The sequence below is a fragment of the Musa acuminata genome, chromosome BXJ3-3 (genome assembly GCF_036884655.1).
Source record: "Musa acuminata AAA Group cultivar baxijiao chromosome BXJ3-3, Cavendish_Baxijiao_AAA, whole genome shotgun sequence".
NCBI lineage: Eukaryota > Viridiplantae > Streptophyta > Magnoliopsida > Zingiberales > Musaceae > Musa > Musa acuminata.
Genome location: NC_088351.1, coordinates 26,213,702 through 26,274,870, shown reverse-complemented (window position 1 = coordinate 26,274,870; position 61,169 = coordinate 26,213,702). Strand labels below are relative to the sequence as shown.

Genomic DNA, 61,169 nt, shown 5'->3' with positions numbered 1-61,169 from the left:
TGATACTAAAAACTTATAAGTATTTGATTCCCTTACTCATTAATATAGGACAAAAAATCTTATTTAGTGTCCCTAACATAATTTTATCATTTTAAAATAAACTTAAAAAAAATATCTTTATGGATAAGGATGATGCTAGAATCTGATAAATCCTTAGTTCCACTACATTTTAATTGGGACTAAATATCTTTACGAAAGAAAATAAAATCAACTACAAAAGAAGGCTAATCAAGAAGAGTTGGTATGCAATTATTACTATTGGATATAAGTTATCATTATATCACATATAATTATAATTTCATATTAATCAATAAATTGGATTGATTTAATGTAAATATATGTTTTTTGGCGATATTTTATTCGAATAATACGTATATGGAATGAATCCTGGTCCATAATTTCGACTTAAGAAACGGATCGATTTCGAGTTGGTGAATTGGATTTTCGTGTTTAAATCAACCCGACCCGATCCGACTCGACCCTTCTCGATCCGACTCCATATACTCCTGCGGTCGCTCGCTCACTCGCCCAGTCGCAATTTGGCTCGCGAAGGGCCCGGAATCTCTCGCACGTTTAGGTCAGATCGAAGTTGCGACGGTTCTCCCGAAGGCAAACATGGCGTCCGGAACCGGCGGCATCGATCTGCTCTCCGTGTACAACGACGAGGAAGAGGAAGAGGAAGAGGAGGAGGTGCAGGTTGCGCCTCCGGCCACCTCGGCCGATCCCGTCGCCGGAGCTGGTAGCGCCGATGACGTCGATGGAGGCACGAGGGCTGCCCTGCAGGACTTGTCATTCGAGGCCACTCCGCCCCCCGGCTTTCCTCGATCCCCTCCTGTCGACGATGCCATGGATTACGAAACCCTAAGGAGTCCCGTCGCCCGGAGCCCCACGCCGCCGCCGCTGCTCCCCTCTCAGCTACAGGCTTCTCCCCTCCCCGCAATTTCCCCTTCTCCTCCTCTGCTGACGTCTTCTTCTCTTCCGGAGCCTCTGGATTCTCAGAGGATGAGGACGGGGTCACTTGCTATCGTTGATTACGAACATGATGAGACCGCTATGTCTCCCGAGCCCGAGGTGACGTTTAGACGTTTAGGGTTTCTTTGTTCATTTTACTTACAGAACCTTAATCCTGTTCAAATCAGTTAGTCATTCTCTCTATCCATGCCCTAATGATAGTTTCTTCCTACTCTCCTTACAAATTTGACTGTATAAGAATTGACTGATCTGTATAGTAGCATGTTCCTTGTAAGTTTGAGTGGTTTTTATAGTACAGCTTTCTTATATTGCAAAGCATCGGATGTGGCAGGAGGGAGAGATTTCGAGCAATGGTCGTCTCATGCTTGGAGCAGAGGTTCAAGTTCCTGATGGTAATTTTAATACCGAACCTTTTTTAATTAAGAATATTATGCAAATTATAACAATTTTGCCTTGTTAATGTTTGCTCTAACTAGGTATTTCATAAATATGTTTTAAAGGCTATTTCGTCAGTTCTGTTGCAGCCACAATCTATTCGTCACTTTAACCTTAAGACTGGTTATCTTAGGAATTAAATCGTCTTATAAAGTGGAAATACTATGATTCAAAAGGAATCCTGAAATTGGTCAGCACCTTCAATTTTAAGTTGTCACTCTGTGACCTTAGTTTTGACAATTTGGTTCAGGTGTTCCACGTTTGTACTGCACAAGGAAACATGTTCAAGTTCATGAAGTTGAGCTTCACACAAGTTGCACTGTGTAATAATCTGAGATTTTCTGTGAAGATTCCATAAAAGTAAATTCTGCCATTTCCATTTGTTGAAATAACAAATTTAGCTTACCACAGTGTCCATAATCTTGATTTCCGTAAGGAATAACCTAGTTATTTAGATACTTAACAAGTAACTCTAATAAATTGAAATTAAAATGATTATATGATGACACATACGACCAAATATCTGCTTCTTACATGTTGAGGACTTCTCTTATTTTTGCAGTACTTTATATTGTTAAGGAAGATATTTTTGACCTTATTATTGGTCATTTCATTAAGTTTCTTTCCGAAAGATTAACATTTTTTTTCTGAAACTAATTTCGTAGTACCAATTTTGCAAGGTCATTAAAATAGCATTATAGCAGTTTGCATCTTGATGCACGTACGTAGATTCATAGAGAGGACACTCATTGTGTTCTCTTGTTGATTTTCTGGGGAATGCAGATGATAGAACGCCTCCAGGAACTGTCCACATATTAATGCCAAACACTCAGCTAGAACCACTCCAACCTTCTGATTTATCTGAACAGCCTAGATCTGAAAATGGTATGCCAATGGATGTTACTGGATCTGTGACCGAAGTAACTCAGGTTGAAGATGCTGTAGTTTCCATGGAAGTGCAAAAGGATGACCCATTAAGTAGTTTTCTTCCTCCACCTCCATCAACTGAATGCCCTACGGAGCTACAGGTTTCCTCCCACCTAAATCTATTTTTGCCTTTGTTAAACTTCTGTTTTATGTTTATCAATATTATCCAATGCTGGTGTCAACTTTGTTTATTATATTTGTTTGAAATATGCTGTTATATTTTATCAAGGGACACAATATTGGTTACTGTTTGTCCTGCATGTGTACTTCATGTCTGTACTCTGTAGTCAACCAGTTGATAAAAAATGATTAAATTTTGGTGCATTGTTCAATGTAACCGACTTAGGCAATGCATATTTATGTTTATTTTGTTACTAGTAACATCTTCTTAATTAACAAATGAATCGACCCATAATGACCAGAATGATTCAGATAATTGTAAGAAACCTGTGCATAGTCTCATTTATATCTGTGTTTTTGTGCCTTTTTTTTTGCTGATCTTTTCATTCTCATTATTTCAGGAAAAGATAAACAAGTTTCTTGCATATAAGAGGTGTGGGAAAAGTTTTAATGCTGATTTACGTAATAGGAAGGATTATCGAAATCCTGACTTCCTGCAGCATGCTGTGAGGTATCAAGATATAGACCAGATTGGGACATGCTTCAGTAAAGATGTTTTTGACCCTCATGGATATGACAAAAGTGACTACGTTGATGAAATAGGTCATTCACAGTAACTTTTGAACTTCATAAATTGTCTATGCGTATTTCTTTTGGGTCTAAAGTGAGTTTCTTAGATTGTCTATTTCATGTGAACTTGAAGTTTATTGGCATGTGCTACACTTTCATGAAGAATGATTTTTTTCTTTTCTGAGGAAACTCTTGTTTTGTTTGGTGCATATGAGAGATGACCTTCATTTTGGCATGTGTCTATGCAGGTGGACTAATCTCTAGAGGTTCTTTGTTACCATTTGTGATAGCCTGAATAGTGACATCTAAATAGTTCCATTTTGTAAATAATGAAAAGATGTTCATGTGTAGATGGACATGCTGACAATATAAAAAATCTACTTTCACACTTGCGCACATATCTTTGATAGTGACAAACTGACAATGCAAGCTGCTGGTCTAGTATGTTATTTTGTACCATAGTGTGCAAAATCTCCTCTGAATTGAGATATGTTATGAACAATGCAAGTGGTATGGGAACGATCTATCATATTTGATCTGTGAAATCGGGATTCATAGAGAAAGATTAATAATTAAAAAAGCAAAAAATATGAAAAATTAAATAAAATTGGGAACTTATTTGCTAACAGATTCTTTATCTTCATTTTCTTGTAAGATGTGATTTTAAAGAACTTGTAGTATTAAAATATAATAGATACAAAATCTGAAAAAAGACAATGAAGAATAATTCATTAAAGGAGTATGCTATATCTATTAAAAATAGATATCAATTATATTATACAAATATGCTACTGTAGTTATTAGCTATTCTGTAATTCATACAGAAATCCAAATCTATTCACTAGTGATTTTGAAGATAGAAATTGACCCTTTCTGTGATCCCAGTTCTATTCTAATTTACTTATAGGTGAATTATGGTGTAATGGAAAAATAAATAAGAAACTGTCTAAAGAGACCACATATGAGATATATGATCAATTTCAATCCTCATGACATCCCCCTTCTTGATGCAAGGGTCCCCATTTCTTTAATATATTAAGAGCGACTTTTATCTTATAATTTTCTATAATTAAATTTTTTCTAGGGTCTCATGGTTGTGGCGACAAACATTACAATATGATAGACATCAAAAGTGATGGTTATAGCAAATAACAAATGCATTATATGGAATTATGGTTGTTAAGAGTATAATGTCCCGTATTGTCATAGACTTAGTTGGTTTTGCCTAAGTCGTGCGGCACCCTTGCATGTCCGTCCGCAAAGATCACCTTCCTCGAAACCTCCCATGGTCCCTTAGGATCTGCAAAAGAGAAAACGGGTTAGAAAAAATGCCTCACTTGGGATCCACAAGCAAACATTTCAGAAAACACTTTATAGCCAATGTAAATTACAAACAGACTTTACAAGCTCTGAACGGTTGCACAATAAAGGATCTAAAATGGTCCACTACAAACTGAGTATCTCTCACAAGTGTCCATATGACACAACCTTTATGTACAAACCTAAAACGACCAACAAACCCAATTAAAATGGGGCTATTAAGCCTTCGACCGTCCCTCTACATGCTGTGCAAAGCATGAACAAACCAAAAGACACGGACATACATGAGTATTGTATTAAACACCTTGTTTACAGTTTTGTCCGTAACATTCTCCCCCACTTATTCCTTCGACGTCCTCATCGAAGTTTTTGCAGACACTGCAACTTTTCGCCTTTGCTGAGTCTTCAATCTTCTGCTCTAACTGCAATGCACCTTTTGGCTCCCAATTGCTCTCCGCTGTTGTTATTGAGTAGTCGAACTTTTGATCCGCCATGTTGTTTCAACTCGCCAATGACTCTTGACTCTAATGTGGGGTTGGCTAAGTTGTGTTGATCCCTGTTGTTTCATGCGGATCCTTCTGATAAAGGAAAAGAACATCCTTCCTATGTGCCTGTCTCTCAAATGCCTTATGCTGCTTGAATTGGGTGGATGCTTGTTGGAGTTTTAATGAGCATCGTCTCGTAAACTTTTAAAGTTTTTGAGTCTTTCCTCCACAAAATTTGCCCATAGACTCTTCTTTTACTTAGTTGTCACTTCCAAGTAGGTTTGCATCACTTCCGCTTTCGATTGATGTTTTGTTAGGAAATAAAGCAGATAATCTACTCTCAGTAGCACTGATCATCATTGGTAAGGATTTGACAACTATTGTTCCATTTGGTTTCTTCGAAGGGTCTTTGAACATGTGCAGAGCTCCTCTACTAGATAGATAAAAGAATTGAGGTACTCGGTTTCGCCCATTCTCTTAAGAGTTGAGAAGACAAAGGTTACTTGACTTCGCTTGCCTCGAGGTTTGTACTCCATGCATCGAGCTGGTTACTAGCCTTCGCCCGCTCTTTGCTCACGCTTCTGAGCACTTCTTATGTTTACACTCCTTGTGTTGAGTTATAGCTACTGTGATTCATTTTCTCAATGCCATCGAACTTCTGTAATGCAGGAAGTTTTCACCTCAACTTGGAGTAAGTCTTTAATAGTTTTGGTCGCCTCTGGGATTGTACCGTCCTCTCCATCAACCTTGCCGCTTACTCCACTGAGTAGCAAAGGTACAACACCGTGTACTGCCTACTTCATTCCTTGGTCGTACACTCTTGTATAACCCGAAGTCCTTCACTTTCGGCTATCTCGATGAGAAGCTCGTTGACACCGATCTTACGAAGTTCCTTGGCCTTCAGCCTTGTCTTGGTACTTGGAGTTTGCCTCCACATGCTCCACTTTCTCGGCCCCTTTCACGACCAAGCGCTCTCCCTCCTTGAGAGCAAGGGATCGATGACTTCACGAAAGTCCCATCTATGCGGTACCATGGCACTGCCATGCCTATGGCCCTACTATCCGTCGCCTCACATCTACATCCCTTTCTTCACGATCGGTAGATATGTCTTTGTGGTACTCTTCCAAGTCCACCTTCATTCTAATCGATGCTTGGTTTTGGGTAGCTAAGTCCCTCTGGACTCGTCGTCGCTTCCTCTTCTCTTTCGACCCCCTGCTTCAACACCTCCGTGTTCTCCAAGCAGATCCCCTTAGTCGATGGAAATACATACTGCAACTCCTATATATGGCCTCTGCCATCATGTTATAGGGTTCGTACCAATTCTGTTCTCCTTAGCTTCCTTGGTAACAACGTTCGTTTACTCGGCTTTGTCATTTGACTTGTCGGGCTCCCTTAAGCGAATATGAGCACTGGAGCAGTCCAACTCTCCAACTACTCTGATTATACCTCTGCATGATCAAGTCCCTCCCATGGGATTCACTTGTACTTACATTTAAACTTTTCTCTTAGTGGTATACAACCCCCATATGCTGATGACCAAGGCTTTTATTTGATGCAAAATTCGATACACGCACGGAAGACCCGTCTCTGCGGTACCATGTCTTTCACTCCCTAAATCCATAGCCCTTCTTGTCGTCGTGTTGTTCACCGAAGTGGAGCTCCCAGTAGCTCCCGATCATACCTCCGTATGATATAGTCCCTCACGGGACAAGATTCGTGTGTATTGCATTACCACGAACTGTTCCACCACGATCCGCTGCACCATGTCGCCTCCTGGTGACATCTCCATTGCATTCTGATCCTTGTGGGATGAACTCGGATTGTGATCCCTCAATGTGTGGCCTCTGCCAACACATTGTAGGGCCTCTTCCACCTTCAATTGTGTTCGCTCCTTTGGCAATCGACCTTCGTCCACCCGCTCTCGGGTCACACCCAGACGAAGCACTGCTCTAGGACAGTCCGTCGCCTAGTAGCTCTCGAAGTCTACCAACTTCGCTGAAATTGATGCGCCATTGTTTGAATCCTGGGCCTTTGCCCCTACCAGCACAATCTCCGCTGCGTACCGCTTCCTTCATGGCAGCACCGTGGCATATTCTTTAAGAGTATTCGCCTTCGTATCCTCTTGCTTTGTGCTAAGGCCTTCTGAACCCAACTTCGTCTTCGTGAGTTGAGTCGCCTTGGTTCCTCCATCAAAGACTTTTTCAAGATAAGGTGCATGTGCCTAGAAGCTCCATTCGTCTTTGGCACCATGCAAGATGAGTCCGCTCCATCAGAAAGGACCCCATGGAACGACATGATCCCGCTCTTGTCTCTTCAAGAGTTCATGTCCTTGACCTCTGTCCAAGGAAAGCTCTGTGCCTTTGCGCCATGTTCCATCTTCTATGCTGGCTCTCTTCATGCGGCTTATGTACTTCACCAAGTTACACCCAAGTTGCTCCGCTCCTCGATTTGCATTGAGTTGATGATGGTCCTCACACCCACCATTCCACGGGTCAGCCCTCCATTGAGTCCGATCTCCATATCGACTCTAAGTGTGTCTTCATTTATGTTGCTTTGGGTCGCTCCCTCACTTGATCTCGCAATGCATCCACCAATGCATTCTCTTAAGCGAGATCATGCGACGACTCCTCGTCGCAAGCTCGGTCCGTTGAGCTTCGTGGAGTTGTTGTTTTTGAGGTACTCCTCAACATGTGCGGCCCGTTGCACATGATTCTCCCTCTGGAGAACCGAGACTTATCCCTCCTGTATATCTGTCTCGTTGGAGCGACATCTTTCTTCGTTTCCTGCCCTTTGAAAGTTTCGGAGACCATCATCCCCTTAGACTACTCTGACTTGTTGAACAAATTGTGTATTGTTCTGCCTTATGCAAACGCACTTGCTAGATTGCGACTCCACGCTAATATAGTATCCGCTGCACCACTCAAGGCTTAGCAACATGCTGAACTCGCTGCACACTTCAGCCCCCTACGGACGTATCCTTCTCATGCCAAAGAGAAAGTTTCAATGCTCCATGGCACCGAGTTTCGACCGCCTTGGGATGACCACGAACATTCTATCGTCCGCATACAAGCTCTTGCATGAGTACCGAATTCTTTGAGTTAGCAATTCCCCTCACCTCTGTGAGCTTTGCACAACTCTTTCAGTCGCTGAGCAACCCATTCCACCTTGCATGATCTTATCATTTATCAAGCGCCTCGTTTGCATTTAGCACCATCATATATGGTTGTCAACGTCGAGCCGTAGCTCAAACTCAGCCATCCCAACTTTTGTGCGCTACGCATTCTTCCAAGCTTGCTTGTCCTTGTGGTGCCTCTTGCGCGAAGGGTTGGCCATTCATCTGAATGCCAATTTCATATGCCCGCACCTCTGAGTGACTCCTTTTCCCTACATCTCCATGCTCGTTTTCCCCCAAACGGTCGCGTATGCTGGTTGCCCTCAACGAACCCCCCTAGGTCCCTTACGTTTACATGCCAAGTGTTTCTACGAGTGCTTATCCCGCTGTGATACCATCTGTCACGGACTTAGCTTGTTTGCCTAAGTTGTGTGACACCCTTGCATGTCCGTCCGCAAAGGTCAGGCTCCCCGAAACCTCTCATAGTCCCTTAGGACCTGCAAAAGAAAAAACGGGCTAGAAAAAATGTCTCACTCGGGATACACAAGCAAACATTTTAGAAAACACTTCATAGCCAATGCAAATTACAAACAAACTTTACAAATTCTGAATGGTTGCACAACAAAGAATCTAAGATGGTCCACTACAGGCCGAGTATCTCTCACAAGAGTCCACATGACACAACCTTCGACTGTCCAAACGACAGAACAAACCAAAAGACACGGACATACATGAGTATTGCATTAAACACCATGTTTACAGTTTTGTCTGTGACAGTATGACATTTGAGCACTATTTATATTCAGGCTAAAGCAGTAGTCTTTAAACTCGTTACTTGATTGTTTGCCATTTTAACATTATATTTATTCTTTTTATGGAGGTAACCGAAAGCGGAAGGTTTGTTCATAATTACATATGTTAATGGAAGTTTTCTACTTCAGAAAATTGAAGCAATTTAAGAAAAATAAAGCTATAAAATTATTTAAAAGAGGTTATTTGCATCAGTATTTCAGTTTTTCCATTACATTATATGCATATATTTATATATAGAACATAGATGGTTTGCATATCAAAACTTCGGTGGTCATTGTTATGTTGTTTGGGTGCACAAACCATTGTGATTCTAAAAAGCAACGGGTGTGGATGCAAAGTTAAGAGCATCAGGGAAACTGTAAACTGAAACCCAAGAATAATAGGTTGATACTGTTTACAAATTGCTTTTACTTATATATTCTGTTTGCTGCTAAGACTGGTGGTGTTCTCATAGTTTCTAAGATGCTCCCAAAGTGTCATTGATCATTCTTTTGGGCTAAATACTGTATCATTTTTTCCCAAGTGTTTTTTTCAAGGACATAATATGCTTGCATGGTAAACGAGTTTCTTTATCATACTTTTTGTTATGTCATTTTATGCTGTTCATCTCTGTTGCATCACAATCGGCTTTTTGTTTTGTCTATTAATTCATGTTAAATAATGTAACAGTTTTGCAGGCACTCCTTGTACATTGTTCCTAACGTGGTCTTCTGTTACAGAGAATGAGATGAGGCGTGAAATGGAAAGGAAGGAGCAGGAAAGGAAAAAGAGTCAGAAAGTCGATTTTGTTGCAGGTGGCACACAAACTGCCACTGTTGTTCCATCATTAAACATTAACACACAAAATTCAGGTACCAATCAAAGGCTCCACCCAAAAGAGTGGAAAATGACTTTTTTCGGTGATTTCTGTTTTGTGTTTGCTTTAATATGATTGGTGAGTGCTTATATGCAAATTGGCTGTAATCATTTGTGAAACTCTTTTTTGCAAATTCTTTTTTTTTTGTTAGCTTCAGTTGCAGTTGCTGCTTTAGCTGTATTACCACCGGTTCCAACAACTGTAGATGCGACAACAAGAGACGGTAGACAGAACAAGAAAACAAAATGGGATAAGGTTTTGTTTTTTAACACTTGTGATGCCATTAAAACTTTAATGGATTCAGGAATGTTAACTATTACATCTATGTTTTTCTTTCCTGCAGGTAGATGGTGATATAAAGAGCTCAACACTCTCTGGAGGTCATGACAATCCATCAACAACGAGTGTACATGCAGCACTACTGTCTGCTGCCAATGCTGGTGCTGGATATACAGCTTTTGCGTAAGCTTTTGATGCCAATATGCTTTTTATTCTTCCTCCACTCTTTTTACAATATATTATACATAAAAATGCCTATGTTATGTATGTATTTACAAAATTATGTATATGTATTATGTGTTTTTATTTCATAATAATATTAGGTGTTCAGAATGTAGAGTGAAACATTTATTAATCAGTTTCTTTGATCACTTTCCTACAAGGTTTGGTACATTAACGATTGTCTTTTTGCTGGATGCACTAGTCTTTGTTGAGTTATCTGCAACATTATGGGGTGTTATCTGCAGGGGATGAACCCCTTGTACATCACGTGATTCGATAACAATCATGTTGGACATATAACTTTTCGAGTCTTCTATCAAGCCTAAAACAAAGAGTTTAGTCAAATATCTGCTACAAATTAATTAGTGTATTTCTTGAAATTAATAAGATTTGTTTGTAGTTGTAAGGTTTAAAATAGTAACCAGTTGTCCTGAAATTATTTAGTGATAATCTATGACTTTGGAAGGAGGATACTGACAGAGTATTCTGTTATATATTAGCATGTGCAGAAAAAAATGTGTTTATTATTCTTCATCATTTTGTTCATTTTCTACACAGGCAAATGAAAAATGCATATGGTTAATATGATATTTCATTTTCATTTGGATACATTGAGATCAATCTAATATTGACTCTACACCTTCACTTTGTGGACATCTCATTCAACCTGTTGTGCAAATGAAAATGTAATGGGGTAGTTTTTTTTGGTCTTTAATTGATCTTAAAAACCAATTTGGCTGTTAAATTCATGCTTAATCTTTTGGTGTGATGTCCTCACATTTTTGTCGTTAGCTTTTCTTCCTAATTCTGACTTCTTTGGTCGATGCTGGGTTTTTCTGTGAGTACTTAATAGAGAAGGTTTCAGGGAGTAATAGAAGTAACCTGGTGGAGTCATCGTAGTTAATTCTGAAGTAGAACGTTTGCCTGTTGTTTCAGGACCTTCATTTTGGAAAGAAAAAGTAGATAATCCTTGTTGTTTCATATTATTGCATCTGTTTTTTCCCCTGAATTATTAAGGTTTTCTCTAATTGATTCTTACAACGTAAGATCTTATACTGATTTCTGGAATGCTGTCCTTAAGAAGTTTATCTGTGCAGACAACAAAAGAGAAGAGAAGCAGAAGAAAAGAAGGTGGGTGATAGGAAGTTTGACAAAAGATCATGACCTGGTTGAAGTTCTAGGAGAGGTTATCCTTGCACCTAAATTATCTTTATATGGTGAAAGTTTTTTCTTCCTACTTTTGTGTGTGTGTGTGTGTGTTTTCTACAGAACGTATGCCTGATATGCCCATTTTGTTTTCTCGCAGGTACAATTGTACTCCTTATGCTTACCTTTCCCCCCGGTTCGGCAGCTAATTAAGTCAAAGAGCAGCATTCAACGACCAGATGCAGCCCTATGGTAACTCTTGAAGCTCGATGATCAAGAGCTCCTCCATTGAAGTATTGGATTGTATTGTATGCCTACCGAGAAAGCGCATGCCACATCGGTCTTCCATGTAAATCCTCTTCTTCGACAATGCATGCTTGCACTAAGAGCTTTATTTTGATGCGTTATGCCGGTACCAAATTGAGACCAAAATGTTTTCATGTAAATCTTTCAGCCAGAGATACGCCAAGATCAAGACGTGTTCATGTCGAATTGTTTTCAGAAGTAGCTTGGCGAGGCCAAGCCTTGACTTTAACCAAGGGACAGTCTATACAATTCCGTTGAGCCATTTGGATGTAATGCCCGAGTTCCTTCTTCGGGGTTTGAATCTGGTTCTAGTACAAATCTAGCCTCATAAAAAGTACCTGAAATCCAATAAAAAAAACCTGATCCGTTAACCCGACAATGTCTTTTTTTATCCGAGCTCACGGGTGTTTAAAGTTAATTCATCTGCATTTTTTAATAGCCATTATTTCCCTCTCGATGGATTATGATTCTATGAGAAGCTATTATATTTAGGGTAAACATATTGTCACTGTGACTCGAATAGCTGCGCAATGATTGACAAATGTTAAGAGGTTTCAAAAGAGGAATATATCCTTATTTATTGTGATGGGCAGACATGATACTACAAAACCACCTTTTATTTCCCACTAAATATAACGCAAGTAAAATGTGTTGTATGTCGGCTACATTTATTATAGTGTTGGACTGTCTTAAGTGGCGACTTGAGAGAGAGAGAGAGAGAGAGAGAGAGAGGGAGAGCATGAGACCAGCGATCCCAATCTAGACCACTAAAGCGCCGCCCCACATGGCTTCGCTGCCGTTGGGACCACCGCCGCCAGGCCACGACGCTGCCGCCGCCGACGCCGCCCTCACCCTCGCTCCACCTCCCCGGCCGGAAATGGCCGACAAGAAGGTCGCCCCCTTTTCCACCTCATCGCATCCTGCCGATTCCCTTTTCCGCTGTTTGCGTTGGGTAGCATCTTCGATTACTTTGCAATCGCCATGGTTGCGGAACGATTTCGTCGTGCCTTCTGTTTTGTGTTCACCCCTGTGGAAAAGCTTGATCGTGTCTGAGAGATTACTTGTGCAAGGGACCTTTCCGCGTTCCTTTTGCAGATCTCGATGGTAAATTGGGTTTTGAGTTATTGTTATGAGGGGTCGTGGATCTGTCGGTTCTTTCGTTTCCCCGTTTTCTTGGAAATTCGGTGATTTCCCTCTTTTTCTCATCACAACGTCGTTTTAACAAACTGCGAATTTTGTTCTTCTGATCTGATTTCTTCTGCCGCGCTTGATTGCGACTTATTGCTCTTTCTTTTTTTTTTTCATCATTTCATCTTTATTTACGTTAAAAAAAATTTGCAATATCCACCAAACAAATTTACGACAACTTATCATAACAAGCATCTGTTGTTCAGGAGAGTGAACCAGTAACTGGTCATATCATCTCCACCACCATCGGAGGCAAGAACGGTGAACCAAAACAGGTTCGAAGCCAAATGTGTTGTGCCCGATGATGTCAAATGGGATCTTAAGATTCTGCTTTAGTTCACTTGTTGTGGTGCCTTTTACTTGACATGCAGACAATTAGCTACATGGCTGAGCGTGTTGTAGGGACTGGCTCATTTGGAGTAGTCTTCCAGGTTTCGTACTTCAGGATTTGTATCATGTGATTTTGTGCTCTGGATTCAGATATGGTTCGTCTCTGGCAGGCCAAATGCTTGGAAACGGGAGAAACAGTTGCCATAAAGAAGGTTTTACAGGATAAAAGATACAAAAATCGTGAGCTGCAACTGATGCGCTCAATGGATCATCCAAATGTTATCTGTCTTAAGCATTGTTTCTTCTCCACTACAAGCAGAGATGAGCTTTTCCTTAACCTAGTTATGGAATATGTCCCTGAATCTTTGTATGGCGTCCTAAGGCATTTCAGTAATGTGAATCAGAGGATGCCACTTATCTATGTCAAGCTGTACACATATCAGGTATTCTTGCCAATTCTTGAAGATTTCTTGATGTACATATTTAATTTAGTATTTACATAAATAATTTATGCAGATATTTAGAGGGCTGGCTTATATCCATACCGTTCCAGGAGTTTGCCATAGAGATGTGAAGCCACAGAATGTTCTGGTAGGTTATTGTTACCCAATTATTAGTAAGTTATTAGTTCTGTTTGAGAAAATCTGTTGTTATATGGTTATTTATACATTCCACAGGTTGACCCTCTTACTCACCAAGTCAAATTATGTGATTTTGGAAGTGCAAAAATTCTGGTATGTTTTATACTCAACAAATATTGTGCCATTTATATTTTTTTGTTCTGGGAAATACTTAAATGGTATAAATTAGGTATGTCATTGTGACAATCGATGGCCATTCCTTCTCCAAATCTGCTATGCGGTCTAGCCACACCCAAAATAAACATGAATAGGAGAATCACATTCTTAAACGAATAATTATGTTTTCTTAAAACTAACCTTTAACAAATGAGTTCCATATGGGTTCTCCATTGAGTTAATGAACCAGAAATTGAGCTTAATTCTTTTCTACACTGGTGCAAGACAATTAGGTATTTTCATATGCTTGAACATTGATATACCATTATTAAATAAAAACAAAATAAATGACCAAAACTTGGATAATTAGTGCCAACAATCTACTAAATTTTGTTCTTCAACTACTGAAGCCACTCCTTGTCTTTTTATGAGATGCACAGGCATGGTGTAAAAGGGACCAGTGTGGAGTTACTACTCTTACCAAATTGTATATAGGTAAAAAATATAGGAATGGTGGATGCTACTAATTGGATTACAATTGTCAGTTACAGTGGACTTGTTTGCAAGAATTTTTATGGTGGCAAATAATTGTCACACTTAGTCTTGGTTTTGAAAGAAATAGGAGATAGTGGTCTGACCTATAAATACTTGGTATTTTCTGGTATGACCTTAATTTAAAACCATGATTTCATCTTAACATCATTGGTTAAATTGATATCCTACTTATTAGGTGCAACAAAGATCGATACGATGATATGTCAGTGCAGCTATCTGCATTTCATGTGTAAAATATTTTGAATGCTCATCACAAGTATCCCTTTTTTATCCCATGATGTCTTATTTCTAGCCATTTTGAGACCAAAAAGGAACATACAGGAAATATATGCAGACTTAGCATTTGTTGCACTATCATAGCTGTGTGATATTAGCTGACATGGCATTGTCTTCCTGGGTCACCCTCATATCATATTTCTAGCTTATATGTATTATTAGCACTAGAAAATTAACTTTTTTGGAAAATATGGGAGAAATTAACTTAGACAGCTGGCCCTAAAGCATCTCAATAATTTTCTGTAGGCATGAACTTCATGATGGCTTGCCAATGTTTAGAGCAATTAATATACTTTATTGCTTGAGCAAACAGTAGTAGTGGTAGAATGTTCTGCAAGAAAATTCCAGCTTCTCCTGTTATTGTATTGCATAGTTTGACTATTATATGAGTCTTCCTTACATTTTAGAATTTATATTGTTTTAGGCTGGGCAAAGTAATTCTGAAGTACCAAGTTCTGTCATGTAATGATACCAACCTTGTGCACAGTGTGACAAGTCCTGTCATGTTTATAGGCATCTTAATGATTGGTGGTTCATGATATGTATATATTTTGATTGTGCATATTCATCCTCAAAGCGAAAAGAAAACATGATATTTGCCCCGTAATGTAATCCTGATTATTGGTTATACATGGTTTGCCTAGTCAATGACACATGTCATTGCATATGACCCTTGTTTGTTTCTGAACAGATGACATTATAGATCACACTTTTACTAGATCTCCGAAAAATGGGTGGCCAATTTATGAGGTTCTGCCAATGCAGGGTCTTAGATGGATCAATATACCCCTCCCTCACACTTGTGAAATTCATCCTTCTTTTGGGCTCTAATGTTGTCATTTTTTTTTTCTATTAATTAAACTTTCCTACCAGGTTAAGGGTGAAGTGAACATATCTTATATTTGTTCTCGCTATTACCGTGCTCCAGAGCTTATTTTTGGTGCAACTGAATATACAACATCAATTGATATATGGTCAGCAGGTTGTGTTCTTGCTGAGTTACTTATTGGCCAGGTAAGCATACAACAAATTCTAAAGAGCAGACATTTGATGCAGTCTTAGAAATTTAATTATTTTAAATTGTCTATATGTGCTAGCCACTGTTTCCTGGTGAAAGTGCTGTTGATCAGCTCGTCCAGATAGTCAAGGTATGGCTTTGTGACATCCTCAGTTTATAACAAATGTGTGTGTGTGTGTGTGTGTGTTTATATATATATATATATATATATATATATATATATACTCTTTAAAATTGTAAATGGTAGATGAAGTGCTCTAATGTAGGTTCTTGGAACTCCAACGCGCGAGGAAATTCGGTGCATGAATCCTAGCTATACAGAGTTCAGGTTTCCACAGATAAAAGCTCATCCATGGCATAAGGTTAGTTGCATGCTTTTCTGAATGACTGTAGCTTTTCATTTTTTTCTAACATATATCTTCAAAATTCAAAATATACACATCAAAGGTGCTAGCAGAGAACAATGCTTTAACTTGAATCTAAAGTGCCAGAAGATAATAATGAACATCCAAATACAGATAGCCTTATCTCATTTAGTAAAGGACATTGTTGGATGACTAGTCTGTAAGTGATCTGTTCTGATATGTTCTATTGCTTTTTTTTTTCACTAAATGAGATAAGACTAGTCTGAAAGTGATCCAGATTAATTTTGTGTGTATTACGCTCATAATTTGATTTCTATGTTCATTTTAGGTCTTAACGGTAAAGATTTATAATCAACTGCCTGTGGTAACTTGTGATTTCCATCGTCATCGTAAAGCAAAAGGAAAATTTAGCTGTGGATATCCCATGCATTTCTCAGCAGGATGTTCATCTCTTAATCTATGGATGTACTCATACATCTTTGCTAACTTCTTTCTGGGTTTCCTGCTAGGGAACATTTTGGCACAGGTTTATATGGTTTAAATTGGGTCAAAAGACCCTTTGTTTACAAGTGAAATTTTAAAATTGGTAGCATCTAAGAAGTTAAAAACCATATGTGCAATTTATATCTTTATTACCTGATCAAATGAGTGTGTAGGTTATCATCTTTGGCCTATGCATTAAATTTGTCTGGTGACCATGGAAAAGTTGGTAGTTCACTACCAAAATTTCAGATTTAAGTGCTGTTAATATATTTTGAAACAATTTTTCTGTAGCTGAGTTACTTCTCAGAAAGCTTGTTGCCATTATTATGCATAATGTAAATGTGCTTATTTTGAAGAGCAACTGTAGTAAGTTTTGATTTTCAGATTTTCCACAAGAGAATGCCTCCCGAAGCTATAGATCTTACGTCACGCCTTCTCCAATACTCCCCATGTTTTCGTTGCTCTGCAGTAAGTACTTTTCTCCACTTTTTTCAAGTCAATAAAGCATTTAACAACTTTCTAATATACTAGAGTTAAATCTTATTATGGTTGGATTTTGTTTCCTAAGATTTGTAAACATATTATTTTTTATTGTTTGGATGAAAAAAAATGGCCCAGTGCCTAAGGCTTCGGCCAATTTGGGATATAGGGAGGGACAATTGTCCTTGATCACCTTTTGTACCTGCATGAACAAATTAAAAATGTTGATTTTTTTCCCTTCACTTTTGTGAATTTGATCTTTGTCCAGCTGGAAGCATGTGCCCATCCCTTCTTTGATGAGCTACGAGAACCTAATGCGCGATTGCCAAATGGTCGCCCTCTGCCTCCTCTTTTCAACTTTAATCAAGAAGTACGAATGCTAACTTTTTAAAGCTTTGTCTGCAAATTTTGATGTTCCCCATTTGTACTGCTATGTTTTTTCTCTAACTGAAATTTAATTGACAAAAATTGATAAATAAGAATCTATCGGCTGCATATATTGGTTTGCTTTCTTGCTGATTATTGATAATATTAACATAAGACTGATAATTTATTCACATAGGGGGCGGTTGGGAATAATTCAATACATTTGTGTGGGTCAAGCATGCTATTGTATCTCTTACTTGAATTGGGGATTAGGCAGGGGTCTGATGGGACTTTCGAGAGGTAGGTTGAGATGGTTTGTAAAACCCATACCATTCCCATCCTATTATACATTGCAGTATGCACTTTATGTGCCTTGCCATGTACTTGCGCAGATACAATACCGGATTTTATTTATATGGACTCACACTGCAACACAAGTTTTCTCCTGTAGACAGCAAGGATTTGTCAATTAAATTCCTGGTCATTGATATCTCGAATCAGCTATGCTACACAACCATGTTCTAGACATCATGCACAGAAGCACCTATATTTCAGTATCCAACAACTTAATATTGGATTATTTCCTAAACATGCCCATGCCGACTGGACTTTGTCCACAATTTAGACCTCAGCTATGTTAGCAAATGATGATTTCTAACAAAGCTAAGCAATTGTCTCTCTAAATTTTGTGTTAGACTTTTCTATGTGCTGGTGGCCTTTTTGATATCTTCCGGTCATCTTCAGATCTGATTGATGACTTTTTTGAGGTAAAAGTTGTCAATGATGATTGTCCGGAAGAGATAATAAAAAAATTTGCTTCAACAATCATGAAGTTTGTCAGCTTTGTCAACATTGAATTGCTTTTCCTTTTACCCTTTTAGAAAAATGGCATAAAAAGTTTACCCCTTTTTCCATCAACTTTTAAGCTGCTTCCCTGGATGACCAGTTTAGCATATGCTATGCTGATGTGAGATCTTGGATGCCTGTGAACTCCATTTCTGTGGTCCAAGGATATGAAAGGCCGTGCTTAGGATGATTCTTAGAGTGAGAAGGGCTGGGATTCTGAAAGTGACCGTTCACTCGGCATCCTGGTTGTTATCTGGAGATATAGCAATTACACATCCGTACAAACTTGAATAGTTGCATAAAAACGGTCAACACTGATGGATATTAATAGGCTGCTTTGTGTTTGCAGTTGGCTGGAGCATCACCAGAGCTTATTAACAAATTGATTCCAGAACATGTGAGGCGGCAATCTGGTCTCGGTTTCTTGCATCCAGCCGGAACATAAACTCATAACACTTCCGAAGTGTGGTTCTCAGAAGATAGAAGGCCCTTGTATTGTTCATTTCATGTCCATGAGAAAGTTTAGGAAAAAGATGGCTCACTTGATGGAAGCTGACAAGGCATAGCTTCTGGACTGTTTAGGTGGGTCCCTAGCCGATGCTCCTATAAACTTGTGACTCTTTGAGTGTTAAGATATATGACTAGAGGGCAGGGTGCAGGTTTCTTAGCAGTGTTGTTTGGCTGATACATTTCTGTTCTCAATGATTAGCCTGGTTATCTTGGTTTCTATTTAATAGTACTGGAGGATGGTAATTTTAAGGTGGTTGGATGTAGTAGCCTGTTGTGTAAATGTAATACCTGATTCATAGTTTGGATGGTGTGGAGCTGGAAACTGGGAAATCCATGTATCACCCCAATTTATATTGTATCTTCGACCTCTGCTTCGAGTCTGATGACTGCTAACCTATTGATTTACGACTTGTGCCTGCTCATGCAAGCGTTGGTGATGATTTCTACAGCCTTAACCACTGCAGCTAGTGACGCACTTATCAGAGATGGTCAATGCACAAGGAGTTTGGTGGAAATCCAAGGTAAACCACTACAAAGTATGCCTTGTTTTATGTCAGCATGATGGATTGTGCTTAGAAATAAGTTTTCATCACCGCAAAGTTGGTAGTTGATTTAGGTTTGTGCCTTTTTGGCAATTAAGAGAAGCTAGAGAATGCTTTTGTCATCATGGCCATGTAATAATAGTAGCAAGCTGTTCATTGCCTGGTGCTTATGTTGTCACACAAACAATGAATATAACATGAGTGGAATGGCTTTTGTCTGTGTGCTTGCTTCATCATCAATGATTTAGGTCGTCGTTTGTGTGTCGGCAATCGGCCCACCTGCCTCAAGTCAAAAAATATGATTTGGCTGTGTTGTTGTTGTCTTCTACTTTTGTGTGCAGGCCTCCTGTGATTTCCAAATGAGAAGGCTACCAAACCCAAGTTATTGACTTGTGGCAGAGGAGGCATTCTCTTCAGGATAAGTCCCAACGCATGTGCTGCTTCATGCTCTGTGGCATGTGGAAGACAGCACGAGGTCCCATACCACCAAAGTGTCCTGTAATTGTCAACCACCCTTCAGAAGTTGGGGAATTTATGTCTTCTCAAAATCTGGAAACAGTCTTTTTGCCCATGCAAAATTTTCACGGCATGTCCTTTCAAATATTAAAATCTTTCTTGTGCATTCTTGTTTGACATTGGCTGGTTTTTGAGTTACATTGGCATGCAAAATGCCTAAACTAGTTTTTAGTATTTCTTACGATCATAATAAGTCTGTAAAAAGTGTTGATATCTTTTAGATTTTTAACTAAAAATTCAATGATACTTGGCTATCCAACATTCTGATACAAGTTCATATATATATATATATATATATATATATATATATATATATATATATATATATATATATATATATATATATATATATATATATATATATATATATATATATATATAGAGAGAGAGAGAGAGAGAGAGAGAGAGAGAGAGATATGGATGCTCAGAACACTTGACACCCTCATTTGTGTCAAATGAATCATGGAGATATATGTATATTTCCATGTTTATTCTCGCAATAGAACCGTCAGTGCTTCAACTCCATGGCGACCTCCTCGAGGAGTGCAGACATGACACGCTCTTCCACCTGACCCACAACGCCATCAACTTCTTCCACGCAAATGCCGTTCCTCCAGCCCAAGTCCCACATCGCGTTCAACCACCCATCTCCGCATCGGAGATCCCTCTCCAGTCTCACGTAAAGCCCGTCCGTGGAAGCCACCTTCTCGTCCGCCTTACCGTAACTGGCGAGCCTTCTCATTCCCCTGCTCATCTCCCCCACCAGCTTATCCATGGCCGCGTCGTCCGCTGACGAGCTCCTCGAGCAGGCCGGCAGCAGAGGGTGGGCGCAGAGATCTCGATGACTCCTTTTACGCGCTACCGACTCCTCTGCGCAATCCCAATACAGCTTGGCATCTTCGTCAACCTGCTTCAGCTCAGCGAGGCTCATCTCATGCGCATGCGACAGGAGTGAGAGAAGTAAGGCTTCCAGGTATCCCTCTTTATCTTCTCTTTTAGCGGTGTTTCTGGCCTCGCTGCCAACAAGCTTCGCAACTGCTGCTTTTGCTTTGCCAGGACTTGTGCTGGGCTTCGGCATGATCTCGCACATGATCTTCTCTGTGAGATCATCAAGGTTACAAAGAAACGAAATTAATTTCTCGAGTTCCAACTCCGTGGATTCCAAGGCTGAGTGGATGCTGTACCATTGATGGCTGCTCTTGCGTGCAGCCTTCTCTGTTTAGGAGGTTGAGCCGCAGGCATAATAATGTTGATCGCTGATGCATCCTCTGCCTTGCGGGAAGGATCGATGATTCCATCACCGTCTTTCCGCTCTGTAGTCTACAAAAACAGAGATGGTAATATCGAAGCATTCTAATGTGAATAAGAGTTACAAGTCAGACCACCACCGAGTATATATATATATATATATATATATATTCCAAAGGATATCTTTGGAGCCAAAATGGTTGAAAACAGCATGAAAGATTCTATTTATTTATATATCATCTTTTATGCGCATCGATCGAACACTTTCCATCAGAAGAAAAAGAAGCTTCTTTTTATTTGTTCTACCTTGAATTTGGCAGTCTTTTGAGCTGGTTTTGATCCAGTAACCTTCTTCTCCGTTGACGCAGTAATGGTGGAGCTCCTCGACACCGGTTGCTGTGGTCTCCCTCTGCCGAAAGCGATGCTCTGCTTTCGGGCCTCGGTTGATGCTGTTCTCGTCTTCTTGGCGTGAACCACCGGAGCTGCTGCAGTCTTCACATCTCTTCTGCTCTGTGCTTGCTTTCGATCCGAACCCGACTTTTGTCGTCCATCACACGCGGAAGAACCTGCTGCCATTCCACTCTTCGAGATCTCAACTTCCTTCCTTTCTGATTCGTGTGCCACTTGTCTTCCTGAAGTCTTACAGGAACCGAGCTCCTCCTGCTTCGCTCCTCTCCTCGACGATGTGGCTTCGTCATTCGTATCGAATCTTCTGCTGCGTTCGATCTTTTGCAGCATCGACCTTGTCGCCTCGGGCGCTCGAACCTGTTGTTTTCTTTTGATGGATTCGGCAGGGACTTGTTCCAATCCCATAAGCCTCGCGATCAAGCTTGGAGCTTTCATCTTCATGGGTTGACCCGAGGCTGTGATTGGATTCCTTGTGTTGACCTCTTCCTCGTGACGGGAGGCATTCGATCCACTTCTCGGATGGAAACCTAATGATCGGCTAGACGACGCCTTCTCATCGTCGGAAGAGTTCAGCAGCAGGCTGCGGCCGTAGAGGCTGTCTCTGATCACTTCTTTCAGCTCCGCCCCGCAGCTCCTCCACGAACGACTGCCGCAGAGCTTCTCTTCCTCCGGCACTGCCAATCTTCTCGACCCCTGCAACCCTCCTCCCTCCACGAGTTCTCCCTTGCCCAAAAACCCTGCCTTCTCCTTCGTCTTCGGAAGACCACGGCCGGCGTTCTTCGATCCGCCATCGAGGTTGGCCACCTTGAACCATGAGCTGACCACGTAGCTCAGCCTGCGAGCTCGCCCGGAGATCTCCAACAGCTGCACGTCGCCACTCTCCCCGAAGGCCATCGCATCGCCTTCCCTCCTCGCCACCCAAGCCGACGCAATCGACAGCCTCTTCGGGGGATTCCACTACAGCAAAAGGCGATGCGGTTGACTCAAAATCTTCATTCAACCGTTCCAAATCGTTCTCTTCTGCCGACGGGATTTGCAATACGAATCCACAACCCGCTGCCTTAAATTGGCTGAAACCATTATTCTATCCATATATAGGTATAAGACTACCACAGACGAGGCCAAACGATCCATGTCTTCCTCGCCAACAGAAGCATCAGCACGTCACTGAAATCTGTAGCAAATTTGACTGCGTGGAAGACTAACCCTTTCTTCGAAGAGAACAAGGGAGGAGAAAGAGACCTACCGGAGACATGAAGCGTATGATCTGCGTGGAAGATCAAGAAGAAAGACCTGTCTCCATCCCCACCAAGAAGAAATGCGATGTCTCGACTCGTCTACGTCGCGGAGCACGAGGAGGCGGAGGACGAGCGAGCCTTGTGCTTCCTGCCGGTCTTCACGCAGACTGAGCCCATTTAATTGGCGGGTCCATGCGATGCTGTTACTCCGCAGTAGGAGGAAGGAAGACAACGAAACCGTGCCGCAGACGCAGGACCAGATCTGTGAACCCTAGCCGTTTCTTCTTCCCTTTCATTTGATGTGGGGAGATCGTCTTCTCCAAGGAATAATGGAGGAGGAGTTGACCCACCATGTTTTCATCGATGAAAGCCCCCCTCGAAAGCGCTCTATCAGAGCGTTCGTTCGTAGAGCAGGTGGACACGATGGAGACGGTGAGGAGTCGCTCACGATGCATGATGGGATCGGATGAGGAGCGAGGAAGAGCTGCCCTCTAAACTTGGTTCTCGCTTGGGTTTTAAGCTGCATGATGGGATCGTCCCAGCAAATATATCTATCACCTCTTATTCCTTGTGCTTCCAATCGTTGTGGGGGGTTGGTTATGGCATTCAGTCTCTGCAGTCTTTTTCTGATTCCGTGGGTGGATATTGTGAGTGCACCAATTAAAATCTTCTCGAGAACAACAACAACAACAACAACAACAACAAAAAGATTCCTCACTGAATGAATGATTGTAGCTGCAGCTGTAAGTAAGGATACTATGATTTGATATCTCAGGTCTGATATCAAATATCAAATATAATGCACACATCATGATTGTTGTCCTTTGTCACTGTTTCTGCCGATTGGTGACCGTATATTTTGGTTGAGGAAGGAACATTATGGATAAACTTTAATTATGCTTTTTTTAATCATAATCTAATTCTATAAAATAAAGTGACTTGATGTTTTTTTTTTGTCGAGGTCTAACATTAAATAGTAATACACAACTCTAGGCTTATAAACCGATTCAATTCGCTGAGATTAAACTCAGCAGTCAAAACCTCTTCATCTCCTCTCCTCTCCTCTTCCTATCTATTGTTCATGATGGATGCATGCCTTTTATCCTGTCATCTTTTCAGAAGAGAAGGCAGTCCATTCATTAGTTATCATATGTGAGAGAGTTTCTAGGCAGGCTGTCAATCTTGAGGGGCCCCACAGGAGGTTGCATGGAGTCCAAGGAAATCAATGGACATGGCTGAACAACGAAGAAAGCAGGAGGTCCTTGGCACTGAGATGATGACGGCCACCATTGGCTGCCACAAAGCACTGCACTGGTCTATCGACTTTTGTGTGGGCAAAAGAAAGATGACACTGTTGCAAAGTTTTGGGCAACCCACGAATTGCATCCTTTTGTTTTCTTTATTATTATTATTATTATTATTATTATTATTATTATTATTATTATTATTATTATTATTATTATTATTTTATAAAGTTCAAGTTTCATCTTTGGCCGACTCATTGCCGTATGATTTACCAGCAGTAAAACTGTAAAAAATGAAAAGAAAAAAATTTGAACCTACCACTCGTTTTTTCTGTTTTTTGATCGTGACATTTTTCTAAGTATGCATTAATTCAATCTCGATTTGTGATTAATTTGTCTAACTCAAAGGGTATTGAATCTTTGAGTCATTTTCGATAAATACCCATTTGATGTTTAAATCAGTTTAAAGCTACATTCAAGTTTTTGATGAATGTACTTGGAGGAGCCGTCTACAATTAACTCTTAAGATCGTCACTCTGATCGATGTTGGCTATGTTGATTTTGATCATGTAGTGTGAAGACAAGGATACTTTGGCTTACTTGAGATGTCGGCATTAATATGTTAAATACATATTGGCCATATGATTCTAAAGTATTGGGCAAGTGTTAATTGCGTGACATTAATGTTACAGTCTTACTTGATTTTTTTAAAGTCATGTGACGTACTTGCGTGTTCATTCTTTAAAAGTTAGCCTTCACAAAACCTCATATGGTCCTTTAAAGACCCGTAAAAGAGAAGACGAATTAGACGAAATATTTCACTTGGGATTCACAAGTAATCATTTCATCAAATATACTATAGCCAATGCAAATTATAAACATAGACTTCGCAAGCTTTGAACGGCCACACAACAAAGGGTTTAAAATGATCTATTATAAGTGTTCACGTGACAGAATCTTCATTTATAAACCTAAAATGGTTACCAAACTCAATCAAAATAGGATTGTCAAACCTATCACCAATCCTCTACATGATGTGAAAAGCATAAATAAAATCGGAAGGTACAGACATATATGAGGATTATATCAAACACCTTATTTATAATTTTATCCATAAACCTAAAGTGTGAGAGAGGTATTAGCATTGTGTCGGTATTAATTGCCATCAACACGTGATTAATGATTGATTATCCGATAAAATTATTCACTACATTAGATGTCATAATATTATATCATATTAAACAAATCGAAACGGAAGATCGACTCCTTACAAGTGCAAGCTCCGATTAGCATGCTGCTCATCTTAATGTTTTTTTATTTTCTTTAAGACAAGCAATGAGATTTGATCCCAAAAATCTTATTACATATAAAAAAACAAGATCTTTATTAGGCAAAGCGCCCGTCAATTTCATGATATCATCAAATAGAGGACTTTGGTGTTTGATATAATGGATACTAAACTGGTGAACTTCATCAATCCGAATTAGGAAACTGTCTAATTTCCTACCCCAAGATACTTGGATCCAATTTAAACGGGTTGGATAGACAGACGTCTGTTTAGGAAAAGAATCCGACCCGTTATCGATCCTTGTGGTTGGGGTTGGGGTCAGTGAAAGATCCAGAATTCCCGGGGCTATTTGCCAGTCTCGGAATCTATGGACCGGAAATCTGACCACCCACTTCTCTCCTCGACACAACAAACCCGGCCACAGCCCATAAATAGCCTCCTTTCCTATTTTATTCTTCTTCTTCTTCTTCTTCCTTCCCTCCTTAACCCTCTCTTTCTTTCTCCTCCCTTCCCTCTTACATGCACCCCACGTCCTGACACAATCCCCGCTCCTCCCTTGGGTGCATGTCGGAGGTGGACTCCTCCTCAACCCGTTCTACCATTTGCCAAAGACGACGTCTCTCTCTCTCTCTCTCTCTGTTTGTCGCACTGAGCAGCGCTGCCCTCCTCGTCGTCCAAGGAACACCGTTTCGACCTGCCTTCCATTCCGTCTGCCGGCCGGGCATGCACAAGGCTTGCCTTGACATGGTGCCCTTTCGAGCCGTCGGTGCCTGATAGCTCGGTTTCTCGAGCTAGGACTTGGGCTTGATAGGTCGATGCACCGGGAGGAGATGTTGGAGGACTCAGGCAACAGAGCACATACCTTAAGCTTCGAGGATGCGGGAGGGGGCGGGTCGCTTGCCGACGACAAGGTGCTCGTCAGGAGCCAGGGTTCAACAACGGCCAGCGACGCTTCGGAGGGCCAGCAGATCGGCACCGCGCCTGATCGCTCACCTGAGGAAGGACCCAAGTCAAGGCCGAGAAAGGATGGAAATGGCCCCCCATCAGGTAAGCCAGCAGCAATTACTTGTTCGAATGTTAAAAATGATGATGACACATTGAGATTAATTGCAGCAAAATTACAGCCCACATTTTGGTCTCCCGGATTTGGACACCATATACAACGATATTGTTGTTGCAGTAACGAAGCTTAAATTTGATTGGGGGCATAGCTAACCTCACTGTGATGGAATCATTTCTCTTTGATAAACTCTTTTGGCAGATATGGAGTTGATGAAGGAGAAGTTCGCAAAGCTTCTTCTCGGTGAAGACATGTCCGGTGCAGGAACAGGAGTTTCCTCAGCTCTGGCTCTCTCTAATGCCATCACAAATCTTGCAGGTTTTGTCTAATATCTTGGCTCAGCAGTATCTCAATGTCACACAACAGTTGAAGCATTTCATATACAGCATATAGATCAAATAATGGGTATCAATGTATGTGATGTGATGTCATAAACTGGCCTTTCAAAACTTGCTTCCTTTCTGTAGATCGATCCCAAATCTTGCAGAAACAATACATTAATGCGACAATTATTCTGAAAATTATAAAGTTACATGCAGAATTCCAACTTGCATAAAAAATTCATCTCGACCAGAGACTTGTTTGCCGTTCCGATGCATACTTCAGCTATCCAAATGAACGTTCCCCCTCCCCCTCTAATGGTTCCCCATTGCTCATGCTTTATTCAGCTTCTGTTTTCGGAGAGCAGTGGCGCTTGGAACCGATGTCGGCAGAAAGGAAGGCAAGGTGGAGAAAGGAAATCGACTGGCTCTTATCCGTCACCGATCATATTGTGGAGTTTGTTGCCTCCCAGCAGACATCAGAGGATGGAAAACACATGGAGGTAAATAAGCTACCTTTCATCGACATCTAAGAACAACACTCGCAACATTTTCTCTTACGAAAACTACCTCGAGACCTAACCCGATTCAACACTTGTGTCATCCTCTTTACAGATAATGATAACACAGCAACGGAAAGATCTTCGCATGAACATTCCTGCATTGAGGAAGCTTGATGCGATGCTGATTGTAAGTAGATAACTTTACTTGGAGGAGATAGATGGTCCTCGGATGTACTAACCATAATCGATTCTGATATATATATATATATGATCTTGATGGTACGTACAGGAATACCTTGACAATTTCAAGGACCAAAAAGAGTTCTGGTACGTATCCAGAGATGCTGATGAATCCGAGAAGGGAAACGCACAGAGGACCGATGATAAGTGGTGGCTCCCAACCGTGAGAGTCCCTCCGAACGGGTTGTCGGAAGCATCAAGAAAATGGATTCAGCATCAGAAAGAGCTGGTGAACCAAGTGCTGAAAGCAGCTATGGCCATCAACGCGAATGTTCTAATGGAAATGGAGATTCCGGAAGACTACATCGAATCCCTTCCTAAGGTAGGCCATCTGAGTTTGATATCCTCACAACCCATAACTGGTTGGAATAAAAACTAGTGCAAGAGATGCTTTTGCCCGACTCAAATGCAGTGCGTATCACAATCATCTTCTGCTTCCGGAGCACCACTGCACTAATCATGAAGTAGAGGCGGGAACTTACGACTTACAATCTGCAGGCCGGGAAAGTGATTTTGCTCCCATAGTAGCCAGACTCGCTACTTTAGGGAGTTCAACCATCTCATCAACTAGATGAATTTTCCTACTCTTTACCATGAGTGAACCTTGCAAAGGGAGTCACATTTAAATGTCTACCTACTCTTTGCACTGCTTTCCTATGTTCCTCCGCCAATAAATAGTCATCGACCAATTTTCATGACACAACAGAACGGTAGATCAAGCCTCGGAGATGCACTATATCGAAATATTACAGAGGAAGACTTTGATGCCGAAGCGTTCCTTGAATCCGCGGACTTATCGACCGAGCACAAGATCCTAGACCTCAAAGATCGCATCGAAGCATCTGTTGTCATCTGGAAGAGGAAGATGCACAACAAAGACGTCAAATCATCATGGGTTTCAGCCGTCAGCTGGGGGAAGCGGGAGCAGTTTGAAGATAGAGCAGAAACAATTTTACTCATTCTCAAGCACAGATTCCCTGGTATCCCTCAATCACAGCTGGACATAAGCAAGATCCAATACAATAAGGTATTTCTTCCCCCCACTAGAATGAACGTTATTTCTTCTCTGAAAATATTTTACTCTCTGTACGTACGTACGTATAGGATGTGGGCTACTCTATCCTCGAAAGCTACTCGAGGATTCTAGAAAGTTTAGCTTTCACCGTGATGTCTCGGATAGAAGATGTTCTTCGTGCAGATTCTCTCGCTCAAGATCCGGCTCATGGCAAGTTACAGGATTCAGAACAAGTTACTGGAACGGCCAAATCCCTCGTCGATACAGCGGAGGAAACCGAAAAGCTTAATAAACTAGAATCAAACGGTTCCATGACACTGTCAGATTTCATGGAATGGGAGATGGATCAAGATACTGAGACGAAGGAGGAGGAGGAGGAGGAATCAGGTAATTTGGATTAAATGTTCGATTCAGAAGATTGATGAAACAGTCTTACTGGTAGTGTTACTACTGACGAGAAACAAATTTCCCATTGAGATACCAGAGACCGGAGGAGGGGCTTAAGCAGCAGCAGCAGCAGCAGCAGCACTACAGCTCGCTTGCCTCTATTATATTAACAAGCCCCACGAGCCAAGGTGGACGAAAGATGATGGACGCTTGGGATGGTTACGAATGACAATGTACATAAATTTTATCGGAGCTTCTCAGGATCAAAGTCTAACAGCTATTATTGTGTTCAGACAACAGTGTGCTGCTTTCCTTTCTTGGATGCCCTGTTGAATTCTTGATGATGATGCATATCTCATATTATGACTGATACCAGTAATTCATTCCTTGCTGACACCCAACATCAACTAAATAATACAAGAGATTTTGTATGATTACACTTGGATATGCATTTACTGTTTCCTAATTTCACCAACATTATATTGACTCCCTCTTTTACAGAGATAAATCTTATATGCAGGGACAATTCATGAAGCAGTTGACAACTTGTTACTCGAATCCATCCTTTTTCTTTATATATTAACAAAGTTAAGAGAGAAATTTGAGTATGGTGACTCACTTAAAGACTGTACAACTAACCTATAAACCAAGAACACATTAACACTACTCATTTAAGCGTCTCATTCGAAAAAATCACTCTCAGGTTCTCCCTAATTATGGGTTTTCCGATCAATGCAGCTTATGAAATCACATGCTCATGCCCATCTTTTTACGTTTAATGTACAAAAATCAACATACTGCATGGAATTCAAACAAATAGGTGAAGAAGAGTTAATCTGATCGGAGCAACGATATTGAGCCAAAAAAGGACCATGTCAAGATCATTTTACCTTTGGCGTTACATGTGAAGCTGATCGAACGGGTAGACATCCCTCCTGAGGTGAGGAAATGATCGAGCTTCTTCCTCGTTTATGCAGACCACTACATCTTGCAGCGAGGCCTGGGCTTAGATGGCAGCCGAGTCACCTTTCTCGATCGCAGCATGCTGCCGGAAGTCGTGGAAATTAGGCAGGCGAGCACACAGTCGCCCGCCACGCACTTAACTAGTTTAGTTTAAATTGTATGGTACCCTTATATATCCATATGCAAAGGTCAATCTTTCCGAAACCTCCTATTATCCCTTAAGACCTACAAAAGAGAAAATGAGTTAGAGAAAACATCTCACTCGGGATCCACAAGTAATTATTTCAGTAAACACTTCATAGCCAATGCAAATTATAAATAGACTTCACAAACTCTAAACGGTCGCACAACAAAAGGTCCACTATAAACCGAAATACACAACATTTATTTGCAAGCTTACGACGACTACCAAAACCAAAGAAAATGAGGTTGGTAAGTCTATTGTTAGCCCTTTACATGTTGTGCAAAGCATAAACAAAACCGAAAGATACGAACATATATGAGCATTATATCAAACACCCCATTTATAATTTTGTCCATGACATTCTCCCCCACTTATTCCTTTGACAGTCTCCCCCACTTATTCCTTTGACATCCTCATCAAAGCCTTTGCAGACGTTGCATCTCCTCGCATTTGCTGAGTCTTCAATCTTCTACTCCAGTTGCAATGCACCTCTTGTCTCCCAATTGTACTTTGCCACAATTGTTGAGTAGTCGAACTTTGATTCGCTATGCTGCTTCAACTCGCCAATGACTTTGACTCTGGTGTGGGGTTGGTTGAGTTGTGTTGATCCTTGTTGTTTCCTACAGATCTCTCAAATGAAGGAAAAAACTATTCTTAGTATGTGCTAGTCTCTCAAATGCCTCATGCCGCTTGAACTAAGTAGATGCTTGTTGGAGCTTTAACGAGCATTGCCTCATAAACTTTAAAGTTTTTGAGTCCTTCCTCCGTAAAATTTGTCTATCGATTCTTTTTCCATTTAGTCGTCACTTCTAAGTAGGTTCGCATCACTTTCGCTTTCGATAGGCATTTATCAATAACACTGATCACTATTACCGAGGACTTGACAACTATTATCTTCCATTAAGTTTCTTCGAAGGGTCTTTGAACCTATGCAGAGCTCCACTACTGGATATATAAAAGAATTAGGGTACTTGATTTCACCCATTCTCTTAAAAGTTGAGAAGACAAAGGTTATTTGACTTCAAGACAAAGGTTATTTGACTTTACCTGCCTCCTCGAGGGTTGTACTCTATGCATCGAGCTGGTTACTAGCCTTTGCCCGTTCTTTATTCACACTTCTAAAGTACTCAAAGTGTTTGCACTCCTTGCGTTAAGTTAGCTACTATAATTTACCTTTTCAATACCATCGAACTTTTGGAATGTAAGAAGTTTTTACCCTAACTTAGAGCAAATATTTAATAGTTTTGATCGTCTCTAGGATTGTACCATCTTCTTCATCATCTTTGTCGCCTTCTCCTCTGAGTTGCAAAGGTGCAACACCACGTACTGCCTAGTTTATTCCTTGGTTGAACATTCTTGCATCGACCCGAAGTTCTCCACTTTTGGCTATCTTTATAAGAAGCTCATTGACACTGGTCTTATGAAGTTCCCTAGCCTTTGCCCTTTAACTTTATCTTGGTACATTAAGTTCGCCTCTGCATTCTCTGCCTCCTCGACCCTTTTCATGACCAAGTACTCTCCCTCAAAGAGAACAAAGGATCAATGACTTTACGGAAGTCCCGCCTATGTGGCCCATGACTCTACTATCCGTCACCTCGTATCTGTGTTCCTTTCTTCATGATCAGTAGATATGCCTCTATGGTACTATGACATTCCTCCAAGTCTACCTCCATTCTAATCGATGCTTAGTTTTGGGTAGCTAGGTCTCCCTAGACTCATCGTCGCTTCCTTACCCCTTTCGACCTTCTGCTTCAATACCTCTTTGTTCTACGAGCAATTCTCCTTGGTTGATGGAAAAACAAAATGTAACTCCCATATTACAGGGTTTATAGTGATTCTATTCACCTTAGCTTACTCGGCCTTGTCCTTTGACTTGTTAGGCTCCCTTAAGCGAATATGAACTATGGAGCAGTCCAACTCTCCAATCACTCTGATTATACCTCTATATGATCAAGTCCCCCCCATGTGACTCACTAGTACTTGCATTCGATATGCTCCCTCGATGGTACATAGCCCCCATATGCTGATAACAAAGGCTTTTATCTAATGCAAAATTCGATGCACACACGAAAGACTCACCTCTGTGATACCATGGTATTCATTCCTTGAATCCATAGTCTTTCTTGTTATCGTGTTATTCATCGAAGTGGAGCTCTTAGTAGCTTTTGATCATACATCTGTGTATCGCATTGCCATGAACTATTCCAGGTGTGGAGTTTTAGGTAGCGATTGGAAGAGCATCATCGTAGCCTTATTGTATGGATCACCGCTAGAGAGGAGGGTGCTTGATCTCCTTCATCCTCTCTTACAGATCTATAGGGATTCAGAGATATATAGTCTCTCTAGGTAAAACACAACTATCTCATATGTCGATTTAAGTTTCATGGGTTTTTACACACCAATCTTCGCACGATGACGAACATATTTTTTAAAAAATTTAAGAATTTTGTTTTCTGTTATTCTGTTGTGCATATGATGTCGTGCCTAGATTTTCCTACAGTGGTATCATAGCTTGGTTATTTGTGCGAAAGATTGGTTTTGAATTACGTGTGTTATGTTTGGAAAAGCTTTTGTCATCAAAACTGTGATGCAAAAGGCAAGAAAGGGCAACAACTCTTATTACCCTTGTTGTGCTCGTAGAATGGCCAAAGGCTGCTTGCAGCCTTGGCCATCTACAGCGGCTGGCTGGTTGCGGGTTATAGGCAAGCAACCGTAGGGGTGACGCCTGTGGGTGCTTCGCCCGCGAGGCCAATGTTGCCTGTGGGCGACGCCCGCCCGTGGGGGTAGCATTGCCTACGGGCGTTACGCCCGCGGGTAGAATCGCCCGCAGGAGCGGCACTACAGAACCCTATAGTGGTCGCTGTCGACAGGGTGGTGACAGCCACAACGTAGCTTTAGGGAAGAGGATAGGGTTTTGGGTAAAAGAATAATTTTGCCCCTTAGAATTTTAGAAATTCTGAGTTTTGTCCTTTCTATCCAAATTACCAAAATACCTTTCACAATCTAGAAAATTCCCTACACATTCTTAATTTCAAAAAATATTAATTAATTAAAAAGTTTTATTATTAATGTTATTATTATTATTATTATTATTATTATTATTATTATTATTATTATTATCTAATAGTCCTACATGATGATTATGTGTACATGTGATGTATGATGTGGACAGATGATTATGGACCGTGTGATGTGTGTGGACATGTGATGTGATTATTATTATTATTGGGGCTTGCGAGCCTCTAATTCATTTCTCATTTATTGTCAGGTTTATGTACTTATGATTAAGTTATAATTACATGAGGAGGCATAACCGTTAGGATCAAGAGCAGCACTAAGAGAGAGAGGGGGGTGAATTAGTCTAGTGAAAAAATCATCGATTTTGTATGATATTCATTCGTTGAAAATCAATTTTGGAAAGTGCTTGATTTTAGAGTAAATGAACTAGTAGTTAACTTAGAAAGTAATAGCAGTAGTAAAAAGCAGAATGGAAATGAGCACATCGAAATTTATAGTGGTTCGGTCGTTGTGACCTACATTCACTTCTGATTCCTCCTTCGTCGAGGTCACCGGTGTCCACTAATGGTCTTCCTTCAATGAGCAAAGACCAACTATCCTCTTTATAGTACTTTCTATTTTTCACAGGTTTAGGATAACCCTTACAAAGCTCACACCTCTCTTAAATGATCACAACACTAGAAAGGGAGGAAGAGGACTTTTGACACTTTTACAATACTGTTAACACCCAAAGACTTCAAGATATTTTTCACACTTTCGTTCTTTTTCATGCCAAAAAGGGTGGGGTATTTATAGGCCCCAATGACTTCAAAATTGGAGCCAAAAAATGTCATCTCCCCGAATTTCGGTATACTAGTGGTACCACCGCCTAGTTTGAGCAGTACAACCTTCTGATAAAGCTCGGAGACCGAGCTCTAGCAGCACCACCGCCTGACAAGGGCGGTACCATCGCTTGACAACATTAATTACCGATGGTACCACCGCCTAGACCACTTGGGAGATTGAGTCACCAAGCGGTGCCACCATTGACCCTAGTAGTGCCATCGCCGATCGTGACTTCAGGTGCTGAATGAGCTGTTTAACCTGCCTAATTTAGCCCTATTAAGGGCCCAATTGGTCTCTAACTGAGTTAGTGGGATTACCTCCCAATCCTAACTCAACTTAAGGTCTAACTACAATAATTAAGATATTTAAATAGGAAATCTCTATCTAGTATATCGATTGTTCTTTCGACGATCTTCTGGCGAACTTCCAACGAACTTCCGACGAACTCTCGGCGAGCTTCCGACACATTATCCGAATCTTCGATGTATCGTCCGATCTTTGATTCTGACCCAACATCTGCTTTATGCCTTACTGCTATCGTAGTTAATCCTGTATACTTATCTTAACATATAAATTAGATCAAATAATTTACCAATTGATTTTATCATCAAAATATGAGATTCAATAATCTCTTTTTTTTTTATAATGACAATCAATTGATGACGGAGTTAACCTTAACTCCTCCTATCTATATGCCATACTTTGAGAAAAGATATTCTTGAATTCAAGGCATTTGAATTCAAGCATCAAACCAATAAGTTATATTCATTTAAACTTATGAACATGCACAACATGATACTTATCATGATTTACTAATTCAAAATACGATATCACGTATTTATCAATAAAAAAAATGATGCTAAGGCTTGACATCCATTTTCAAGTCTAATGATGATAGACAATCATCATTTTCAAGTATGATACGAATTTCAAATATGAAATTTAGCAAGATGATAATTCTTGATAAAAGATAATAATTCATCATTTCGAGGCATGATATCAATTGTAAATAGCAAGTTAAGCTCATGATACCTTATGATAATGATAGACAATTATCATTCATGAAACATTTCAAGTATCTACAATGCATATGAAATACATTTTGATATGTTTCAAGTATTTACGATGTGTTGTGATGTATTTGATGATTCCAATTATATTACAAGTATTCGTAAAAAAATTAAGCATTTACGACAAGATACATTTTATACATTTATCTCAAACATTTATAATACCAATTTGTCATCAATTTGTCATATTTCTCCCCTTTTGTCATCAACAAAAAGGTGAATCATTCAACAATGCAAGTGTGGTAAACAAAATTAAGCAAGTTTCACACCAATTTATCCATGCCATAAAGGAAGGTAAGCAAAAACTTTGCAAGATAATATTTTTGGATAAGCTAATATTTTTACTTAAGGGCTTTTTGGTTCTTCTTTAGATGTGCAAGTTTCTTTCTTCCTTTATCATAAAAATAAAAAGTAGAGGAAGAAAGGTAAGGAGGGAATACATTAAGAACCAAGTTTATGAAATGATTTGAATCAAGTCAAATTCAAAACAATAAATGAGTTTCATTAAATCATGCTTCAATTTTAACAAAGAGAAGGGATTCATGAAAAGGATCAAGATATCTATGTGAAATCAAATCGCCATTCTTGCAAGGAATCATCACATACTAAAATTCATCTTTCAAGGATCAATATATCCATGTGAATTCATAAAATTCATCTTTCGTGAGAAGAGTAAGGAAAAATTCATGAGAAGGGAGCATCATATGAAAAAGAAATTCATGAATAAAACTTCATAAATCAAATCTATTTCTCATTAAGTGTGAAATCCGTGAGAGATGCATTTGTCAATGAATTCTATGAGTGAAGTGATTAAATGTATAAAAAATTGTTAAGTGATGGAACAAGAGTATGAAATAAATTTGATACCAAGTAAATTGATATTCCAGATTTCATGAAGACTTTTTTAAAAAAAAATCGAGAAAGTCCAAAAAATATATACAAAAAACTCATGCATTCAGATAATTTAACATCCCTAACTCTCTTCTAATAAAATCAAATTATTCTTCATTTAAAAGTTTTGTAAAGATATCGGCTAATTGATATTTCGTATCAATAAACTCTAAAGATATGTCATGGTTATTAACATGACCTCTTGTAAAATGATGCCTAATATTAATATGTTTAGCTCTAGAGTGTTGAATATGATTTTTTTAAAAACATATTACACTTGTGTTATCACATTTTATGAGAATGTTCTTAAGGTGAACTTATAATCTTCTAATGTATTTTTCATCCATACAACTTGTGCACAACATGCACTAGCCGCTATGTATTCGGCTTCGGTCGTAGATAGTGCAACCGAGTTTTGTTTCTTGGAAAACCAAGAGACAAATGCATAGCCTAAGAATTGACATGTTCCGGATGTGCTTTTTCTATCTATTATATATCTAGTAAAATCCACATCAGCATAAGTAATTAGTTTAAAGTTTTCAGATTTTGGATACCATAATCCTAGATTAGTGGTTCCTTTAAAATATCTAAGAATTATTTTAACTGCTTTAAGATAAGATAGCTTAGGATTAGATTAAAACCTAACACAAAGTTCTATGCTAAACATGATGTCCGATCTAGTTACGGTGAGGTATAGTAAACTACCTATCATACCCCTATAAGCCTTTTGATTAAAGCTTTCTCTACTTTCGTCAATGTCTAACTTAGTGAAGGTACTCATAAGAGTATTGATAGGATTTGAACTATCCATATTAAACCGTTTTAGCAATTCTATTATATATTTTGTTTGACTAAGAAAAATACCATCACTAAGTTGTTTGATTTGTAAGCCTAAAAAGAAAGTTACTTCACCCATTAAACTCATTTCAAACTCTTGGCTTATACTCTTAGCGAACGATTCATATAAAGATTTATTTGTAGAACCAAAAATAATATCATCAACATAAATTTGAACAATAAGAAAAATATTTTTAAAATTTTTAATAAACAATGTAGTATCGACCTTGCCTTTAGAAAAATTATTTTAGATAAGAAAGGAGCTAAATCTCTCATATCAAGCCCATGGGGCTTGTTTTAATCCATAGAGAGTTTTAGTCAATTTAAACACTTGATTCATAAAATTATCATTCTCAAATCCGTGAGATTGTTCAACATAAACTTCTTCAGAAATAAAGCCATTAAAAAAAATACTTTTGATATTTATTATAAATAATTTAAAATTATTACTACAAGCATAGGCAAGTTGCATCCTTATGGCTTCTAATTATGCCATAAGAGCGAAGGTTTCGTCATAATCGATACATTCTTCTTGGTTGAAACCCTTGATCACTAATCTAGTCTTGTTTCTAATCACGATACTAAATTCATCTTGTTTGTTTCTAAAAATCGATTTAGTACTAATAACTAAATGGTTATTTGGCCTAGGAACAAGCTTCCACACCTCGTTTCTCTCAAATTGGTTCAACTCTTTTTGTATTGTGATATCCCATGAATCATCTTTCAGGGCCTTGTCAATGCATTTAGGTTTAATTTGAGAAAGAAAAGCGGCGTTGACATAAAAATTTTTAAGAGAAGAACGAGTTTGAACCTCTTTTGAAGTATCTCATATGATTAGCTCCTTAGGATGAACATCTACATACTTCTATTCCTTGGGTAAGGATGTTTCGGAAGAAGATGTATCCATGTTGCTAGTTGGAGGAGAGGGTTCATTTAAATTCAAAGCATCAAAATTAAGATCATCATCAAACTTAATTTTCTTAAATTTGAAAACTTTATTAAAGACAATATGAATAGACTCTTCTATAACCAAAGTTCTTTTGTTAAATATACGAAAGACTTTAGAAATAGAAGAGTAGGCAAGAAAAATCCCTTTATTAGATTTTGCATCAAACTTTTCTAAGGCATCTTTTTCATTCAAGATAAAACATTTATAATCGAAAACTTTAAAATATGAAACGTTGGGTTTTTTGTTATTCCATAATTCATAAAGAGTTTTGGAAAGTAATGGTCTTACTAGAACCCTATTCATGATTCATGATATAGCATGTCGTATTAACGACTTCGGCCCAAAAATATTTGGGTAGGCTATGTTCGTTCAACATGGTTCTTGTCATTTCTTGTAAATTTCTATTTTTTCTTTCTACTATTCCATTTTGCTGAGGATTTCTCGGAGTAGAGAAATTATGGTTGTATCCATTAGATTCATAAAAAAAATTAGAAATCATGGTTTTGAAATTCGCTACAGTGATCACTCCAAATTGACGAAATCATAAAGCATTTTTTATTTTGAACAAGTTTACAAAACTTAAAAAAATACTTAAAGCAATCACTTTTATATGCCAATAAATATGTCCAAGTGTATCTACTATAATCGTCCACAATTTCAAAGGCATATTTACTACCTCCTAGGCTTAATATATCAATTGGTCCAAATAAATCCATATGGATCAATTGCAATGGTCTAGATGTGCTTATTTGATTCTTTGGTTTAAAACTACCTTTTATTTATTTTCCTAGTTGACATGCATCATACACATTATCTTTAACGAACTTAATATTAGGAATACATCTTACAAGTTCTTTAGATAAGATTTGAGAGATTAGTTTCATGCTAGCATGACCTAATCTCCTATGCCAAAGCCAAGCATTGTCATTCAAAATCGAAAACACATTTCATTACAAAGATCATCAATGTCGATAGTATATATATTATTTTATTTTAGGACAATCATAGATATGTTTTTGTGTGGTTTTTCAATAATGCAAGCATTGGATTCAAATCTAATGATGTATCCTTTATCACATAATTGACTAATGCTCAAAAGATTATGCTTTAAGCCATCAACCAATAACACATCTTCCATCAAAAAGTTGGATTTGTTACCTATGGTTCTTTTGCTAATGATTTTACCCTTGTTGTTATTTTCGAAGGTGATATACCTTTTGTCTAGGCTAGTGAGCTTAGAGAATTGAGATGAATCTCCAGTCATGTGCCTTGAGCATCCACTATCAAGGTACCATCTTTTTCTCCTAGCTTGTGATGGTAAATATTTCTAAAAAAAGGATGATTTTTAGGTATACATTTGACCTTGGGTGCCTAAAAAATTGATCGACTTAACTTATCATTTTGCATGGAGTTCTTTACGATTCCTTTAGGAACCCAAATCAATTTGTATGAACTACATCTCTTAAATGGACATTTATAAGCAATATGTCTGAGTTTGCAACAAAAGTTGCATTTGATGCGGGGTGATACATGCAAGGTAGAGCCTTTAACAAAGGTGGTTGGATTTTGGTGAGAGCTACTCACAAATCTGATTCTGCCTCTTATATGAACGTGACCCTTATTGGCAAAGATCATATTCAAGGACTTGCTACCAACTTCAAATTTATCTAAGGTTTCATGTAGTTATAAATTTTCCTTTTTAAGCGTTTCTAATTTATCATATTTTGTGCAAGGAGCTAAACTATCATAATGTTTAATTTTTAATATATCAAAATTATTAACAAGAGAAGCATGCTCCTTTTTTAATAGTTTATACTTTTTACTAACTAATTTATATTCATCAAATAATTCATGAAAATCACTTAAAAGCTCATTGAAAGATAAATTTGCATCTAATGAATTACTTACCTTATCTCCAATAGCCATCAGTGCGTAGTGAGTAACTTGCTCTTTGTTGATTGGCTCCTCTTCTTCGGATACACTTAGTCATCCTAAGTTGCTTTAAGTGCTTTCTTCTTTTTTGGTTGCTTCTTCTTTGCTTGGGGACATTCGCTTTTGAAATATCCCTACTTCTTGCATTTGTAGCATATAACATATTCTTTCTTGGGTTCAATTTTATTTTTAGTATTATTTTTAAGTTTATTCTTTTAATGAAGTTTTTGAACATTTTTGTCAAGAGTTTCAAGTTATCATCATAGTCCTCATCACTTGAACTTTCTTTCAAGTGGTCTTCATGAGTTCTTAGTGACATATCCTTCATATTCTTTAGAAGGTTGTTTTCAAACTCTTCATAAGCGTTGCAAGTCATCTCATAGGTTATTAGTGACCTAATAAGTTCTTTAAGAGGGAAGTTATTTAAATCCTTGGCCTATTGAATTACCGTTACTTTAGGGTCTCAACTCTTTGGAAGGGATCTCAATATTTTATTAATAAGTTCAAAGTTCAAAAAACATTTGCCAAGAGCTTTTAAACTATTGACAACATCCATAAAACAAGTGTATATGTCAACAATAGTTTCTCTTGGCTTCATCCGAAACAACTCCTAAGTATGAACTAAAAGATTTATCTTCGACTTATTTACTCTACTAGTGCCTTCGTGAGTGATTTCGAGTGTGTGCCAAATATCAAAAGTTGTTTCACAAATAGACACTCTATTGAACTCATTTTTATCTAAAGCACAAAATAAGACATTCATAGCCTTGGTATTTAAAGCGAAAGTCTTCTTCTCCAACTCATTCTAAGCGTTCATCGGAAGAGAAGACTTTTGAAAGTCATTTTCCACAATGTTCCATAACTCAAAATCCATAGAAATTAGAAAATCCTCATTCTAATCTTCCAATATATGTAATCCGTCCCATTGAACATGAGTGGATGTGTAATTGAATAACCCTCTTGATTGCCAGTAAATGCCTTCTCTCTTGGGTTTTAAACTAAACGAGAGTGACCTTGCTCTAATACCAATTATTAGGATCAAGAGTGACACTAAGAAGAAGGGGGGGGGGGGGGGGGGTGGGTGGGGGGGGGAGGGGGGGTGGGGATGAATTAGTGCAGTGAAAAAATTATCGATTTTGTAAGATATTCGTTCATTGAAAATCAATTTCAAAAAGTGCTTGACTTTAGAGTAAATGAATTAGCAATTAACTTAGAAAGTAATAGCAGTAGTAAAAAGCAGAATGAAAATGAGCACACCGGAATTTATAGTGGTTCAATCATTGTGACCTATATCCACTTCGGATTCCTCCTTCGTCGAGGTCAACAGCATCCACTAATAGTCTTCCTTTAATGGGCGAAGACCATCTACCCTCTTTACAATGCTTTCTCATTTTCAAGGGTTTAGGAGATAATCCTTACAAGGCTCACACCTCTCTTGAATGATTACAACACCAGAAAGGGAGGAGGAGGACTTTTAGCACATTTACAATACTTTTAACACCCCAAGATTTTAAGATAATTTTCACACTTTCATTCCCTTTCATGCAGAAAAGGGTGGGGTATTTATAGGCCCCAATGGCTTTAAAATTGGAGCAAAAAAGTGTCATATCCTTGGATTTCGGGGTACTGGTGGTACCACCGTCATTATTGGGCAGTACCACTACCTGATACTCTAACACTAGGTGGTACTATTGCCCAGACCACCTAGGAGACTGAGTCACTAGGTTGTGCCACCGCCAGCCATGACTTCAGATGTTGAATGGGCTGTTCAACTGGCCTAATTCAGCCTTGTTAAGGGCCCGATTGACCCCTAACTGAGTTAGTGGGATTACCTTCCAACCCTAACTCAACTTAAGGTCTAACTATGATAATTAAGGCATTTAAACAAGCAATCTTTGTTCGGTATATCAATTGTTCTTTCGGTGATCTTTCGGCGAACTTCTCGGCGAACTTCAGGCGAACTTCCGGCGAACTCCCGATGAACTCTCGGCAAACTCCGACGAACTCTCGGCGAGCTTTCGGCAAACTTCCAGCACATCATCTAAATCTTCAATGTATCGTTCGATCTTTGACTCCTACCCAACATCTGCTTTATGCCTTACTACTATCAAAGTTAATCCTGTATACTTATCTCAACATATAGATTAGATCAAATAATTTACCAATTGATTTCATCATCAAAATCTGAGATTCAACAACAACGAGAGCGTCGAAGCGATAGCAGGACCCACGAGGTAGAGACAAATGATCACGACGCATGGATATGCGTTGAGATTGTTAGGATAAAGAGCACTAAGAGGGGGGGGGGTGAATTAGTGCAGCGGAAATCTTATAATAATTTAAAAACCAAAAGCTGCGTTCGTTCAAAAACTATTATGATGCAAAAGCAAATTCTCAGTTTGTATCTAAGTGCAGTTTGCGTCTAAGCGCAGATTGCGTTTAAGCGCAGTTTTGCGTCTAAGCGCAGTTTTGCGTCTAAGCGCAGTTTTGCGTCTAAACTCAGATTTACGTCTAAATGCAGATTTACATCTAAACGCAGATTTACGTCTAAACGCAGTTTTATGTCTAAACATAGTTTTACGTCTAAACGCAGATTTACGTCTAAACGCAGTTTTACATCTAAACGCAGTTTTACGTCTAAACGCAGATTTACGTCTAAACGCAGTTTTACGTCTAGACGCAGATTTACGTCTAAACTTTGAAACTCGTTTGTATACTCGCAGAAGGCAGTATGCAGTTGAAATCAAGACGTAAACGTGAACTGAAATCTGATGATTGAGCGAGGAAAGCCGATTTACGTCTGAATGCAGTTTTACGTCTAAATTTTGAAACTCGTTCGTAAAATCGTAGAGGACAGATTGCAGTTATTAATAGGATTAAAATGTAAGCGTAAACTGCAAGGAAGCTCGTTCGTAAAAGCGCGGAAAACAGTTCTGCAGAATCAAACGTAAACGTAAACTGTAATGTATGAAAATACGAATTTACGTCTGAATGCAGATTTGGAAGAACAGCACTTAGAACTTGTTCGTGAAAGCGCAGAGAGCAGTAGTGATGAGGGAGGTTTGCAGTAATGATAAAGTGCTCGAAAATAAACGCAAACCAGAGATTTAGAGTGGTTCGGTCAGCCTTGACCTACTCCACTTTTGGCTTCCTCCACCGATGAGGTTGCCGACATCAACTAGGTGCCTTCCTTCAATGGGCGAAGGCCAAACTTCCCTCTTACAATTTCTCTCCTTTTGACAGGCTTAGGAGACAACCTTTACAGACCTTTCTCTCCTCACTTTACAATTGAAAACTTGAAGAACAGAAGGAGGAGACTTAAAGGCTTTACAACACTTTGAGCTCTTAGAATCACAGAAAAGATCAAGATTTCGGTATAGGTCTGTATCTTTTCAGTGCTGAATGGGTGGGGTATTTATAGGCCCCAACCCAATTCAAAATTCGAGCTCAAAACGATCAAATCGATCAAATCCCAGAATTCTGGGATCAGGCGGTTGCACCTCTCGACTGGAGAGGTGGCACCACCTGGCAGAGCTCGAAGACTGAGCTCTGCCGATTGCTTCTCTCTGCCAGAGCTCGAAGACTGAGCTCGATGGTTGCATCACCTGGCAGAGCTCGAAGACTGAGCTTGGTGGTTGCATCACCTGGCAAAGCTCGAAATCTGAGCTCGGTGGTTGCATCACTTGGCAGAGCTCGAAACTAAGCTCAGGCTGATGCACCTCTCTGCCAGAGCTCGAAGACTGAGCTTGGTGAATGCATCACCTGGCAGAGCTCGAGACTGAGCTCAGGCTGATGCACCTATCTGCCAGAGCTCGAAGACTGAGCTTGGTGGTTGCATCGCCTGGCAGAGCTCGGAACTTGAGCTCTGGCGGTGCAACCTCTTGGCTGGGGCGGTTGCACCTCCCAGCCTCGCAGCCCTGGCGGTTGCACCTCCTGGCTGGGGCGGTTGCACCTCCCAACCCCACAGCCCAGGCGGTTGCACCTCCTGGCTGGGGCGGTTGCACCTCCCAACCCCACAGCCCAGGCGGTTGCACCTCCTGGCTGGGGCGGTTGCACCTCCTGGTGCAATCAGGGTCCGAATGGTTCACTCCATTCGGCCCACTTTGAATCTTTTCAGGGGCCCAATTGCCCCAAGATTAAGCTAATGGGATCACCTCCCATTTTCATGCTTAATCATCATGCTAACTACGATTAATTCTAAGACAACTTCTGCAGCTTTGCTCCGATGCGTCAATCGCTTCTTCCGGCGAGTTTCCTGCCAACTTCCGTCGATCAACCGATAACCCTCGGTGATCCTTCTGCGGACATCCGGCATACTCCTGGACTTTGCGACGATCCACTTGGCGAGTTCCGACGAGCTTCGCTTGGCAAGCTTCTGGACTTCTCGGATCTGTTCTCTCTGAACCTCCGACGACCGTCCGAACTTCCGTCGAACTCTCGAACTCCCAACGTGATCATGATCTTGACTCCGGCGCAACTCCTGCTGCTTGTCTTACTCTCATCGTAGTTAATCCTGCACACTTATCTCAACACATAGATTAGATAACAAATGACAATTGACTTCATCATCAAAATCCGAGATTCAACAATCTCCCCCTTTTTGATGATGACAATCAATTGATAAAGGAGTTGTCCTTAACTCCCCCTATCTATATGCCATAGTTGAGATAAGTCAACCTTGAATTCAAGACCTAAGAATTCAAGTGACGTATTGATAAGTTAGATCAGTTAAACTTATCAATGCTCCCATCATGATGCCCATCATGATGTATCTCTTCAAGAATGATGTCAAGGCATGACATACATCATCAAGTTTGTATGATTGTGTTTGTAACCATTCATCATGTAATCATATAAAGCTACGAAGGACTTTTTACATGATGCTCACATTTGAGATTTTCTAGTAAGTTTGCATTTTCTTCACAATACCAAATCAAGATATGATGCAAACTATAGTACATGTTCACATATCTCTTGGTGATGCAAGGATGGCATAACATTGTTTATGGCATCACTCAAGTATTTGCAACTATGACATAGATATGATTATGGCAGTTCAGCTATGACATAGTGTTTATCAATTCATATCAATTCATATCAATTCATATTTTTCTCCCCCTTTGTCATCAACAAAAAGCATGATAGCATTATCAAGCATATAAAGGAAGTCATGACACATATATCTCTTTATTGTTTTTGCTTGACGAAGGAAAGTCATTTTCCAAAGAGTTTTCATAAGAGTGTACGGGAACATCCCATTTTTAGCATACAACCCGAAAAATGAACTTCTTACATGCATTTGGTCACATAATTTGCAACATGTTATTTGATCAAGCGTTGTCAAGGCATGTAATAGTAATAACATTTGAAAAATAATTTTAAGTATTCGGACACATCAACATTCCTAATTCTCTTCTTATGTAATCAAATTGTTCTTCACATAGGGGTTTTGTGAAGATATCAGCTAGTTGATGTTTGGTATCAATAAACTCTATGGTTACATCATGATTAGAGACATGATCTCGTATAAAGTGATGTCTAATATCAATGCGTTTGATTCTTGAGTGTTAAGCTTTTGATGTAGTAACACAATTATTTCAAGTGCAGCATTATATCATATTGCATAGCAGGATTTTTATTTCAGCAAGTGTAGCATTGCATCACATGGTAAGATATCAGCTCGTATGATGCAAATTTTTGTTTGATACATGGCATGATAGCAATCATATTAGCAATAGCAACCATATCAATGTCATACTGCTGACTTATCAACTTACATTGGTATGTTGCTTCATATTTTCAAGGCATAGGCTTTTAAACCTTTTTAGTTTCAGTGCAAAAACCGAGATAAACAACAAGAGATGTTTGCAAATATGCTTACACAGACAAAGATAACCATATCAGGGTAACATATGTACAGCATATCAGGTAACCATAAAGACAAAGTCCTTCATGAATAACATAAGGAGTTTACAACATGTCATATCAGATGTTTATACAAGCTTATTCATGAGGTGGAAGATTAAAGTGCCTAAATAAAGAGTCAAATTGTCGATGGATTTGTTGTAGCTCGGTTAGGATTTGATCTTGTCGAAGTTCAAGCCGTTTTTGTCGTTGCTCAAATCGGTCCATCCGAATCCCGATATCTTCGATGGATGATGTGTGAGTTTGCTCAACCGGATGTGTTTCCTCAAAGGGACAGATCGGAGAAGAGTGGGTACTCCTAAAGACTGGGGTTTCCGGCTCTGGTTCAGGTTCAGGTTCAGGTTCAGGGGGATCAGTTCTTCTAGGCATTCTAACCCATTTACCGTTTCTATAGTGACATCTTAGTCGGTGAAGTAGATTTTTGTTTATTATGCTGAATCTATCTGATTTCATTACTTCTTCTTCTAGTGGTATTTGAATGTCGTAAGCTTTCATTATTCTAGTAATAATTCCACCATATGGGAGCATCATATCTTTCGTAGATAATTCCAACATGTTTTGTTGGATCAGATAGCCAAGACAAATGTCACGTTCTTTCATAATTAGGTACATAATTCCTAATTCCAATTGACTCACTTCATCATGATGGTATTGCTTAGGAAGAATTATACTAGTCATGATATGATGAAGTATCTTAGTGTTAAAGGGCATTAGATGTTCACAACTTTTAGGAATAGATTCTACGTTAGGATTGGCAAGGATTGTTCCTAAGGCTTCAACGTAGGATGTTTCAATAGTTTTTTCATCCCATGATCCTTTGAAGTAAAGTCCTATGCTTTTCATGGGAATACCTATCATATCACAAATGAATCTATCAGTGATTGAGATGTGTTGTCCTAAGAGATAGGTTGATATCCTTTCTTCATCATCTTTTTGCATGTTGTTATAAAACAATCTAACTAGTCTAGGATAAATGGGTTCGTTGATCTGCAAAATGGGAAGTAGATTTAGGTTTGCAAACCAATGGATAGTCTCTACATCTCTTAGTTCATTCAGATCTACGTATTTTCCCTTATTGATGCTTCTTAGTTCGAAGGAGAGAAATTTTTCAGCATGGTTTTTGGAATAAAAAAGAGTGAGATCAAACTCTTCTACTACTCTCCTCTTTCCCTTGTCCCTTGAGGATCTTCTAGATCCCATTACTACTGCTGTTTAGAGGGATGATGATGAGCTAAAGTAAATGAAGAACAAAACAGAATTTAAGAGCTTCTTAGAGAGTACCTTTGTGAAATCTTCAAGAGAAGGAAGGATTCTTGATGTTTTGCTCCGAAATAAGAGGTATTTGGAAGGCTTAGAGGAGTGAAATGGGAATGGAGGAGACTTGGAAGAGTAGAGGAGGAAATGGGGGTGAGTTGGGGTCGGTTCCTCAGCCGGCCCTAGCGTGATTTTAAAGAGCAGAGCTGCTGGCGGTTGCACCTCTGGCTGGAGCGGTGCAACCTCTGGCAACCCGTGATAGCTGGAGGTGCAACCGCCAGCTGGAGAGGTGCCACCGCCCGCAGCAGGTGAGCACTTAAGATGATTTGATTAGGGAGCCTTTGCCTTGAGGAGAGTTTCAGAGCAATTGATGTTTGTTACATGATTTCGTATGAGTTTTTATTTAAGGAAGAAGCTCTTTGTAAGATAGATCTTTTAACGTGCGTACGTATGTTTGTTTGGTGTCCCTTTTAAGATCATGACATATTTAGTTTCTACAAGAATTAATTCGTAGATGAACAGGTTTTGAAGATCAGGGGGGTATGTGAATTTGGATATGATATATTTCTAATTGTATCGTATTTGTGATTTCATAGCTTCCACTTGTTACTTAAGCGTTGCGAGTCCCTTTTTGATTCTTGGTTTATGACCATTGAGAGTCAAGGAGCAGAACATTATTTCTTGCTCCGGCCTAGACTTTTAATGTTTTTATAGGAACGAATGATCTTTAGGAACCCATTTGCTTTTGGGTGCCTCATAAATAGATCTACATTTTCTATCATGTTGCATAGAGTTTATCATGGTTCCTTTAGGAACCCAAATCAATTTGTTTGGACTTATTTTCTTGAATGGACAACAATGTGTCTTGTGTCCAGATTTGCAACAAAAGTTGCACTTGGTTTGGTGTTGAACGTGTAAGATGGGGCCTTTTACAAAGGTAGTTGGATTTCGGTGAGGACTCCTCACAAATCCAATCCCACTTCTTTTGGGAGCATGACCCTTGTTTGTAAGGATCATGTTTAATGACTTGCCACCAACCTCGAATTTCTTCAAGGTGTCCTTAAGTAGCAAGTTTTCTTTTTGTATAGTTTCTAAATCATGACATTTGATACATGACTTTAAACTATCATGATGTTCGACTTTTAATTTATCAAACTCACAAGTAAGATTATCATGTACCTTTTTTAGCAACTTGTATTTTCTATTTATAACTTTGCATTCATCAAATAAATCATGGAAGGCATTTAGTAATTCATCGAAAGATAAATCAGCATCTAATAAATCCGTTACCTCCTCTTCGATGGCCATAAAGGCGTAATGAGCAACTTGCTCGGTGTTGGACTCCTCTTCCTCAGATGCGCTCGAATCATCCCATGTTGCTTGGAGCGCCTTCTTCTTTGTTGTTCTTTTCTTGACTTGGGGACAATCACTTTTGTAGTGTCCCGGCTTTTTACATTCGTAGCAGATCACTTGGTCCTTCTTTGATTCAAGTTTATTTTTCACATCGTTTTTAAACTTGTTTCTTTTGAAGAATTTCTTAAACTTTCTTGTCAAAAGTGCCAAGTCATCGTCACAATCCTCATCACTTGAGTTTTCTCTCAAGTGGCATTCAGAAGTTTTAAGTGCCATATCCTTCCTGTTCTTTGGAAGGATGTCTTCTTGCTCTTCATGAGCTTTGCAGGTCATTTCGTAGGTCATTAATGACCCGATTAGTTCTTCAAGAGGGAAATTTCGCAGATCTTTTGCCTCTTGAATGGCGGTGACTTTAGGATCCCAACTCTTAGGAAGGGATCTTAGTATCTTATTAACAAGCTCAAAATCCGAAAAGCTCTTTCCGAGTCCTTTTAGACAGTTGACGACATCCGTGAAATGGGTAAACATGTCGCCAATGGTTTCACTCGGTTTCATTCGGAAAAGTTCAAAAGAATGCAGTAACAGATTGATTTTTGACTCTTTCACTCTACTTGTGCCCTCGTGGGTCACTTCAAGTGTGTGCCAAATATCAAAAGCAGTTTCGCAAGTTGAAACACGATTAAACTCGTTTTTATCAAGTGCGCAAAATAAGGCATTCATAGCCTTTGCATTAAGAGCGAAAGCCTTCTTCTCCAAATCGTTCCAATCGATCATTGGAAGAGAAGATTTTGAAAATCCATTTTCAACAAGGTTCCACAGTTCAAAATCCATAGAAATAAGAAAGATCCTCATTCGGGTCTTCCAGTAAGTGTAGTCCGTTCCACTGAACATGGGTGGACGTGTAATCGAATGCCCCTCTTGGTTTCCGGCGTATGCCATCTCTCTTGGGTTTTAAATCCTTTAGAGAGTTAACCTTGCTCTGATACCAATTGTTAGGATCAAGAGCACTAAGAGGGGGGGGTGAATTAGTGCAGCGGAAATCTTATAATAATTTAAAAACCAAAAGCTGCGTTCGTTCAAAAACTATTATGATGCAAAAGCAAATTCTCAGTTTGTATCTAAGTGCAGTTTGCGTCTAAGCGCAGATTACGTTTAAGCGCAGTTTTGCGTCTAAACTCAGATTTACGTCTAAATGCAGATTTACGTTTAAACGCAGATTTATGTCTAAACGCAGTTTTACGTCTAAACGTAGTTTTACGTCTAAACGCAGATTTACGTCTAAACGCAGTTTTACGTCTAAACGCAGATTTACGTCTAAACGCAGTTTTACGTCTAGACGCAGATTTACGTCTAAACTTTGAAACTCGTTTGTATACTCGCAGAAGGCAGTATGCAGTTGAAATCAAGACGTAAACGTGAACTGAAATCTGATGATTGAGCGAGGAAAGCCGATTTACGTCTGAATGCAGTTTTACGTCTAAATGTTGAAACTCGTTCGTAAAATCGTAGAGGACAGATTGCAGTTATTAATAGGATTAAAATGTAAGCGTAAACTGCAAGGAAGCTCGTTCGTAAAAGCGCGGAAAACAGTTCTGCAGAATCAAACGTAAACGTAAACTGTAATGTATGAAAATATGAATTTACGTCTGAATGCAGATTTGGAAGAACAGCACTTAGAACTTGTTCGTGAAAGCGCAGAGAGCAGTAGTGATGAGGGAGGTTTGCAGTAATGATAAAGTGCTCGAAAATAAACGCAAACCAGAGATTTAGAGTGGTTCGGTCAGCCTTGACCTACTCCACTTTTGGCTTCCTCCACCGATGAGGTTGCCGACATCAACTAGGTGCCTTCCTTCAATGGGCGAAGGCCAAACTTCCCTCTTACAATTTCTCTCCTTTTGACAGGCTTAGGAGACAACCTTTACAGACCTTTCTCTCCTCACTTTACAATTGAAAACTTGAAGAACAGAAGGAGGAGACTTAAAGGCTTTACAACACTTTGAGCTCTTAGAATCACAGAAAAGATCAAGATTTCGGTATAGGTCTGTATCTTTTCAGTGCTGAATGGGTGGGGTATTTATAGGCCCCAACCCAATTCAAAATTCGAGCTCAAAACGATCAAATCGATCAAATCCCAGAATTCTGGGATCAGGCGGTTGCACCTCTCGACTGGAGAGGTGGCACCGCCTGGCAGAGCTCGAAGACTGAGCTCTGCCGATTGCTTCTCTCTGCCAGAGCTCGAAGACTGAGCTCGATGGTTGCATCACCTGGCAGAGCTCGAAGACTGAGCTTGGTGGTTGCATCACCTGGCAAAGCTCGAAATCTGAGCTCGGTGGTTGCATCACTTGGCAGAGCTCGAAACTAAGCTCAGGCTGATGCACCTCTCTGCCAGAGCTCGAAGACTGAGCTTGGTGAATGCATCACCTGGCAGAGCTCGAGACTGAGCTCAGGCTGATGCACCTATCTGCCATAGCTCGAAGACTGAGCTTGGTGGTTGCATCGCCTGGCAGAGCTCGGAACTTGAGCTCTGGCGGTGCAACCTCTTGGCTGGGGCGGTTGCACCTCCCAGCCTCGCAGCCCTGGCGGTTGCACCTCCTGGCTGGGGCGGTTGCACCTCCCAACCCCACAGCCCAGGCGGTTGCACCTCCTGGCTGGGGCGGTTGCACCTCCCAACCCCACAGCCCAGGCGGTTGCACCTCCTGGCTGGGGCGGTTGCACCTCCTGGTGCAATCAGGGTCCGAATGGTTCACTCCATTCGGCCCACTTTGAATCTTTTCAGGGGCCCAATTGCCCCAAGATTAAGCTAATGGGATCACCTCCCATTTTCATGCTTAATCATCATGCTAACTACGATTAATTCTAAGACAACTTCTGCAGCTTTGCTCCGATGCGTCAATCGCTTCTTCCGGCGAGTTTCCTGCCAACTTCCGTCGATCAACTGATAACCCTCGGTGATCCTTTTGCGGACATCCGGCATACTCCTGGACTTTGCGACGATCCACTTGGCGAGTTCCGACGAGCTTCGCTTGGCAAGCTTCTGGACTTCTCGGATCTGTTCTCTCGAACCTCCGACGACCGTCCGAACTTCCGTCGAACTCTCGAACTCCCAACGTGATCATGATCTTGACTCCGGCGCAACTCCTGCTGCTTGTCTTACTCTCATCGTAGTTAATCCTGCACACTTATCTCAACACATAGATTAGATAACAAATGACAATTGACTTCATCATCAAAATCCGAGATTCAACAGAGATGCCGACGGAATCGACGAGGATGAGATAGACGATCACATGATATAGAGATGCACCGTTGCATACATAGATCTCGATGTGAGTGATTAGGCCCACTAGCTCGATATATATTAAATTTGTATGTGTATGACATGCCATATTAGGAGATCAAATTAAAATCCTCTCTCTCTCGATAATATTAAGTCGGTAAATGTGAGATAATTAGATTGATCCACATGGCCTTCCATCGTTATAAGTAGTGACCGATTCCCAATGTGAGTTGAGTTGGTTGAGTCCCTCGAGGCTCACTTATATCATGATTCATTATCTTGCCTATAACATAGAGATGTCACCGGTGACCTGAGGATATAGTATGCTTGGTCGAGTCCCTCGAGGGTATATCATCGAATCAGACTCATCTTGTAACGATGGTATTGACTTAACCAAACATCATGGTTGGTCGAGTCCCTCGAGACCATGGTGGTTCGGAGGCCGAACAGGACAGGAGTCACAAAGAGTTGTGATTAGCATGAGTTGCCTACATTTACGAGCTTAGCATGATTGGTCGAGTTCCTTGAGGTTACGTTAAGACGTCGATTAGATCTTGATCCCCACTAGAAGTCTGTCGGAGACTTTTGTTTCATGTGCTGAGGGTATCGCATGACTTGCTAAAAATATAGTGGGAGCAGAATAAGATAGAAGTCTATATTTTGATTGTTTATTTTTTTATAAAATCTATATGTTATTTATTTCTACATCTTTATTTTAAAAAAATATCGCTTTCAAATCCCTTACGTGGCATACTTAATGTCAACCATCTCACTGGTCCAAATTATACGTATTAGCTCTACAACAAGAGAATTGTTCTCATGACGGAGAAAATCATGTACGTCCTTGATACAGTGATGCCTACACCCGAGGAAGGGGCAAATGAGGATGAGATTACTTTCTATGTAAAGTACATAGATGACTCCACTCTTGCTTAGTGTTATATGTTGGGCTCCATAACTCCTAAGTTATAGAGACAACATGAAAAGATGGATGTCAGATCTATTCTCCTACATGTCCGTAAACTGTTTGAGGAATAGGGAAGGATATAGCGAAGATGAGTCTTGTGTGTATAGGAAGGTAAGTGGGAGTACTATCACATTTTTGGTGTTATATATGGATGACATTTTGATCATCGGGAATGATGTATGAATGCTATCTATAGTAAAAGCTTGTTAGAACCCTTGCAAATTCTAAACTTGGGGTTGATCTCTTTAGGGGATCGGCCTCCTTGGAACTCTAAAGGGGTTCCTCCCTCCAAGTGCTGCAGAAAAGTTTCATCTATTGCTTAAGAAAAGAGAAGGAATACATGGCTATTTATAGGGCTTCTAAACCCTAACTCCTTATAGGGCTCCTAATATGACTCATACTCAAGACTCCTATTCCCTTACAACTCCTAATTCTTCTCTAAGAAAAAACCTCCTAACAGAATGTCCCTTTCAATTAGGACTCTCCTAGTTAGAGTCCTAACAGAGTGTCCATCTCAATTAGGACTCTCCTAGCTAGAGTCCTAACATAATGTCCCTCTCAATTAGGACTCTCCTAGCTAGAGTCCTAACAAACCCGCCCTCTTCAAATCAGCCTTGTCCTCAAGGCTGAGATTACATAAACTCAGGGAACCGGGTCTTCAGCTCCTCATATGGTTCCCATGTGGCATCTTCAAGTGGTAGATTATTCCAATGCACTAGTACTTCAGTAGAGGGATGTCGGCGACACATCACGATCCTACGATCGAGGATGGCCTGTGGTCGGGCTTGAATAACTCCATCCTCAGTTGTGTTGGGCAGTTGGATCTGGGGTGACTCGTGTTCTCCCAACTTGGGCTTTAGGCATGATACATGGAAGACAAGGTGAATTTTGGCATCTTCAGGTAATTTAAGTCTGTATGCCACGGCTCCAATACGCTCTATGATCTGATAGGGCCCATAAAAACGTGGGGATAGCTTCATGGAGGTTCGAGTGTTGATAGAGAGTTGCTTGTATGGTTGTAGGCGAAGATAAACCCAATCTCCCACTGAAAATTCTCTTTCACTTCGTCGTGTATCGGCTTGTTGCTTCATTCTGGCTTGAGCGGTAGAGAGATTATCTTTTAACAGTTGTAAGAGTTTGTCCCTATCAATCAATTCTTGGTCAACCTGATCTACCTTGGCTGAGCCAATTACATACTTTGGAATCACAGGTGCTGGTCGACCATACAATGCTTCATAAGGGGCACATTTTGTAGATGAATGATATGTAGTATTATACCACCATTCGGCCCAAGGAAGCCATTTTGCCCACTCTTTTGGTCGGTCGCTAGCGAAACACCGGAGGTACGTCTCTAAGCACCTATTTACCACCTCTGTTTGGCCGTCAGTTTGTGGATGATATGCTGTGCTCATCTTGAGTTTGGTACCTTGTAACTGAAATAACTCGGTCCAAAATTTACTAGTGAAGATCCTGTCACGATCACTTACGATGGACCTTGGCATCCCATGCAGTTTAACAATATTTTCTATGAAAATCTGAGCAATACTAGCAGCAGTGTAGGGATTTCTCACAGCACAAAAATGAGCATATTTCGTAAGTCGATCAACCACCACGAGAATCGTGCTTTTACCTTTGGAAGATGGCAGCCCTTCAATGAAGTCCATGGAGATGTCAGTCCACACTGAGTCTGGTATGGGTAGTGGTTGTAGCTTCCCTGGATTTGCCACAGTTTCACCCTTGTGCTGTTGACATACATCACATTGTGCCACATATTCAGCAATAATTTTTTTTCATCCCTCTCCAATAAAAAATTTGCTTCACTCTTTTGTAGGTTCTTAGGAATCCAGAGTGCCCTGCTGAAGGTATAGAGTGCATTTCATGCAAAATGATTACGATGCAAGGGGAGTCAGGTATAAGCACAATGCGACCTTTGTAGCGTAAATCCCTCGAATCCCAAGTGTAGTGGGCTATTGCACTTGGATCCTCCTCCAATTTTTTTATGATCTTGCTAATCTCTAGATCCTTCTTCCATTCTTCCCTAATGTCCTCGAGGAGACCGGTGGTAGGAAGGGAGATGGCTGAAACCTTAGCTTGTTCAGGTAGCCGTGAGAGTGCATCTGCAACAACGTTTTCTTTCCCCTTTTTGTAAATAATTTCATAATCAAATCCAAGAAGTTTGGTTACCCATTTTTGCTGCTCAGGGGATGATATCTTTTGCTCCAAAACGTACTTGAGGCTTTTATGGTCAGTTTTAATTTGAAATCGCCGGCCGATCAGGTAGGGTCTCCACCTCGTTACTGCGTGTACAATGGCAAGCATCTCCTTATCATATATTGACATATTTTGATGGGAGAGAGATAATGCCTTACTAGTGTATGCGAGTGGTCGACCATTTTGCATGAGAACGGCTCCAATTCCGACTCCAGATGCGTCGGCCTCAATGATGAAGGGTCTATTGAAATCTGGTACCGCAAGCACCGGCGTCGTTGTCATGGCTGCTTTAAGTTTGTCGAAGGTAGCAGAGGCTTTGTCCGACCATTGGAAAGCATCTTTTTTCAGTAAAGAAGTGAGTGGTGCACTAATCTTCCCATAGTCCTTAACAAATTTTCGGTAGTAGCCCGTTAGTCCAAGGAACCCCCGCAGTAATTTCACGTTTGTAGGTTTCGGCCAGCCTTGCATTGCCTCAATTTTTGTTGGGTCTACCGCCACTCCTTCTTCTGATATTATATGCCCAAGGTACTCTACTTTTTGCTGGAGAAAGCTGCACTTTAGTTGCTTAACAAAAAGAGTATTCTCCCGAAGGATCGTCAAAACAATCCGTAAATGCTGAAAGTGAGTCTCAAGAGAAGGGCTGTAAACGAGAATATCATCAAAAAATACCAGCACAAATTTACGAAGAAAGCTCCGAAATATATCATTCATGAGACTTTGAAAGGTTGAAGGAGCATTAGTGAGTCCAAAAGGCATTACCAAGAATTCATAATGGCCATCATGTGTGCGAAATGCAGTTTTTGGAATGTCATCGTTACATACCCGAATTTGGTGGTAACCGGATCGGAGGTCCAACTTCGTGAAGACTCGAGCTCCTTTCAATTCATCAAGAAGTTCATCCACCACTGGTATTAGGTATTTGTCCTTGACGGTGATGCCATTTAAAGCTCGGTAGTCGATGCACATCCGCCAAGTTCCGTCCTTCTTGCGTACAAGTAGCACCGGTGAGGAATAGGGGCTGCAACTTGGTCGAATCACCCCTGTTTCAAGCATCTCCTTTATGATCTTTTCAATTTCATCTTTCTAGAGGTGAGGATATCGGTATGGTCGAGTGTTCGCTGGTGGCTTGCCCGGAAGGATTGGAATTCGATGGTCATGTTGCCGAGAAGGAGGAAGACCGCGCGGTTCAGCAAATATGTCGGCAAATTCAGTAAACAATTGGGCAAGATTTTGATCTTCAAATTCTATTTTCTTCCCCTCTGGTTGCTGCTGGAGGTGCATCAAAAAGGCACCATTTACCTTGTGTAAAACTTTCTCCATTCGTTGGGTCGAAACAGTGGTAACGTTGCTTCCGCGCTTCCCGCGTAGGATGATCTGCTTGCCCTTACAGTAGAATTTCATAATTAATTTAGAAAAGTTCCAAGAGACATCACCTAGTGTAGTCAGCCATTCTATACTAAGCACTGCCTCATAGTCATCGATTGGTAGGAGGAAGAAATCGGTGATAATTTCTTGGTCTTGCAGTAATAGTTTCACCTGCGGGCATCTTTGGTCGCACTTTAGGATTCTACCGTCGACAACCTTTACATCAAACTTGCTGCAACCTTCATTATGCAGTGCCATCTGAGCAGCAACCTTACTATTCAGGAAGTTATTAGTGCTACCCGTGTCGATGAGAACAGTGATCGGCTGTTGTTTGAGAAGGCCTCCAACTTTCATCGTTTGCGGATTTGAATAGCCGGCTAGTGCGTGTACCGTAATGTCGGTCGGCTGTAGCTCTTCTTCCATATCTTCTTCTTCATGTTCAAGGCTCTCTTCTAGATGTTCAATGACCTATTCTTCTACTGGTTCAATCATAAGAAGTCTACCTTTTTTACAGCGATGCTCGCGGCTCCACGGCTCGTCGTAATGCCAACATAACCCCTTCGCAGATCGCTCCCGAAGTTCTTCTCTTGTTAACCTTTTCGGTGCAGGGACTCAGATGATAGTAGGGGGGGCTGCGGGCTTTAGTATTGTAGGTCGTGGAGTGCTCCTTGTCCTCCGGGCTTCATGGTTCAATCGCTCCTCTTGAAGTCGTGCGAAAGAGATGGCTGCCATAACCGTGTATGGTTGTCGCGCCTTAACTTCTCCCCGGATCTCCGGCTTTAAGCCCTCAATAAAAGTCCCCAATAACTGTTTTTCAGATCAATCACGAGTTTGATTAGATAACCTTTCAAACCTGGTTTGGGACTCCTGAATGGTAGAGGTTTGTCGGATCTTTGCTAGTTTTCCGTCAATGTTCTCGTAATAAGTTGGTCCGAAGCGGATCAGTAGTCCTTCTTTGAATTGTCGCCATGAAAGGGCTCCATAAGTGTGTTCAAACTAGTCAAACCATTGTATGGCATCCCCTTCAAGATGTATAGCTACAATTTCCACCATGGATGCATCCGCAGTTTTATGGTACCGAAAATATCGCTCAGCGTGCGAGATCCAACCAATTGGGTCTCCTTCTTCCCATCTAGGGAAGTCCACTCTCATGCGCGAATAGTTGGGGTCGGTCATAGAGCCTCCCCTCTCTTGGAAGTCATCTCTTTGGGCATGATGTGATTGGTTAGAGCTCTCTCCTTGATGTGATTTCTTCGGGCTTGGTGGTCGGCCCAAACTGAATTCGGTAATGAGAGTCCGAATCTTATCCTCCATTCGTGCCTCAAAGGCTTCAAATTTAGCATTGATTGCCTCCTCAGATGCCATAGTATATGACTCCAAATCTGTGATGTTAAGATCTCTCTTTTGTTGACGAGTTAAAGGCATGTATAGGTTTGATAGAAATCAGTGAAAGTTTGCTGCAGAATTGTGTTGTCTTGTAAGAGCAGAATTATCGTCGAAGAAACAGCGGTTTCTCGACGAAATCTCCACAAAAAAATTGAGAGATTTGAGGAGAGAGTTGACAGCAATATCTCAGTTTATATGATAGCAAGGATGTCCATCAAGAAAATTTCGACAGTAACAGCAAGAAAATTGGTGTAAGTTGCGATAGCAGAATTCTCGTCGAAAAATTTCAGCAACTTACGATGAAAATTTGCATCAATATAGGAACGATTTTTTTTTTTTTTTGATTTTCGGATAGGGATAAATAAATTGCAGCAGTAGTAAGGTAGGAAACCAGAACCTGTTGCAATTCACGGGGAGATCAAAGGTTGATTTGCGGTGGTGGAGATGATGGTGGAATTGGGCGATGATCTTTTAAGCAATTGTGGGAATTGCTTTGGATGGTTGTGGAGGGTTAATGGATGGTTGTGGAAGGGCAGCGAGACGCCAAGAACGCTGCTCTGATACCAGGTATTAGAACCCTTGTAGATTCTAAACTTGGGGTTGATCTCTTTAGGGGATCGACCTCCTTGGAACTCTATAGGGGTTCCTCCCTCCAAGTGCTGCTCAAAGGCTGCAGAAAAGTTTCATCTATTGCTTAAGAAAAGAGAAGGAATACATGGCTATTTATAGGGCTTCTAAACCCTAACTCCTTATAGGACTCCTACTTTAGACTCTTACTTCTAACCAACTCCTAATATGACTCATACTCAAGACTCCTATTCCCTTACAACTCCTAATTCTTCTCTAAGAAAAAACCTCCTAACAGAATGTCCCTTTCAATTAGGACTCTCCTAGTTAGAGTCCTAACAGAGTGTCCCTCTCAATTAGGACTCTCCTAGCTAGAGTCCTAACAGAATGTCCCTCTCAATTAGGACTCTCCTAGCTAGAGTCCTAACAAAGCTTGATTATCTAAACACTTCTCCACGAAGGAATTAGGGGAAGCATCCTATCTCTTGGTTCAAAGGATGCTTTGCTTGTCTCAGTTTAGGTACATAAACATCATTGCTAAAAGGTTTGGCATGGAAAATTTCAAAAGAGGTCTCATATCAATGAGACATGAGATATCACTTTCTAGGAGTACGTCCTCAAAAACTCTTGAAAAAAGGGTAAACATAGATATGATACCCTATGCCTCAGCGATAGGGTCTATCATGTATGCAATACTATGTATCAGGCCTGATATAGTGCATGCTCTGAGTGTCACGAGCAGGTATCAGACGGATCCAAGCTTGGAGCATTGGAAAGCAGTAAAGTATATCCTTAAGTACTTGAGAAGGACTAAGAATTTTTTACTAGTATATGAATGTAGTAGCCTCAAGGTTGAAGGGTATATAGACTCAAATTTCTAGTTCGATGTTGATGATAATAAGTCTAATTCGGGGTATATGTTCACCCTGAATGGAGGAGCATTATGTTGGAAGAGTTCCAAGCAAGATACTATTGTTGACTCGACCACAAAGGCAAAGTGTTGGGAAATCTTGGGGGCGACAGCGCAGTGGAAGAACAGAAAATAAAATCCCTAATTCCCAAAGATATGTTCATCGTCGTGCGAAGATTGGTGCGCAAAATTCGTAAAATAGAAAATCATGTGTGAGATAGATTATGTTACATAGGGAGATCATATATCCTTGAATCCCTACAGATCTCTAGGAGAGGGTGAAGGAGGTCAAGTGCCCTCCTCTTTGGCAGTGATCAACATAGTAGGGCTGCAATGATGCTCCTTGAAACTCCAGGCCTGCTCGAGGTGGAGAGGGGGAGGAGAATATAAGAGGAAGCAAAAAAGATCTAGCCTATAAACTATTGAAACCCTCCTATTTATAGAGGTCTGTTTAGGGGATTCTAAACTTGGGGTTGATCTCTTTAGGGGATCGGCCTCCTTGAAACTCTATAAGGGTTTCTCCCTTTAAGTTGCTACTCAAAGGTTGTAAAAAAGATTCATCTATTGCTTAACAAAAGAGGATGAATACATGGCTATTTATAGGGTTTCTAAATCCTAACTCCTAATATGACTCATACTCAAGACTTCTATTCTTTTACAACTCCTAATTCTTCTATAAGAAATAACCTCCAAACCCTAGCGGGTCTCTTCACCTCTTTAATAGGGGTCAGCTTAGGTAGGTTTTACATGAATGCCCCTCTCAATTAGGACTCTCTTAGCTAGAGTCCTAACAAACTCGCCCTCTTCAAATCAGCCTTGTCCTCGAGGTTGACAATCCATGAATTCTGAGAATTTAATCTTTAAGTCATCAAAGTTCTCCTAAGTGGCACATTCTGCTGGTAAGTTCTCCCACTGTATTAGCACTTCAGTAGTCGGTCGTCGTTGTTGAGTCACGATTCGTCAATCAATAATAGTACTCGACTAGGTATGGAGTTCTCCTTGGGTAGTCATATTTGGTGGGTGGCTTTGGACTATCTCCAAGCACTTGTTTACTACTTCCGTCTGGCCATTGGTTTGCGGGTGATACGCCGTACTCCTTTTCAATTTAGTGCCCTTATAGCGTAATTCTATTGAGTCCCAATTGTAATAAGCCACGAAGCATGGTGCTTCCTCCAATTTTTTTTTTATGATCTTACTAGTCTTCGGATCTTCTTGCCATTCCCTCTTAATATCCTCAGGGATGTTGCTAGTCGAAAGTGAAATGATTGAAAATTCAACTTGCTTGGGTAGTTGTGAAAGCGCATCTGCAACAATATTCTCTTTTTCCTTTTTGTAATTTATTTCATAATCATATCCAAGAAGCTTTGTTACCCATTTTTGCTGCTTAGAGGAAGATATCATCTGCTCTAAGAAATATTTTAGGCTTTTATGGTTGGTCTTGATTTGAAAACATCGCCCAATCAAGTATGATCTCCATTTAGCCACCGCATACACAATCGCGAGCATCTCCTTGTCATAAATAGTCATTTTGAGATGGGAAGGAGATAATGGCTTATTAGTATAAGCGAGGGGGCGGCCATCTTGCATTAGTATAGCAACAATTCTGACTCCGGAGGCATCAGCTTCAATAACGAAAGTCTTGCCAAGTCGAGTAGCGCTAGTATGGGCGTTGTCGTCATTGCGGCTTTAAGTTTGTTGAAGGTGGTGGTGGCTTTGTCCAACCATTGGAAAGCATCTATTTTCAGCAAGAAAGTAAGTGGTGCACTGATCTTTGCATCGTTTTTTACAAACTTACGATAGTAGCCTATTAAACCGAGAAAGCCACGTAGCACTTTTATGTTCCTCGAGGTTGGCCAGTTCTGTATTGCTCCAATTTTAGAGGGGTCCACTGCCACACCTTCCTCTAATATGATATGCCCAAGATATTCCACCTTCTGTTGAAGGAAGCAAAAATTCATAGTGGTCGTTATGTGTTCAAAAGGTGGTTTTCGGTATGTCTTCTTCGCACACTCGTATTTGATGATACCCGAATCAAAGGTCCAGCTTTATAAAGATTTGTGCTCCCTTTCATCTAGCAATTCAACTAATATTGGAATAGAGTATTTGTCCTTGATTGTTATGCCATTGAGAGCTCGGTAATCAACACACAATCGCCATGTTCCGTCCTTTTGTACGAGGAGCACTGGTGAAGAGTAGGGGCTGCAACTTGGCCGAATAACTCTTATTTCGAGTATCTCTTTTACATTCTTTTCTATTTCATCCTTTTGGAGATGTGGATACTAATATAGCTGAGTCTTTGCTAGAGATTTTCCTAGAAGAATCGTTATATAATGATCATGCCGACAGGTAGGAGGTAGGTTGTGCAGTTCGTCAAATATATCTGAAAATTCAACAAGCAAAGGAAGTAGATTTGGATCTTTAAATTCTGTTGGCTCTCCCTTAGTTTTCTGCTCAAGTTGTACCAAAAAGTTGCTGCATGTTTTATGCAAAACCTTCTCCATTTGTTGTGTGCAAATCATCGTTATGTCGCCCCCACATTTTCCGTTTAGTATCACTTGT

At 40.1% G+C, this 61,169-nt stretch overlaps 4 protein-coding genes across 7 annotated transcripts; 3 read left to right on the top strand and 1 right to left on the bottom strand.

Moving 5' to 3' along the window:
- Positions 1-532: 532 nt before the first annotated feature.
- On the top strand, positions 533-11,836 carry LOC108952271 (uncharacterized). 4 transcript variants are annotated; one of them, XR_010494926.1, is made up of 10 exons: positions 533-1,071; positions 1,304-1,364; positions 2,191-2,435; positions 2,856-3,057; positions 9,474-9,605; positions 9,762-9,865; positions 9,954-10,072; positions 11,209-11,297; positions 11,418-11,606; positions 11,712-11,836. XR_010494926.1 is itself a non-coding variant. In XM_065142310.1 (9 exons), exons 1-8 carry the CDS (start codon positions 616-618, stop codon positions 11,273-11,275), a joined length of 1,380 nt encoding a protein of 459 aa, XP_064998382.1. In that variant the 5' UTR covers positions 533-615; the 3' UTR covers positions 11,276-11,297; positions 11,418-11,836. The 4 variants fall into 4 exon arrangements, 2 of the variants coding, with proteins under 2 accessions (XP_064998382.1, XP_064998381.1); XR_010494927.1 differs by having other exon boundaries at positions 11,209-11,328; positions 11,418-11,836; XM_065142310.1 differs by having other exon boundaries at positions 9,768-9,865; positions 11,418-11,836.
- Positions 11,837-12,242: 406 nt separating this feature from the next.
- On the top strand, positions 12,243-19,097 carry LOC135633162 (shaggy-related protein kinase eta-like). The gene is made up of 12 exons (XM_065142311.1): positions 12,243-12,455; positions 12,958-13,026; positions 13,123-13,182; positions 13,252-13,524; positions 13,598-13,672; positions 13,759-13,815; positions 15,523-15,663; positions 15,747-15,797; positions 15,934-16,029; positions 16,900-16,983; positions 17,264-17,365; positions 18,557-19,097. Exons 1-12 carry the CDS (start codon positions 12,348-12,350, stop codon positions 18,650-18,652), a joined length of 1,212 nt encoding a protein of 403 aa, XP_064998383.1. The 5' UTR covers positions 12,243-12,347; the 3' UTR covers positions 18,653-19,097.
- A 1,059-nt stretch (positions 19,098-20,156) lies between these two features.
- Positions 20,157-22,325, bottom strand: LOC103978371 (uncharacterized). Its single transcript, XM_065142848.1, has 3 exons — positions 21,330-22,325; positions 20,960-21,095; positions 20,157-20,873 (listed from the first exon to the last, which is right to left on the bottom strand). The coding sequence occupies exons 1-3, from the start codon at positions 22,323-22,325 to the stop codon at positions 20,284-20,286; spliced, it is 1,722 nt and encodes a 573-aa protein (XP_064998920.1). The 3' UTR covers positions 20,157-20,283.
- Positions 22,326-25,893: 3,568 nt separating this feature from the next.
- Positions 25,894-29,160, top strand: LOC103978370 (rho guanine nucleotide exchange factor 8-like). The gene is made up of 8 exons (XM_018823430.2): positions 25,894-26,248; positions 26,463-26,579; positions 26,930-27,084; positions 27,197-27,271; positions 27,374-27,646; positions 28,031-28,351; positions 28,429-28,726; positions 28,824-29,160. The coding sequence occupies exons 1-8, from the start codon at positions 26,017-26,019 to the stop codon at positions 28,841-28,843; spliced, it is 1,491 nt and encodes a 496-aa protein (XP_018678975.2). The 5' UTR covers positions 25,894-26,016; the 3' UTR covers positions 28,844-29,160.
- The last annotated feature ends 32,009 nt before the right edge of the window (positions 29,161-61,169 follow it).

What these genes read in the sequence shown, in the direction of transcription:
- LOC108952271 (XM_065142309.1), top strand. Translation starts at nt 616, where the DNA reads ATGGCGTCCGGAACCGGCGGCATCGATCTGCTCTCCGTGTACAACGAC. An exon ending in CTATGTCTCCCGAGCCCGAG is followed by an intron (nt 1,072 to 1,303) that starts GTGACGTTTAGA and finishes CGGATGTGGCAG; the next exon opens with GAGGGAGAGATTTCGAGCAA. An exon ending in AGAAAACAAAATGGGATAAG is followed by an intron (nt 9,866 to 9,953) that starts GTTTTGTTTTTT and finishes TCTTTCCTGCAG; the next exon opens with GTAGATGGTGATATAAAGAG.
- LOC135633162 (XM_065142311.1), top strand. Translation starts at nt 12,348, where the DNA reads ATGGCTTCGCTGCCGTTGGGACCACCGCCGCCAGGCCACGACGCTGCC. An exon ending in CGGAAATGGCCGACAAGAAG is followed by an intron (nt 12,456 to 12,957) that starts GTCGCCCCCTTT and finishes TCTGTTGTTCAG; the next exon opens with GAGAGTGAACCAGTAACTGG. An exon ending in CTGAGTTACTTATTGGCCAG is followed by an intron (nt 15,664 to 15,746) that starts GTAAGCATACAA and finishes TATATGTGCTAG; the next exon opens with CCACTGTTTCCTGGTGAAAG.
- LOC103978371 (XM_065142848.1), bottom strand. Translation starts at nt 22,325, where the DNA reads ATGGCCTTCGGGGAGAGTGGCGACGTGCAGCTGTTGGAGATCTCCGGG. An exon ending in AAAAGACTGCCAAATTCAAG is followed by an intron (nt 21,096 to 21,329) that starts GTAGAACAAATA and finishes CTGTTTTTGTAG; the next exon opens with ACTACAGAGCGGAAAGACGG. An exon ending in CGCAAGAGCAGCCATCAATG is followed by an intron (nt 20,874 to 20,959) that starts GTACAGCATCCA and finishes ATGATCTCACAG; the next exon opens with AGAAGATCATGTGCGAGATC.
- LOC103978370 (XM_018823430.2), top strand. Translation starts at nt 26,017, where the DNA reads ATGCACCGGGAGGAGATGTTGGAGGACTCAGGCAACAGAGCACATACC. An exon ending in AGGATGGAAAACACATGGAG is followed by an intron (nt 27,085 to 27,196) that starts GTAAATAAGCTA and finishes TCCTCTTTACAG; the next exon opens with ATAATGATAACACAGCAACG. An exon ending in AGCTTGATGCGATGCTGATT is followed by an intron (nt 27,272 to 27,373) that starts GTAAGTAGATAA and finishes TGGTACGTACAG; the next exon opens with GAATACCTTGACAATTTCAA.